We start from the raw sequence: 71,152 nt of genomic DNA, 5'->3' as shown, positions 1-71,152 counted from the left end.
CCCTGTGGCCACCGGCGGCCGCATGCCCGCCCGGGGGCAAGGCTGGCACTTGGCGCTGTGGAGCCGCTCGGAGCTGGATGGAGCCGCGATTTCGTGGCTCTGCCAACGCTAAAGTGCTCTAGTCAGTGGGTTTTGCAGGGCTCCGGAGCCGGAGCTGAGCGTGAAGAGCCCATTTGGCAGGGCTCCGGCCGGAGCCAGTCTTGGAGCCGCTCATGGAGCCCTGCCAAACAGGGCCTTACCGTAGCCGACGGAATGATCGAGGAGGAGAACGAGCTTGGAGGCTAGCCGGAGTACGAAGGCCAGTACCGCGAGCCGGAGCCCGAGGACCCGTACCGCGAGCCGGAACTCCCGGAAGGCTTTGAAGACGGCAAGTTTAATCTCATCCTTTGATGCATATTTACTCCAGTTTTATAAATACAACCTATTGGCCTGTTTTAAAAATTACATATTGCTTTACTGCTAAAACCCGATTGGATAGCCACCCCTTGATTTTTATAACCATTCATTGATAACCTAGGTTTGTCTCTAAATATGATTTACTCTGTTTGGATGATAAACCCTGCTGGAATGCTTAGGACCCAGTTACTCATTACACTTCAAATATTATTACAAAGTGTTTTTAAAACAAAGAAAAGTGTGAGTATCAAAATGGGAAAATATGAAATTTGGGGAAATAAAAGAAAGACATGCTTAGATGAGATGGATGGTGATTCCTATGTGGGCCACCAAATGGTGTGCTCGTACCTGTGTGGTTGAGCAAGCCTGGAAGATATCCATCTTGTCACAATTAAGGACCGAGTTAATGTGTCATCTCACCTAACTCAACTTATCGTACAACCACTCGACCGTTGTATGTGGCAATGGCTTAGCATAAATCCCAGCTGGCCTGTTAGTCATCAGGAGAGCTGAGAGCAACGGGTGGCCAAGAAAACGGGATAGGATCTTGGTGACTTATGCCTCGGTTAGTCTTTGTTGGTAGGGTAACCCCTTGGTGGAGTCTGTGTTGGCTAGCCAGGCTCAGCTAAGGTGGGTAATGGTTTTGTTGGGATCTGCACTGGCACCAAGGTGATCGTACTGCGGCACCCCACCTGTGGGTAAAGTGTACAATCTCGGCAGAGTATAAAACCTATTTGAATAGCCGTTCTCACGGTATTGAGCGGGTTATGGTTTGGTCACATAACTAGCGTTTCTTCTGGGGATGGTTGGGATGGCGTGAGATGTTTTTGAAAAGTGTCCGGCAGCAGTGCCGTGTGCTACGGCGGATGAGGAGTCCGGTAGCAACTTTTAAAAATCTTGGATTATGTGAGAATCAATCACATTCTATTACTCGGCTACAATAAAAATTGTTTTATGAAAACTCTTCTTTCAAAATAAACCCTTGCATAAAATTAGCTTTACCGCAAATTAACCGATAGCCTTATCCTTGATTAATCCTATGCATGAAATCTGTGTTATTCCCCTACGTGGGTGGGGTTGGACTTGCTGAGTACGTTTGTACTCACCCTTGCTTAATTTTACAGAGGAAGATTCAGAATTTATTCTCGAGGACGTTGAGTAGGGGTTCCGTTTTGCACCCAACCTTGCCTGTGGTTAGGGTCACCCGCAAGAAGCTTCGTATGGCACAAGACTCTGATGACCTCTACATGGTTCACGTTCTTGTTTGGGTTTTAGTTCTTGTCCTCGCGATAGTGGCGCTTCATTGCCCATTACCACGTAGAGTTGTACGGTGATGTACCATCTGATGTAATAAATGTATTATCAGCCTCCTGGGACTGATATTAGTATCACATTTGAGTCACCTCTTATGAGGGGACGCTTCAACAGGTCAGACCCACCGGTCAGACCGGTCGGCGCTTTGCCGGACCTGAAATAGGTTTGACCACTCAAACCGCTTATGGGCACCGGTCAGATCGGTCTGCCAATTTTGGTCGAAAACATAAGCCTCCCTACTTTTTAGTAATGCTTGCATGCCAAAAAATAAGTCTATGGACCAAAATTGCCTCAGGACGATGATAAACACACATCGACCATTTTTTGTTCTAAGGACGATAAATTCTATCGGCCATATCGTGCATCTTCTTTAAGCTGATGACAAAACAACTTGCTTAGGCCTCCATACCTGCTTCATGGTCGCCGACCTTGCTGGTACAACCTTTGCTTGCTGTTCCATGGACTCTTTCTTGCGCATCCTTTGTAGCCTCCTCATTTGGGTGTGAGATAAGCCTGAGGGACACCACCTCAGTTGTAAATACTGATTGTCTTGCCTCACATCTATCTCACCCTCTTTGCTGCAATCAAGTTTGCTTTTGACCAGATTATTGCTAGCAACAATCAGTTTTTGAGAGGCACCATAACTTGGATCTGTAAAAAATATTGAATAAAGTATGGACGCATATACATTCTACTATAATCCAAAGGTGTGTAATAATAAGGATACGACCAGAACCATGGAGCAACCGGCCCACCAAATGAATATGGTACAAAAGTATTATAACCTTGTTGCACATGAGAAGCCAATTGCTCACAATGCTCAGATGATGGATTTGTACCTTTAACTTCATCTGATCACTTCTTCTGCTTCTGAGTAGCTCCTTTTTCCTCATACTTGGCCAAGAGTTGCTTGAAACTCGGCCTTTTCTTTTTGGCGTTTCTAGAATTTTTTCCAAAGCTCTTAGAATGACCGGTGTGTGCAGACCCGTCTTTTTTTCGCTGCTCGTGCCCCCCGAGCACTGAACCTCCAGATGAACCAGTTAGACCGGTCACCAGACCGGTTAGACCGATCTGTACAGACCTGACGCCTTTCTTCTAATCTTGCCCCCCCCCCCCGAGTGTTGGACTTTTTGATGAAGTTTCGAGGGATTTCTTCTTCTGTTCAGATCTTGGTTCGCTAATGACCACGTTCTTCCCTTTTGTTGATTCGGCTTGATTTGGCCGAATTAAAATCTTAAGGATTCTGCATTTCAACAGTACGCACAGGAAAAGAATTGTTATCAATTTGTATTTGTGAAACAACCAATCGTTCTTCATTAACGGCCGATTGGATTTGCCTTCTAAACACATTGCAATCATTAGTTGCATGAGAGAATGAATTGTCCCACTTGCAATAAGCACGCCGCTTTAATTCCTCAAATGGCGGAATAGCATGAGACAATTTGATGTGTCCTAATTTATTTAACTCATCAAATATGCGATCACATTTGGATACATCAAAAGTAAACTTAATATTATCTTGCCGATTTTTGTGAATCGGCTTTAGAGAACCGCAAGTGCAAGATTTATTATTAGAAGGCCAAGCAAATTCGGTAGCTTAAACATTATTGTCTTCATCGTCCGAATAATTTGATTCACAACCAAGAACATAAACAGGACGATTAGACTTTCCATTGGATTTTTGCAAAGATTCTTTAGCTCGGCTTTCATTAGACAGAGCCTTTTGCAGAACTTGACTAACATCTAGAAATTCTTGTCTATCTAGCTTTTTTTATGAAAATCAAGTAAACCAGCAAAAGGTAGATCAGCGTCTCTATCAGAAATTGTCAAACTATAGCATCGATTTCTAATGTCTCTAAATCTTGTAATATATTCAGCAACACCTTCATGTATCTTTTGCTTAACCGATGTAAGATGTGACAACTTTAATTCAGATTCACTATTAAAGAAATAATCATGAAATTTCTGCTATAAATCGGCCCATGTGTGAACTGAATTGGGTGGCAATGAAATAAACCAAGTAAATGCAGACTCGATAGAGATAAAAGAAATAACCTCAATTTATAAATATCACTAGTGCTAGCTTCACCATATTGTATAACAAATTGGCTAATATGTTCTAATGTAGTTCTACTATCATCACCAGTGAATTTAACAAATTCAGGAATTTTAAAACCCTGTGGATATGCAGCATGCTCATATTCTTCAGGATATGGTTTTTTATAGGATCGGCATCTCCCTTTTGGATCTATACCAAAAGTTGTCTAAAGATTTTAATTACTTCATCTTTAATGCTGCCAGATCCAAAATCATCGGCCATAGTGTAACATCCCGAAAACTCACCAAAATAAATCATGCGCTAAAGTTGTTTTTGTCGTTGAGCTCAACTCAAACCCTGAACCCTAATTCCCAGAACCTCTCCTGAACAACCCGACACCCGAGTTCAATCCACGTCCCATCTCTTTCCCAACCAACGCGACGCGTCGTGACCGGCCGCCGCGAATCCCGCCCCCTCTTTTTCCCTCTCTCCTTCGACCGCGTGCCTCACCTCCCGCGTCCCGCACGCCACGCGTGGCCGACCGCAGCCGCGGTCGCCGCTGTCGCGCACCGCCCCCTCCCTCCCATTTTTCTTTTCCTCTATTTCTTTTTCCTTTTTCCCATTTCTTTTTCCCTTTTCTCTTTTTCCTTTCTTTTTCTCTCTCCCTCCTTCCTTTCTCCCTCCTCTGCCTCGCTCCCGCTCGCTCCCGAGCCGCACCCCGCGCCACCCCTCACTCCCTGCTCCCTCTCCGGCCTGCCCCGGCCCTCCCTGGCCGCGACACCGCCACGCCACGGCTGCCAGCTCGCGCTCCACCCACTCCCCGCGCGCACACGCTGCTCCCTACGCACGCCCACTCGTGCGCACCCACGCACACCCGCGCGCGCTCGACGCACCGAGGCACACTGAGCGGTGCACGCTCGCCCGACTCGGCACCACCGCGCACGCGCAAGCGCCCCTGCACCCCGGCCACCTCCACCACGCCGCGCACCACCCAACCCTGCCGCACGCCTCGCCTCGTGGACGCACACGCGCACTGCTGCCCTCGCCGCGCGAGGCGCTGCTGCGCGCACGAGCTCGCTGCCCCGCTCGGCGCCGCTCGCGCGCACGCGCCGCACCGCCTTGCCCCTGCGCGCCACGACGAGGCCACCTGACCGGCGCCCCGCCATCACCGCCCCGCCGCACGCCGTGACGGCCGCCGCTGGCGCCTCGCCCCGGTCCCGCTCGCCTTGTGCCCGTGTGCAGCCGCCACGCCGCGCGTCGCCTAGCAGCAGTGCCGCCGCAGAGCCGCCGCCTCGCCGCCCGCGCCAAGGCCAGCACCCAGCCTTCTCCTCCACGTGCCACAGTGGGCGGCCTCGACGCCCTCGCCGCTGCACGCCGCTCCGCGACAACCTAACGCGGCCGCCCGCCATTACTCCCGCCTGCAAGCCTCGCCGAGCCGCCACCCACCTCCACCGCCTTAGCTCGGCTATAAAAGAGCCCCCGAGCTCCCCGGCCATCCCCGCAACCGCACTCACCAGCCCTAGCCCTTCCCCCTAGACCGCAGCGCCGCCGCCGCAGCCACTTCCGCCGCCGCCGCCTGCTCCCGTCGCCCCGCCTCTGCGCGCCACCCTAGTACGAGGTGAGGCCGGGGATAGAATCACCTCCCCACCCTCTCCCTTTTCCCCTACCCCGAGCCATTGCCAAGCCCCCACGCCGCCGAATCGCCGACGCCGAGCGCCGCCTCCCTCCTCTCCCCTATTCTGGTCGCGAGAAGGGGGAAGAAGAAGGGCGATTATGCCCAGAACCCCCTCCCCTTTCTTTTATTCCCTTGAGAGCCCTTCCAACTCTTGTTACTTTTGCAAATAGAACCCCTCCTTTATCATAAACCGAAGTAAACCCTTCTCTTATGTGAAAACATTTATAACCAAGCCCCTGGCCCTTTTTAAATAACCCAAGAAGTTTCTAAAATACAACCCAAGCCCTTGCCTTCCCAAATATAATTACAAATAGGTCCCTAGATCTTTATTAACCCCTAAACCTTTGATTAACCTATTATTCTATGTACCAAACGAACTCTGATCAACCCGAAACTTTTACCACGCCACTCATAACCAAATCTTGGCCATGCCATTAAGAAACCACCCAAAAATGCCACTTCTATCTCCATATTTTATGTGATTCCGATTCGAGCTCAACGATAGATCTTTGTATTGATTGGATGCTTGGTTGTGTGTGCTGTAGACCACGGAGTGAACAAAGGAGAGCCCGTCAACGAGCAGTACTGTGAGCAGGAGAACGAGGACCAGTTCCGCGACCCCGAGCCCGAAGGACAGGACTTTCCCGAAGGCTACGAAGACGGCAAGTTCAATCCCATCCTTTGATGCATGTTTCTGTCCTAGTTTTTATACACACAACTCAATGGCCTGCTTTACAAAATTGCATATGTTTTGCTTGCATGAAAACACGGTTGGATAGCCACCCCTTGATTTGTGATAACCATTCCTTGACCACCTAGATTAATGTCTGATTTTTGCTTGGACGTTAATCGATGTTAGAATGCTTAGGACTTTACTCATAATACGATTTATTTTATAAAGAAAATGTGTGCGTGTGGGATGGGATAAATGTGGTGTTTTTGTAAAGAAAGTGTAGACGGGATGGATGGCATTTCTACGGATTTGCCATTTGGTGTACTCGTGCCATTGTGGCAGGGCAAAGAAGGGAGATATCCATCTTGTCGTGTCTAAGGACCGAGTTGGTGTGTCATCTCACCTAACTCCACTATCGTGCAAACTACTCGACCGTTGAATGGGCAACGGCGTAGCATAAATCCCACTAGTTGGTGTGGTAGCCATCAGGAGAGCTGAGAGCAATGGGTGACTAAGGAAAAGGGATAAGCCCCGAGTGTCTTATGCCCGGTTATATCTAAGTGAACGGTCGATGACCCCTTGGTGCATCCCGTGATGGCTAGTCAGGCTTAGCTATGGTGGGTAATGGCTATGTTGGGATCTACACCGACACGACGGTGTTCGAGTTGTGGTATCCTACTTGTGGGTAAAGTTGCACACCTCTGCAGAGTTAAGAATCTATTCGAATAGTCCGTGCCCACGGTGTTGGGCGAGTTACGGTGTGGTCACATAACTAGTGTTTCTTTGGGATGGGCTGGTGTGAATTGTTTTGGAATTGTGTCCGGCAGTAGTGCCGTGTGCTACGACGGACGGGGAGTCCGGTAGCAGTTTTAAAACCTGAACTCTGTGTCACTACAAAAACTGATTTCTAAAAGGTTTTTCCGTAAAATAAACCCCTGCATAAAATGTCGTTTTTCTGCAAATTAAACCGTAACCTTATCTTTGATTTACCTATGCATATTATTCTGTTGTAACCCCCTCCGTGGGTGTGGTTGGACTTGCTGAGTACGTTTGTACTCACCCCACTCTTACTTTTTACAGAAGAAGACCCAGACTTCATACCAGACGACGCCGAGTAGGGTTATCGTTCTACACCCAACCTTGCCTGTGGAACCGGCCCTGTTGAGATGCCTCCGCTGTCGCAGTACTCAGAGCCCGTGGTAGACCCCATGTGGTTTGCGGTCTGGTGTTACGTCGTAGCTTGGTTAATTATTATTATCATCTGTATCGAGTGTCCTCCAAGGTTTGTATGGTTTTGAACCATCTGATGTAATAAATGTGGCATCAGCCTTCTGGGACTGGTGCTTTGTATCACATTTAAGTCTTCTCTTATGAGGGGACGCTTCACATAGGCCGATTTGGTATACCATGATGTTGAGCAAAGTTCGGCGGCGTAGAATGCTGCAACGAACTTGCTGCCCCATGTGGTACATTTACATGAGGTGCCGAATTATAATTAATTCGGTTACGCTGGTTAGCCGAATTAATTACTAAAGTATTAGTTGGAGTTTTGCAATTAGCCGAATCATTCATTGCCTTATCGGTATTAGATGTAGATGGATTATTATCACTACCAATAGGCTTCACACCAAGATGTGATTTTATTCGGCTGAAGCGATCATTAAATATATTATGAATATTTTGACCAATAAATTCCAACTTATTATTAACATGAGAAGAAACAGCATCATCTATAACATTAGCTATTTCTGAAGTAAGAGCAGGCTGTTCGTTCTCATCGAATTGTACCTCAAACTGTGAAGCATCGAAGGCGGCATCCGGTGTGACCTTCCCTTGACGGTCGATGGAGAAGTGTGAGATGTACTGCTTCATAACTTCTTCCTCCAGCTTCTGGATCTACTTCTACTTCTCCTCTCTGATCTTCTTCTAGATGTCGTCAAGAGCCTTCTGATGTTCGGCCGAAAGTTGTTGAACAGTCGGCCTTTTGATGTTAGCGGCATCAACATCACTAGGTTTAGGAATTTTACCGGCCATGGCAGCCGATTGATTCTTTCCCCAGCGGAGTCACCAAAAAGTATGTTGGCGCCTTTAGGGATCAACACACGAACGCACTCGAACGTGCGGCACGAGGAGGAGCTTGCTGCAGCGCCTCCTGCGTAGACCGGTTAGACCGGTTATACCGAGCGGTCAGACCGGTCACCGCCGGCGAGAACGGTGACGAACCTACGAACGTTAGCCCGGGAAGACCCATCAGGGCAGGCGCACGTAGGGTTGTTCTAGGGTCGGCAGGCCACCTAGAACGTCCTCAGCCGACGTAGAGACAAAGGAGGAACAACAAGTAGTAGATTGGAAAAGTTAGGGCAAGAGAAAATAAAAAAATAAAAGTTGTATTGATTGATCAATTGGATACCCTCAATCAGTCGTGATCCTTTATATTTATAGGGTGGTGTGGACTTATCCCGCAAGAAATCCTATTACAGATCTAAATCTACAACAAGTTTCAGTTGTATTCGGATTCCAGGTAGACTGGTCTGGTCGATCAGACCTACCGGTCAGACCGGTCGGCACTTTGCCGGACCTGAAATAGGTTCGACCGGTCAGACCGCTTATGGGCACCGGTCAGACTGGTCTGCCAATTTTGATCGTCAACACTCTTCTACACTGTTCACGCGAGGCAAACATCTATTTGCCTCTTAAAAATGCCTAGCATTGTTGGAGTCAGTCTAATAGGCAAATTTTGCTATAGGAAACTGTCTCATGTTATGCCCCCATAATACTGCTGAAAAAGTATTTGCTAGCAGCATCCGAAGTTGTGGATGGGATGCGACCCTGACCTCCTGAGTTCCGGACTCGTCTGCGGTCCTCCTGTTACTACCTCCGTCGCAAAATATAAATATTTGTTGATTTCTGCTAATTATATTTGACCATTCATTTTATTCAAAATATTATTTATTTTTTATAACATATTTTATCATCATATATATTTGAAGTATATGTTAATTTTTTTATTTTTTAATTTTTTTTAAATAAAATGAATTGTCAAATATGATCATCAGAAGTCAACAAATACTTATATTTTGGGACGGAGGTAGCAGCATCCAAAGTTTGCCGCGTCCGGAGCTTTCAGGCCAGTGCACTGTCTCACACACTCTCTGTTTTTTTTGCTTACCGAGGGATTGTTTGGTTTTAGGGATTTTTTTTAAGTCCCTGGAACTTTTTAATATTTAGAAGTATTAAATAAATGTTAATTATAAAACTAACTACAGAACTCTGGGGCTAAACTGCGAGACGAATCCAATAAGGTATCCTAATCTATGATTAGCAAATGGTACTGTAGCATAACTGTAGCAAATTATGAATTAATTAGGCTTATTAGATTCGTCTCGCGAAAAAGCACTCAACTGTCAAAAAATATTTATAAACATATTTTATTTAATACTATAAAATAGTAAGATTCTTTTTAATGTGATAGGGACTTCTGAAAAAAGTTTGGTTCCAAACAGGGCCCCAATCACTTGGCCTCTGCTTTCTACCTTGGCCCATTTGGTTTGTAGCGTGCTAGTGAATAGTAATATTTTGACTGCTAATTGCGGTGTTAAACATAGTCAGTTTACAAAACCAACTTCAGAACCCCGCGCTAGTGACTTTGAAGAATTTAATGAGGCCTTTGACCGCGCGATTAGAGTATGATTACTGTAGCAAATCGTCGATTAATTACCGTCATTAGATTCGTCGCGAAAAGGTTTTGTAAATTGACTTCATTTACTACTTCATGCATAGAAGATTCTTTTGTAGAATGAAATAGCGAACTAATCGAGGCCCTTGGCCGCCTGGCCGGCCACTGTCAAAGTGTCCATGTCATCGATCGGATGAACGCGGTTTGCTTCTTCTTCTTCTCCTTTTTTTTTTAAACAAATCCTGCCGATTATATTAATAAAGAAGAAGATTTAAGATTGGACGAACAACGGCCTCCGAAAGAATTCATAACAAAACAAACAACAGCGGGTTCGTCTTTTTAGCACGTTCTTCCTTGCAAGTGGTAACACTCAATTGATAATTGGCTTGGGAAAGAACAAGGAAGTCTGCACAACTCCTCCCGACTATTGTGGTCGCTGTCCAGTCTATCCGGCGCCAGAAAGAGCCTCCCCCTCCCGGCGCTGGTCAAGCACGAGACGAAACGCTCCCCGGCTTGCGCGCAGCTGCCAAGAAACAGGGCACGGCCGACGTCGCTGTCGCCGCTGCACTACAAGTAGGCGCGCGCATCCCTCATCCTCGCTGCAACCCGCTCAAAGGACCAATAGATATTCAAATTGTGAGAGAAATTATTCAGCAGGCCGAGGCGATGGCGAACCTGTTCCTGAAGCAGGCGAAGCAGTACGTGGCGACGCGGCCGTCCTACCCGCCGGAGCTCTTCGACTTCATCGCCTCCAAGACGCCCCGCCGCGACCTCGCCTGGGACGTCGGCACCGGCAACGGCCAGGCCGCAGCATCGGTCAGTGTCTCAGTCAGCTGCCTCCATCTCTCACCGATCCATCCAGTTTATGATTCTTTGCTTCGTCTACTACTTTTCGTTTTTCTTTTCTTTTTTATAAAAGACCAATTGGCTACTCCTTGTTAAAGCTGGTGAAAAGGGAAAACGAGAAAGATACTGATTGAGTGGTGGACTTTGCTTGGCACGTGCCAATTCAACCTCATTTTCTTTTGCCCGACCACTGAGAGTCACTGACCTGCTCGATCTCACCGTGCACGCGCAGCTGGCGAAGCTTTACAAGGCCGTGGTGGGCACGGACACGAGCGCGCAGCAGCTCGCCCACGCGCCGCCCCTCCCCAACGTGCGCTACGTGCACACCCCGGCGGACCTGCCGCTCGCCGGGATCCACGGCGCCGTCGCGGCGCCGGCCTCCGTCGACCTCATCACCGTCGCGCAGGCCTTCCACTGGCTCGACCTCCCGCGCTTCTACGCGCAGGCCCGCTCCGTGCTGCGCCCCGGGCGCGGGGTGCTCGCGGCCTGGTGCTACACGGAGCCGCGCGTCGGCGCCGCCGTCGACGCCGTGTTCTGGCGCCTCTACCGCGGCTCGGCGCCGCACTGGGCGCCCAACCGCCGGATGGTCGACGACGAGTACCGCGGCGCCGACTTCCCCTTCGACCCCGTCGACGGCGAGGCGCACACGGGGCCCTTCGAGTTCTCCACGGAGCGGCGGATGGACCTGGACGACTACCTCATGTACATCACGTCGTGGTCGGCGTACCAGACGGCCAAGGACAGGGGCGTCGAGCTGCTCGACGATGCGACGGTGCACGAGTTCGAGGCCGCTTGGGGCTCAGATCGGAAGGAGGTGAAGACGGTCACGTACCCAATCTTCCTCAGGATCGGCAAGGTGAGGGCCGAAGAATGAGATGTGCAACACCCAACAAACAAGTTGACGATGGATACAATAATACCGGACGAAGCGACTACTAGGAATTTGCACTGATGATAACCTTTCTCTAGAAAGGTTTCTTTTTTTATTGACTGTTATACATTTTTTTGGTTCAGAACGTATTTGAAATTGTAATGCAGCTTTTTGTAATTTAATTTATTATTGGGTGTTGTATTAAAGATTGTTTGTCAGAGTGTATGCATACTGTGAGTCTGTGACCACAGAGTACCCAAACTAGTGTTCCCTGTCGGCTTAGCCTGCCTGCCTGAGTGCCTGACAGGAATTTCCACCGGTTCCACTGTCGGGTTGAGGCAAAAACCGTGAAGAAAAACAAGAGCGGACAGGAGCTTTTCAATTTCTGCTTGTGTGATCTGAGTAAACTCTTTGGTCTTTGGATGGACCGGCCACATAGGTACTCTGATGGACGCTATAATTTTTTTTTTTTTGGAGAGATCTGTCCAATTTCCTAATTTCCAGTCAATGCCTGCATCTATTTTATTTCTTGACATGCAGCGACGAGATGCTCCCTCAATGGAATTTGACTAACAGGGACGCACTAACATCCTCAACTATAAGTCAAAAGTTTTTTTTTATCTTCTATATTAGTAAAGTGCACATACCTAGGCACGTATTTTCAAGAAATCTAGTAAACAAAAATTCTATATCATAGAAAATTTATTAAAAGAAATTTAGTTTCATGTTATAGAAAAGATGTAGTACATTGTGACCTCCGATTTTATGGTCACCGTCGGAGTATGGATGAAAATGATGGCTGCAAATAAATACACAGGATGGAAATATATTTACAATTGATTGAAATTTGATCAAGCTTGTTGCCCCAAGTAGCTATGACTTTTTCCCATCAGATTGCGGGCACAACAATATCTGAATGAAAGAAAAGAACATTCATTAAAATAATTCATATGGATTTTATAAGTCATCTCGCTCCATTGGGGGTGCAAATTGGTAATTCTTAGATGAACCTCCAATCTTTTTTAGTTCAAAGTTTTATACTAATTTTTTAAAATAAGATATGATTTTAAAGAGGTAGTACTAATTTTATACTATAGATGGTTGGAGGTGCGTCTAAGAATCACTAATTGACACCACTATCTCCGATGTTCGCCCTGTTCGTCGGTTCAGCAAACCCGGGTACCAGGCCGCACCGGACCCAGATGGTCCCGACGTCCCGGTCCCCCGCGCGGGTTGGAACCAGACCAGTGAGAACCCACGATAGAAGCCGTGCTCTGCTTGGTTTGCGGTGTGAACCCGTGAACCGGGAAAAAAAAGGAAGGGTGTGGCTGCGTGTGGAGGACGGCTGCTGCTACGGTGCCACGGCGGACGGCTGCGGCGACGGCGGCGGACGGCTGCTGCGGCGGCGATGACAACGGATGGCATGGCGGCGGACGGTGCAACGGCGGGCGTCGGCTACGTCGGACGGCTGCTGCGGTCCAGCTGTGGGCTGTGGCGGACGGCTGCGACGCCCGGCGGCCAGTACAAAGATGCTGCGCGACGGCCTTGCTGGCCTCGAGCGGAGGCTGCGCTCCCTGCTGAGGCATGCTTGCCTGTAGGCCGCCGTAGTCTCTCGCGTGGGCGCATGTATTAATTAAGCCGTCAGAAACCGTTCAAATCCAGCCCGCACCGGACCGACATTTTTATCTTGGCTTGGGTTGGAAACAAACCAGAAACCGGTAAACTCAAACCATGAACAGGGCGATCCGATGAATCAAAGCTCAGACGAACCAACACCTCGGATTTTGTCTCCACCCAAAGCATAGCCTATCTCATCTATTTCCGGTCCTTCCTTCTCCACAAGCTAGGCAGCATGGTAAGTACAGCACCGCCACTCTCGTGTTATTCCCCATGCCGACTCCCCTAACGGTGTGTTTGATTGGAGGAATATCTCCAACCCGGATGGGTTCAACCCGCTTTTGGACTGTTTGGTTGGGGAGCGAAAGGGGTTGGGTTAGCCTCGGGAGCGAATATTCCCACGAGATGCGGGTCGACTCCCTCCCCCAAAATCTGGCGGACGGAGCGGACCTCCTTTTTCTCCGTCGCTCTGGGCTGACGCCGTCTCGCGCTCGCCTCTCTATGCGCCGCGCCTGAACTCCGCCAGCTCGAGCCCCGGAGGAGGGAGGTTGCGAGGGAGGGCGCCGGCACCGCGAAGCTCGGCGACAGGGCTCGCTGGAGGAGGCCGAGCTCGGCCCCCAATGCGGCGCCCCGGCGAGGACCGGAGGCGGCGGGGGAGCGGAGGAGCCCGCGGCGAGCGGCGCCGGCCCCAGCAGAGGATCTGAGGCCGCGGCGGTGGAGGAACTGAGGCCGGGCCAGTGCCGCTCGTGGATCCGGCGGCCCCGAGCTCGGCCGTGCGCGGATCCAGCGGCGGTGGCGAGTTCGGGCGCGGATACGGCGGCGGTAGCGAGCTCGGGCGTGGATACAGGGGCGGTGGCGAGGTCTAGCGATGGGGTGAGGAGGCGCTGCCTGGGGGGCCGAGGTGGCCGGCGGCGGCGGCGGCGGGACGAGGTGCGCTGGCAGCGGGATGAGGTGAGTGGAGAGAGAGAGGAGATGGAGAGAGAGGAGACTGACATGTGGGGCCCACTAATGGAGTGAGTGTTGTCATCCAACCCGTATTCCCAATTCCCTCAACCAAACATGTGATGGGTTCACTCCGTCCCAAAATCAGAGCTGTAACCAAACAATGGATGGGTTGGTTCTGTTCTCAAAATGAGGGTTGGATCCAACCCAACCCACTGATCCTGCAATCAAACACACGGTAAGTAACCAAGGGCAGCCAGACAAGCACCGGAACTACCACCTTCTCCCGCTCTGTTTCCTCAAAAATTATAAATGTATGACATATTTCCTTTATCGTAAATTTTTTTATCACCAATCAACTTATTTTTTTTGGAGCATACTACAACTTGTACTAGGTTGAGACTTTATTTTTTTGGAGCGAATTCTCTCACTTTCATGAAAAAATTAATGTATTTCCTTTGTGTCATAGAAATTTTTGAATTGCCATTGGTACCATTGAATCTAAGGCTATGTTTAGTTCGCGAAAAAGTTTAGATTTTAGTACTTTAGCATATTTCATTGTTATTTGATAATTAATATCCAATAATAGACTAATTAGGCTTAAAAAATTCATATCGTATGAAACATTTAAACTGTGTAATTATTTATTTTTTCAACTGCATTTAATTTTTCATGTATGTGTCCAAAAATTCGATTTGATGTGTACTGTAGATAATTTTTTAGAGCTAAATATGGAGTAAGATTTATCCCTTCAGAGAAAAAAAAGGAACTGCTTTCGCTGCAAAATGGCACCATAAAATGCGACCGATGCAGATCAGCGTCGATACTGCATTACTGCTGCAAAACGTCGCCAACCTTTCATTGCATCATCCTCCACTGCGAAACTGGCAGCGATGGTGTTGGCCGGGAAGTAGGCAAAGAAGCTGGGGCTCTGCCAGTGCGGAAGGCCTAGGAGGATGTTAGGGATCCCGCGAAGCTCATGGCAGCGCACCTCCGGTTTCCATCCCTAATTAGAGCAACCATAATGTTGGCAAAACCAGTCCATAAGGGATTAAATATTCAATATCATGTAGCTGATACACTGTGAGGTGATCCATAAGCAGTCTATAACTAAAAGCCATCCATAATACTATGGGCAGCCCAAGATAATAAAAAATAGTATTTACAATGCCTCTGACACACAATAATAAACAAGAAAGAGCTGTTGGCCTTCGGAAGGTAGCTATTGGGTGTTCGGCGTTGGGCGTTGGCCTCCTGTACAAAACTGAAACTTTGAGCCCCCCTCTCCTTGCCTACAAACTGAAAGTTTGACCTCCATTCTCCACACCTCAGCTTGAGATTTTCAACCCTAGAACTCTACAATGGACCCCCCCCCCCCCCCCGAAACTTTTCAAGCCTCCTCAATCAAGGCTCTCCAACCCAATACTCATAGGATACTGGCCAAATCTCACCACCTACACCCCAATCCCAGTTTTCCTTTGGAACATCAAATTTCCTACAGAACTTCGGTCCTTTTGGCCCACCATATAGCCATTCTCCTCCTAGATTTCAAGGTGTGCAACAGAAAGGGAGTTGGCTACAAGCCCCTCCACCTAGCTTTCAAGGATTTCATCTCCATGAAAGTGTTGTTCCTTTGGGTGCACCTACAGACCATAGGTCACCACCAGTTCTTCAATTTGGCCATTTGGGAGGAGCTGCAGCCAACACTTCTTCCCATGGATCCGAATCTAGTTCTCAATGCTTAGAACAACAAGAGAAGCAATCAGCCAACATTGAAGACTTAAGTGATAGAAATGAAGAAGAACCAAAGAGACGTCAATGCATCAATTGGAGTGAAGAAGAAAATGAACGGCTTTTTAGTACACTGTTAATAGGTCACAATACAATAGGGTTACTATCTAGCTGACGGTATCTATCCAGAATGGGCCCTATTTGTCAAGACAATCAACCGACCACTAAGTGCAAAGCATAAATTGTTTGCAAGCTTTCACGAAGGAGAAAGAAAAAATGTGGAACGAGCTTTTGGGGTGTTACAAAAGCGTTGGGCTATCATACGTCACCCAGCAAGACTCTAGGAGCGGGAAGAGCTCGCAAATATCATATATGCATGTATTATTTTGCACAACATGATAATAGAGGATGAGAAAAGCATCTATGACATACCAGATGATAACACATATGAGAAAGGGCAATCTTCCCCAAATTTAACCCGGCTTGCACATGGACCGATCTATGGATTCACAGATGTACTAGACAAAGACATGGAAATTCGCAATCGATTAACTCACACTCGGCTCAAGGAAGATTTGATAGAGCACATATGGCAAAAGTTCGGTACACAGCAGCATCAACCAGACCAAGAGTAGAGTCTCATCAATGTAATTTTATTAGCGATTGTACTTTTTAGGGGTGCAAATTGGCGATCCTTAAGTGCACCTCCAACCCTATTTAGTTCAAAATTTCGTACTAATTTTTTCAAAATAAGATATCATTTTGGAGAATTAGTAAAAAAAAATTGAACTAAAGAGGGTTGGAGGGGCATCTAAGGATTACTAATTGACACCCTAAATACTTTTATTTTATTGTACTTTATTTGTAATCGTATCTGAAATAAGGCAATTGTACTTTTATTTCATTGTTCATTCAGTACTACTATGCACGGATCAGAGGTTACAAACTCAAACTCGTTAGGCTAGTTAGGTTACAGACTCAAACTCTGATTTTTATAACTATAAAATTCAAAATTTTAAATAGCCGGCAATAGCTTTCGCTATAGATGGCTATATCTGTTAGAAAGAACAGTCGTTATGGTATTTAGCCCGCTAAATACTGCAACGACAACCCTGCCGCTAAATAGCTTAGCCGGCGGTTTAAAACCTTCATAAAATCTAAAGCCGCTGCTATTACTATGCACAGATCGGAGGTAGGAATGCTGAGATGCCGAGGAACGGATCACTGTCCGGCGAGTCCTGCGCTCCTGCCGTCCGCATGCCCCAGCCAGTGCTCCGTGAGATCTACGAGCTCGGCGTTCGTGCGGGTGCCGCCCGACGGTGGCACGCGAGGTCTCCGCGCCAGGCGTTCGCGCGGTTGCCGGCAGTCGCGAGGACGCCAGGCTCGGCTTTGCCACTGGCAGGAGGCGCGAATCCACTGGCAGGGTGGGCCTTGTACGGCCGCCGTGTATGGCCCATCCGGCCCACCCTTTAGCTCCGCCCATGGCGCTGCAGCCCTCTACCTGCGCCGCCCCTGCCGACTCCCGCCGACGGCACTGCTCGCGGTCCCGCAGCCGACGCCGCCCCTGCCCTCTCCCGCTGCAGACGCCGCCGCACCTGACCTGCCTTCTCCTGCCGCCGCCCCTGCCCTCCGCTCCTACCCCGCCTGCCTCCGGATCTGCGCCGACCTTCCCTCCCCTGACGTCGCCTGGGATCCGGATCCGCGTTTTCCTACCTCCCCCCGACACCGCCTGCCTCTGGAGCCGCGCCGTCGCCCCTGCACTTGCCCTGACGCCGCCTGCCTCTCCTTACTGTGAGCCTGATTCCCCTTTTGCAGCTTAAGTATCCCCCTCTCTTGCTATTAGTTTTAATGCTGTTAATTTTTATCCCCCTCTCTTGCTATTAGTTTTAATGCTATTAATTTTAAGTAGTGGATGATATGCCAGTTTGCTCGATGGATGATTATGCATGTTTTGCTACATAGATGGCTTGTTCTAGAATACTGTTATAATACGTGTAGGATTTTTTTCCCTGAGGTTCTAGTAGCATTGCGTGATGCTATCGCTACCACTATAGTTTCTTGTTTTAAGTTCTATCCATCATTTAATGTACTTGAAATTTTGAAATTAGTGTTGGTATATCTTTTGGTATATTTGTGACATTAACCTATATTTGATCTAATTGCAATATAATTATTAGTCAAGATACTAAAAAAACATAAGAATTATTGACTTTTACTCGTATTCAGACATTTTACCACTCAGCTCAGAGAATCAACTCAAAATAATCAGGATTGCCAAACACCCAACTTATCTAGACAGCTGGTTCTCCAGACAACTGGCTTATCATAGAATCATGCTTCTCAGAAAAGCGAGGTCCAGATAAGCAGAAACAAATAGGTCCCATGTATATTTACATTAAGGACAATCTACCTGAAAAAAAATAATCAGAAGAGCCAAACACGTCTATTCTCCCATCCCATTAGTAGAGATTTACATTCAGCAGGAGGATTATGTTGCTGCCTCAAGATTAGGGGCCCTAAACATGGATAGGGGGTATGGCCTTCCCAATTCATGCAACTGATAGACATCACTTACACTTTTGAACAGTATATTAGTTTGCATTGATGTATTTAATTAAAGAGAAAACTTTGCATTGATGTATTCTCACTTATACAATACAAACTTTAATGAAGCTACAAAATATGTAGTACTTTGGCAAATTTCAGCTTAGGTCCTCTGACGGGCACCAAACTAAGCACTTAGCGATGCGCCAAGCTAACCTCAATCTACTTCTCATCTTTGGATGAAGAAATGACGGCGGCAACGAAGGCGGAGATGGGATTTGAGCGGCATGCCTATGCGAGGGTGGGGCTCCTTGGCAACCCCAGCGACGTGTACAACGGCAAGGCACTCTCCTTCACCATCACTGACTTCTCCGCCACTGTCCGCCTCCGCCCATCGCCCGAGCTGCTCATCCAACCGCACCCGCACCATGATCTTGTCGCCTTCCCCTCCCTGCCCCACCTCGTAAGTCCCCTCCTCTCTTCTCCTTTTTTTTTCTGTCAGTTTTTCTATATGTCTATTCTCCCATTCCATTACTAGAGATTTACATTCAGCGAGAGGATTATCACTGCTGCCTCAAGATTGGGGTCCCTAAACATGTAGAGGTATGGCACTTCCAATTCATGCAACAAATAGGCATTACTTACAACCAAAAGAACAAGAGGAAAGCTGCAAGACTTTTTGATCTGATAATCAGAAGCTGCAGCAGTGCTTACCTTACCTCCAAGGTGTTGATTATTCTTCAATTGAATTATAAGTTTCTTTCATCGCCATGACTTCTTTGTTAAAAAGGAGGGATAGTTCTTTTTATATTGGCTAGCTGATCCTTCTAATGGTTCATGGCAGTATGGCACACTAGACACTAGCTGACTAGCAGAACAGGGCACTAACTCAGGAATTAGTGCTCCCTCTTCTTTTCCACCCACCTTCCTCTCCCTTTCTGAAGATAATATAAGAAATATCTGTTTTCAGGATTGCTTTATATTGAACTGATGGTCAGTCAATTGCTTATGCTGTGGGATTTCTTTTGATCTAATTCCAGAAAACATAAGTAAAGAATATGTTCTCATGTTTCTTTTAGCTTATTTAGACCTCTTTTGGCCAAATCTCATTCGGTAATCGGGATTTAAATCATACAACCATGTCATAGCCTCTCACCCACTATGTTTCATTGCATTCCCTCCTGCTGATGACATATCATAATCTCTATCAATTGTTCATTTCTTTACCAACTGCCCGGCTCAAGATGGTCATGGATGATTTGAATTACATCATTGTAATAGATCAAGCACTGTGATTTTGCAAGCAAACACAATCATAGAATGTAGTTGTACATCTTTCATTTCTGCACATTTTCAATCCATGGAATCCATTTGTGTTGAACAAGAACAAGTTGCACAGTGACATCTAATTTTCTTTATGAATTGTATCTCCAGAACACCCACCCCTCATATGCTAAAGAAAATAAAGCTTAGGATACAGAAAAATGTGTCTTTCTGAAAGAGATTGGCGCCAGTTAATTTCTTCTTTAACTAAGTTTCAATACGAATGAGCCTTATCTTCCTAACACGAATGGTGTGATCCTGGTATTGTTATGAAAGCAACTTTTTTGTTTACTATTTTTGGAGAAGGTGTGGCATACAAAGTGTAGGAGAGTAGAATTGGTGTAATGTTGTGTATGTATTAGCCTGAGCCTTGGGGCTGAATATACAGGGGTACATGACTTGGAGGGCAAGAAGCCTCTCCTACAGATATGGTAGGATACGGATAAAATCCTAATCTACCTAATATAGAGATATCCCTAATATACTCTAACACCCCCCCGCAGTCACAGCGGGAGCGTCACAGACGGTGAGACTGGAGAGAAGTTGGTAAACTGACATCCCCCCATAGTCACAACGGTCAGTGCACCGCAGATGCTGTGGCTGGAGTGGAAACCCACAAGGTTGCTCAAGCAGATGATAGCCCTTTGTGCCGATGTCGAGGTAGTCGGGCTGAGGACGAGTAGCCATGGTCGATGATGCCGTGCGTAGGGTAGCCGTGGTCGACGTAGCTATGTCGAGGTTGCCGAAGACAAGGTAGCCGCACATGAAGCCGCGGGCGCACGAGGAGGCGCCATGGTGGTGGCGTAATGGAGAAGACGCCGGAGACGAAGATGGCGACGCGTCGAGACAGTCGTCGAGGGAGTGATGCCGAAGTCGATGCAGTCAGGCCATCGGGCAACACATGCCTGAGTTTGCCAGGCTCGGGAACGCATCAGGGACGATGGGCACGCACCGGTGTTGCCAATACCGGACGTGCAAGAGATGATGCACAACCAGACGTCGTCGCCGAGGGGGACCAGCAGAGAAGGCCTCCATGGCGGTCGCAGGCGCAGAAGAAGGCGAGGTAGAAGATGCCAACGCCTGCTGTTGCTGGAGTAAACGAAGGAGTCGGGGACGAGATGGCGATGCTGGCGACGTGGTTGTGCTAGACGAAGCGAGGGGAACCCAGATTTTTCAGCACAATGCCGAATGATCCGGATGATGCGGCGGCGGCGCTCGAAAGAGATGGCGAAGAACTCGTACCATGCGTGGGACGCGCAGCGACGAGTCGACGATGAGGTCGGGGACGTGGTCGACGGCAGTGAGGAAGCAACGGCGGAGAAGACCACGGGGTGACGCCACTGCTGCTCGAAGAGGCGACACAGCGACAGCCCTCCGTGCTCGGTGAAGGGCGCGCTCGACGAGGACGGACGTCACGGGATCCGAGTGGATCATGCACATCGGCTGATCAGACCGAGTAGCGTGTGGCGAAACGACGGTGGGCGAAGTCGGTGAAGGCGTCCCGATCGGTGAAGGCGACGACGAGCCGGTGATGGTCGACGTGCGGACGAGGCGGCGGCGAAAACGAGCGCCCCCAGGGTGCCGGCCATCTCGCCATGCCGCAGGGTCGGAGAGGAGGAGGCCGGTGAAGTCGATGCCAACGTCAAAGTAGAGTCGCGAGGCCCGTGGGCGACACAATCTTGATCAGTGATCGAGTAAACCAAAAAGAAAAGTTGCAGCAGCAAAAAAATAAAACGAGATCAGCCATGTGCATCTCACGGGTGCACGTAGCAATGAACCTCCTTGCCCTTATCCTCATCTCGTCTCTTTACCATGCCTGTGACAGCACGGACACGGACAGAGAAAGAGAGGACAGGGCAGAGCTGGGCATCGCGAGCTGGCGGCGCTCGTGCGGTAACACCGACAGTTCCCTCCCACGATGGCGATGCCTTCCCAGTGGCCACGCGCAGCAGACGCAGAGGCTGCGGTGCCCGACGACAGGCGACGGCACGGCTTGACTCCGCCCCCAGCGGCAGTGAGACGAGTCCGCGCGGCTCCATCCTGTGACGCCGTCCCCGAGCAGCGGAGGTGCAGAGCACGCCCACTGGCGGGCACCGCCACCAGGCAGCGGAGGTTGATGACGGCTGGGATCTGGGCGTTGCCGGGCCCGGCCGCCACCACGGCGGCACGGGACGGGGCGAGATCCATCTTTCTCCACGCGAAGAACGCTGGCGGTGACGACGACGGCTCAGGGACGGGTCTGGCGATGGCCCGGCGAAGACGAGTGCGGAGGAGGAGACCTCGATCTGCTGCTGCGAAGACGACCGTGGTGGCGGGCGGATCAATAGGATCCGCCCCTAAACAGGGGCGCTGCCCCCGGCGGAGATCCTCATGGGTGATCTCCCTAGAGGCGCACTAGAAGGCCGGCGAGGGGGCGCGAAGGTCGCGCACGATGGAGGACTGCCGACTGGCGGCACGAAGGAGAAGAGTCGCCGAGCAGCGGAAGCTTTAGGGTTTGTGCCCTAGATCGAAACCTAAACTCGTGATACCATGTAGGAGAGTAGAATTGGTGTAATGTTGTGTATGTATGAGCCTGAGCCTTGGGGCTGAATATATAGGGATACATGACTTGGAGGGCAAGAAGCCTCTCCTACAGATATGGTAGGATACGGATACAATCCTAATCTACCTAATATAGAGATATCTCTAATATACTCTAACACAAAGGCAAAACACTTAGAATCAGGTTTCACTTTCGCTAAGAAGAAATATTTTTAGGGACAGATGTTGCGGAAACATCAAGGCACTTAACTATGCCTTTACCATTATTTAAACAGATAGTTGGTCCGTATTAATTCCTTTCGCCTTTTTTTAGGTGAGTCGTTTGCAAAATGAAGGATACTATGGAGGTGTTCGGCTGCTGATGGCTATCTGTAAAGTTTTCTACAATCACTGTATTCAAAATAATATCAGTCTAAAAGCTGAAAATTTCACCTTATCATACGATACTAATATTCCTCGGCAGGTAACTAATCAAAATCCTCTTCCTTTGTTTGCCTCTTTAATTCAGTTGCAATTGGCTGCTTCCATTTCATGTGATCTTATGTGTGATAGCTGGAGGAAAGATACATCATCCCTAAAAACTGACAACATGAAGATTTTTAGCAATATTTTCATGAAGCTCTGTAGTTAATTCCTAGCTATAACATTTTCTTGATATGCTTCTGAGTTGGAGATTAATGTTATCTTGACTCTTTTGTTCTGTAGGCTGGGCTATCTGGTTCAAGCGCGATTGCTTGTGCTGCTCTAAACTGCCTTCTTGACTTCTATGATGTCAGGCATTTAATAAAAGTTGAATTGAGACCTAATCTGATTCTCGATGCTGAGAAAGAGCTTGGAATTGTTGCTGGACTTCAGGACCGTGTGGCACAGGTTTATGGGGGACTGGTTTATATGGTACGCGATACAAGCATTCCTTATTTACTGTTAAGCTCCTGCATACAGCATATATACTGCTAGCTAGTGTGAACTGTTTGTTAATGTTTCAATTTGTTTCACCCAGGATTTTAGCCAAGAGCATATGGACAAGCTGGGTCATGGCATATACAGACCTTTGGATGTCAATCTGCTTCCTCCTCTATACCTCATCTATGCAGAGAACCCCAGTGACTCTGGCAAGGTTCTTACTGAATTAAATCAATAAACTACATTCATACTTAAATTTTTTCATTGCACCACAAAATAAGATTGATATGTTTCAGTCCTTCAAATTAACAGTCATCTATGTTTATAACATAGGTCCACAGCAGTGTTAGGCAAAGATGGCTTAATGGTGATGAGTTTATAATATCATGTATGAAGGAAGTAGCGCAGCTAGCGCTTGATGGCCACAGGGCTTTGCTGCAGAAGGATTGTACTGAGCTTGCACGGCTTATGAATAGGAACTTTGATCTGCGAAGGTAAGTATGGGCCTTCCTGAGCACATGCTTGTGGAATGCAAGTTGAGTTGGCAAGGTAAGACTGAGTCTTATGTGGTAATTGGTTATGTTATTGTAGGGAAATGTTTGGAGATGATGTACTTGGATCCGTGAACATAAAGATGGTGGAGGTGGCACGCAGCGTTGGTGCGTCATCCAAGTTCACTGGCAGCGGGGGCGCGGTGGTTGCTCTGTGCCCAGATGGTGAAGCGCAGGCGGAGCTTCTCCACAAGGCTTGCCAAGAGGCTGGCTTTGTGGTACAGAAGATCAAAGTTGCACCCTCGGTGCTGTCGGATGAGGAGTTGACAAGCTTATCAACTTGCTAGTCCTGTTGAGTGGTTGAAGCTACTGTTCCATTTCGGAGGTAAACAAAACAAAACAGTATGATTGTATGATATTGCTTCATTTGTCAGATTATTTGTTTTGATATGCGTGATGGTGTGTATTGGTTGTTTTCTTGTCTGATTGGATGGTGAACAAAGGTAGGTGATTGTTTTCGATAAAAAAATAGAAGCTGCATGCCTGCATTGCAATTCTTTTGCCTTGTAGTGCCGTTGTGGATGTGATGCATATAAAAACATGCATGTGCTTGCATTGCTTGGCATTATGGGATTGGGATGGAGCAGATTAGATTATTAGTTGAGCAAAGAGAGCAAGTAATATTCACAATAGAGTAGATTGACCTAAGATGATGCCTTCATGATTTCTGAGCTGCAAAAGTTTATTACATTGTGTGATGGTAAAGCTACTGCTTTGAAAGTTCAATTAGTAGCCGAGAACCGATCGACATGGTTATATTAGAAGTAGGCCTTCATGGATACAGGCATACAGCAGGATATATACATTAACATTATCAAGCTAGCACTGTAAGTCTATGAGGTGCTGTAGCATCGAGTGTGCTGCTGTTCTATAGTTAATGGTAATAAGGATGCGTTCTTTTTCAGGCTACCAGTGAGTGCCTGAGAAACAAAGTGATAGCTTCTATCAATGGTAGGTCGGTAGCATTACAAGGTGCTGTAGCATCAAATAGGTTCTTCTGGTGGCACGTTAGGACGCGCGCTAATCTAATGGACATGGAATACACTTGGACCGAAAAAGAAGCAAAATGATGTGGTTGAGCTCTCAGTGCACAGTTTCATGTCACAGTTACCAACACTGGGAACTAGGTATCTGTGCTAGGTAAGTTTTATGGGCATGAAATTCCGCTCTCGTCCCATGAAGCTTTCTCCTCTCTTCTTGCCATGTCAGCAAAACTGATGATGTTGTATAGAATTGAATACCATAAACTTTCCATAAAACCCCATTGAGACTGGCTTTATAGTCGAGGGAAATTTTGAGACCACACAACAATTAGTCTGGTGGGTGGGCCGAACTGGGTTGGCAGCAACGTTGCCCCTGCTGATCTGGCGGTGCCACCAAGCTGAATCCACCGCCACCCACTCGACCGCCATCACTGCGAACCGTGCTCGTCGAGCATCTCTAGCAGTCCCTCATTCCCCAATAATCTTCTACTATTGGGAAAAGAATGTGCTCCAGTAGTTCCCCAATACAGGTCTCTTTTCCAATAACTATTGGGATGTCCCAATATTTCACCCTATCTCCCCTCAAATAAAGGGAGGGTTCATGCTCTCCCAAAATGTTGTTGTATTGGAACAAGAGTATTGGGAGACTGCAAAAGCAACTCCCCCAATAATCTTAAAGCTGCTATTAAGACATCTCCCAATACCAGTTATTAGGAAAGAATTATTGGGAAACTGCTGGAGATGCTCTTATACCCCATCACTCACACTCCCTAACCAGCCTCCACCACCACGGTAGGTGGGCGCCACCGCCACTTTGCCGTCCCTTCCACAATCCACCACCATAGCACCCATCAATGCGCCCCCCCACACACACGAAACCCCAAAGCTCTAAGTCAAATCCGAAACTCCAAAACTGTAATCCGAATTAACCTTGCTGGACAAGACGAGGTGCTTGTTGGGAGGAGGGGGTGGCCACTGGAGAAGAGGTGGTCGTCCAGCTTGGAGTCATTCTAATTTATCGGGATTGAGCGTACATATTGTACATTTAGATTAAATTGTGTATAGGATGTACAAGTAGATTCATCATAGTATAATAAAGGTTTTGCTCTTTTAGGGCTTGTTTGTTTTGGTCCGGAACGCGGCATAATCCACCCGAAATAATTCGACCTGGTTTGAAATCAGGTCCATCTCGGAATTGTCATTCCTTTAGGCCCGGTCTGGAACGAAAACGGGATATTCCAGGCCTTTCCAGTCCCTCTTCCACTCCGAATCGATCAACACCTTAACGGTCCAGTAATCGATCCAGAGCCACGGAGGGACTCGCACGAGTTTGGTGGCGCAAGGGGAGGCGGCAGCAGCGCGAGCCTGGCGAGGCGGCGGCGGCGGCCTGGCGGATTCGGCTCCCCGGCAGCGTCTCTGCTCCGTGTTGGGGAGGTGAATCCACCAAGACAGCCGAGGGAAGGGGAAACAAGAGAGGAAGTGAGAAATGCTCGTTAGGGGGAGAGCCCCCTTGACCCCTAGGGTCATCTATATATAGAAGGGGAGGGGGTGACAATTTTCTCCCAGCCCCCTTGTGAGTACAAGATTTATAAACAGGCCCTTTGGCCGCCACATGAGGCCCATTTACAACGTGGGCTGGGCCATTGCCCCAACACTCCGGTATTCTAACCTTCTATGCTCTTGGCTCCCCAGCAGTGGCTCTCCCTCTCCTTTCTCTCATGTCCTAGGGTTCTTGGTTTGGTAGGGTCTGATTTATGATTCGAATGCTAGGGTTCGTGGATCCGATTTTTCTTTGGGTCATCTGCGGTAGCTGGCGCTAGGGCATAGATCCGGCAAGGAGTGGGAACGCGGGGGCACTGCCGGGCAAGCCAGCAGGCGTTGCTGTCCCTCTGTTGAGGCAAGTAGATAGATCCACACATCACATGGCCAGCTTCATGGGCGCGCACGCTCTGGCTCCCGCGGCGCGGAGTTGTCGATCTCCAGCGAGCCAAGTGTGGACGACGTGTGTGAGCCAAGTGCGGAGTTTGGACAGGCTGTGGCTGGATATTCGTGTCTTCCTATTCAGAAATAGCAACTTGATTCTTTTTCTTTTTTTACAATGAAACAGCAACTTGATTCTTGAGATGCCCAAGTCTGTTACTGTTATTCACTTATTCCTGCTGCTGAGAAGATGCTGCATTTCTGTTGCCCATTCCAATTTCTAGCCCTCTTGATTTCAGAAAATGAAAAAAAAACAGAAACCAGCACTGGAAAGGAGATGTCCGTACTAGTATCTGAGGGGTAGCACGGGTAGATCAAATTGCTTACTCTCAATCATGAGCAATGAAACCGACAGGAACTAGGAGCTGCTGTGATGATTCTTTGCAATCTGGGAGCTTTTTCACTAGCTCATTGCACACACATACTCTCTTTTGAATATACTGAGCTCAGAAAGGAGATGGACAGATGGTGTAGCAGGTAAAATCTCAGTTGGCATATTTTGGTTTATTCAGCATTATTCAGTTGTATTTGTTTCATTGTGGCCATTGCTTGATTCAAAGGTAATTGTTAACCAACAGTTAATGTTAAATGGTATAATATATAAGAAACATAGATCATTTGGTTTTTCCTAAACATTGTTGGGAACTCCATTCTTCATGCCTGTGTTTCCATCAAGTCGTATGTGTCCTGTTCTGTTTCTGTGGCTGTAGCTGCAGCAATGGTATATAGTCCTCATCACATTTTTTTTTATTTGGAATACATATATTGAGCACTGCATTTGTTAGCACATACTCTATATTCTAAATTATTGTTAGATTTAAGTGCAACACACAATTGAAAAGTTGTAGTAGTGAACCATCAGACTATGCACTTGTTATTTTGAGTTTAATTCATGCTGCCTTGTTTTATATTGTTCCTTGCTATCTTTTACTGCTTGTGATTTTTATCATTCCAATTGATGTGGACTTCGTATAGAAGTACCTCGTATTATACTCAATCTGATGGGACTTGCTGTCTCAGAAATCAAATGCATACTGTTCAAGTTTTGCATTTTAGAAGAAGACCCAAACTTCTATCTTACTGCTACTGAAATTTGACATGACTCTGCTGATCAATGTTGAATCATTGAGTGGTTGGTGGCTGCTAGAAATGTTCTGATGCTTGTGACCAGTTAACGCTGTTACCATTGAATGTTGCAGTTGCAGACCTTCATCTACTTGTACTCTTAAGACTAAATTTCTGGAAGAACCGATATAATTGCTGGAATTATGTGAAGTAAAAATGACAACCAATATAGTAGTTATATTATATTTGTGTAACTGTCAAGTGGCATTTGTTGATGTTTGTCAACTTCTGAAGCACTGACAATAAGTATTTCATGATTGGGCATTACAATTATCTGATCATGTAAAAATTATTTTATTTCAAATGCTTTCCTTATGTTAGAAATAAGTATTTTCTCCTGGATCCATTTTTTTATCTGATAAACATGGTGTTTGCAGGGTGTTGTTGCTGGTCTCCTGGTCCTGAATGCTCTGAAATATCTGTTGAAGTTTGGATAAGTTAGGATCACATCTTCTATTTTGTTTGGTTTGTAAGTTGTAACACTATGAGTGCTGCTACTATTAAATATTGTACAAATGTACGGGATGGTGAAAAATGCATTGTTCTAATGGTTTTACCTAATTGGAACTAATTGGCTTTTGTACCCTACTGTGACGGCATGCAACCATCTATATGTATTGTATCTATCACACTTCAATTTTGATCCTTAGCTGCCTATATCGCTGTTCGGCTGGCTGTGGCTGATAGCTTGTGCTGACAGTCAGAGAAAAGTACTGTTAGCTAGTGGTTGATGCTAATTTGATATGAGAGAAAAGCACTGTCAGCTGGCTGGCTGACAAGCCAGCTGAATACAATGAATGTAGTTCTTTGGAGCAACAGCTAGCAAATCATGCATGATGTTCCTGGTCTAGCCGAACAGAACTGGTCCAACCGATCCAAATGCTGGAATGTATCTTCTGGACTGGAACCAGGAATGATCCATTGGATCCTGGCCAGGATTGGTTCCGGGGCAGGAGCCGATCTCAAGTAACCAAACGAGGCCTTATTGAGTTCAGTGGGCGATCACCGCCACCCGTTGCCGCCTAAATAAGAAGTACAATAATGGTTAAAATAAATCAGTGTTTGTGTTTGTTAAAGAACATGTTGTTAGTTAATTCAGGGAGTGATTCCTCCCGCGTTATTATTATACAAATACAGCTGACAATTCTTTTGCCGATCCGGTTCGTCGCAAGCACCAACACGGCCAATCGGTTCCGCCGTGCGCCAACACCCTGAGAAAAGCAACGAAAACATGCGTACGCCAACGCCTGCACGCCGCCGCCCGCCCGTCGTCGCTTGGCGGCTTGTCTCGCCGTGCCGGCGGCGCGACGCGAGAGACGGGTGCGCATAGGATTGGATGGTGGGCTCCCCATCCAACTCTGCGAGCTCAGTTCCTTTCCGTGATGGACAACCATCCGGTGGGCCCGCGCCTGTCAGCGTCGCTCGTTTCGTAACCCCCAGGATTAGGATTAGTAATTAACCCGCACGGCTCCGACAGCGCCACCGCTCCCGACCGAGCCCACCCGCCAAGGACGCGCCTGTCGCCGTCCGATCCAGATCCCACGTGCCCCCGCCGCCGCTTCCGAGGCCTCTAACCCCTCGTCACAGCCCGAGCCCAGCGGCCAGCGCCGACCCGACAGAGTCCTCGTCACAGACGCGCTCCGCCCCCCGCCCCCCACCTCCGTCGCACCGCGCCGATCCGGCACGGCGCTCGGCCCTCGCGCGGAGGACGCGCAATGGCCCTCGACACCGCCGGCGAGCCGCCGCCGGGGCCCGACGCCGTGCGCCCGCTCCCCTCCGACGCGGCCGCCGCGCCCGCCCCGGCGGCGGGCGGGGAGCCGGCGGAGGAGCTGGACGCCAGGTACGCGCCGTACGCGCGCCGGGACGCGTACGGGGTCATGGGCCGCGGCCCGCTGGCGCCGGCGGAGGCGGCGCGGCTCGCGCTCGCGGCCGCCGTGCTCCTCCCGCTCCGCCTCGTCGCGGGGGTGCTCGTGCTCCTGCTCTACTACCTCGTCTGCCGCGTGTGCACGCTGTTCGCCGCCGCGGACGGGGGCCGGCCCCGGCTCGCGGGGTGGAGGAGGAGGGCGGTCCTGCGGGCCGGCTGCGCGCTCTCGCGGGCAATGCTGTTCGTCTTCGGATTCTACTGGATCCGCGAGACCGACAAGAGGCTCCCCAGTGCCGAGGTTAGTTTGGTTTCTACCGTTCTCTTCCGCCCGCGTGTCACGCCCCCGGGGGGTACGTGTTAATCGCCCAATGCTGCTTGTCTTCGAAGAAGGCTTTCCCTGCTTTTGTCGCAAGCATATAACGAGTTCGATACAGGTGTTTTGGATCAGTTTATACTTGCTTCAAATGTATTTGGTCTTGGAGCACCATGGTTGATGGGTTGTCTGCTACTCTTGAACATTTTGATTTACAATGTGCCAATACAACCATGGATCCCGCAAGCATTTAGCTGGCCATTTTTTAGTTATCTTTTTCGACAGGCCATGTAGAATGATGTTTCCATTACACCTTTCTATGTAGAGTTCTATTATTCCCCTGAGTCTGGAATGATTTTGAAGTTCTGTATGCACCGCTAGGCATTTACACTGTTGTAAATTGCAGAAAGGTTTTTTTGTCCCTTTTTTGTTTCTTGGCAACGCCATATGAATATTTTACTGTGGGAGCGATTTTCATGACTTTTTTGGGAAGAAATTGGGCCCGACGAAACAAACACTATTAAGCTGATGTTGCAATTATTGAATGGCACTGATTGGCTTAAACTAACATCTTAGTAGGCAAACTGGATTTTGCATTGTAGTTTATTGTGCTTGTACTAATAGATTGAATTGAAAGTTAGATTGATGTACTGTAACTTGTTTTCCACCACTTTATTAGATACTTTCAAATTCTTGAGACAGGTTTATTGTCACTATGCAATTGTCTGTCTACTATGAAACCTGTAATAAGTGGCTGGAACTTGGCATCATACTGTATTCTATTAGTTAGAAATACAAAATCTGGATGAAGTTATGTTCTCACTTTAGGACAATGAATGGGGACACCTTCCAAAATCTGTATTCTATTAAAAAGATCCGGGTGCCAAATTCTGTTAATTATTCAAAAATTTGCGATAACTGGCATTAAAGACCTTTTGTCCCTTCAAGCACCTATTAGATTGTACTTCAGTACCATTTAAAAGGTTTTTTGAGAGCAGAAATGTCAATGATTGCCCCTAATCTTTGGCACACAGTGCATCATGTAAGATTGCAGATTACTGCTGTTGTGCCCCCATGTGACTGAACTATAATTTTGTGACTTGGTTCCCCTGTCATCTTATTATAAATTTTTGTCAGGATGTAAATCAAGGCCATTCTGAAGAATTGGGAAGACCAGGGGCAATTGTTTCTAATCATGTGTCTTATGTGGATATTCTTTATCACATGTCAGCTTCTTTTCCAAGTTTTGTTGCTAAGGTACTGAATACTATTTTTATTGTTCATTGTGTACTTAAATTTTACGAATTAATGTATTCTAACTTTGTATCGTCCTGTCAATGCTTAAATTTGTCCTTATTATAGGAGTCAGTGTCCAGGTTGCCTCTAATTGGTCTCATAAGGTACATCTTCCATGCTTATTAATACTTTCTTGTTTTCTAGGCTGTGTCTTACTCATACATTATGTGAGAAAATGGTCTTATCTTACTCATTTATGTATTAATGATATATAGAATATATCAAAATTCACTCTACTTTTCTTTTTTCTGGTTTAATGCAGCAAGTGTCTTGGATGCATTTTTGTTCAACGGGAATCGAAGTCCTCAGATTCTAAAGGTGTCTCAGGTATATATTGACTGCAGCCCCTGAACTAGTTATACTCGTGCTACTATTTTCTCATGCTAAATAAGCGTTCCTGTTGTTAGCATCCTCAAAATGTACGGTTAGTATTAAATGGCTTTATTTACTAATAATTCAAATATTGCATTATATTCATTGCAACAATTGTTCTCCAGAATTTATACATTTAGGCAAATTTTTTTCTCGAAAACACTGGAGAGCTGCATTTCATTTTATTTCAGTAAGAGAGAATAAAAATACAAAGAGCGCCACAATGACCCCTTCCAAAACAAACCCAAACCCACACACCTGTATAAAGCAGTTGCATGCACAACGTTCACTTAAAATCTAAACGACCAGATCAACTTTTTGGACTAAAACTCCAGGTTAAGCGACCTTTTTGGACTTGAAGTCTTGTTGAGCACCAAAGGATGCTCTCATTTGCTACTGATTCAAGAACTACAGTAACATTAGGATTAGCGCAATTGAAGATGCACCCATTCTGGTGTTTCCAAAGCTCCCAGGCAACCTGGATAACCAAGGGGTTGAATCCCTTGTTCATTTCCTTAGGGATATTTTTGAGAGCAAAACACCACCAGCTTGAAAATCGAGTCTCCGAGGGTTGCAAATTTATACATGAAGGAAAATTTTGAACTTTAAATTATATACATGGCTTTGCTCCGTTGAGGAAAATTTTGCTTGCTATAGCAGCCTGTAATGTTCTGTAGTTTTTGTACATTGTTTTACTGAACTTTCTATACTGTATGTAGGTGCTGTAACTGAAAGGGTCCGAGAGGTTTGTCAAGATAAGAATACCCCAATGATGTTACTGTTTCCAGGTTAGTGCACAACCATTTCCTTTGCAGTTTTTCTTCTAATTCCTTTTTTTAATATAATGGCTGCACATTGTTTTCTAAGTAATTACCATTTTAAAGGGTTATTAGCATCATCCATTGAAATGCGCTGTTTCAAATCTGAAGCTGGCCATAACTATCCATAGTGTAGTGATCATTGATCAAAACATGCTTTGCGGAGAGAAAAACTGAATACAGCTGTTTTGCAAATTACTATTTTTACCTTTGATTGTTTGCCCTCAATTTTGTCTGTATGTTGCTACTTTATTTTAACCTGTCATGTGGGGGTGGCAATACCAGCGCCGCAACCGCATGCGTGACACTGCCAGTGGTGCGCCAGCTCTAGAGGAAGGAAATAGTGGTTAGTGATTTTTAGGAAGGATAAGATTTGGTTGTCAAGGGCACCCGCGTCGAGGGTAGCAGGGCCTCAGCGACGCAGTTCGTAGCCTTGGCCGGTAACAGCGCTGGGGTTCTTTCTAGGCGGCCCAATGTTGAAGGGGATGAGATTAAGAGGAAGAGGTAGATTAGGGTACCGAGTACAAGAGTTTAAGTTGGCAATTGACCTACCTATGCATGAATCTTATCCTTCCTAAAAATCCCTAACCACTATTTCCTTCCTCTGGAGCCGGTGTGCCCCTGGCGGTGTCACACATGCGGTTGCGGCACTGGTACTGCCGCCCCCACATGACAGAACCTGTCATGCTCTAGCCAATGCACATGTTGACACGTTAGCATTCTTATTCTATCCAATCTTTTTCCACTTTCTTTCATTTGAGCTCTTCAAACAAATTGCTTCCTCTGTATTATAGTTTTTTTTTTCTTTTAGAGGGAACAACTACAAATGGCGATTACCTTCTTCCATTTAAGACTGGAGCCTTTCTTGCAAGTGCACCAGTGCAGCCAGTCATTTTGAGATACCCTTACAGGAGATTTAGTCCAGCATGGGATTCCATGGATGGAGTAAGTACTGAAAGCAAATCTACACTTTCTTGAAAATGCCAATTTAAGAATGTGTAAGTAGACACAGGAACTCATGAGCAATTTAGTGCTACTTTGTGTGTAGATTCCTTGTTCTTTCTAGGCCAGAGAAATTATTTCATGTATTGCTTTTAAGTTTTTATTTACACGGGATGTTGCAAACTTTGCCGTTATTATTTTTACTCAACAGTACTGTCCATGTCTATTTAGTTGTGTAATATTGGACCTCCCTGTGCCTCCTTTTATATGTTTTCTTCTCCTGGGGTTTTTCAGATTGCTAGGTTGCTCCTTTCTTACTGTAACTTCCATAACTTCTATAGTTCAATAATTAAACTCCTACTGTTGTAACTTCCATAACTTCTATAGTTCAATAATTAAACTCCTACTGTCCTGCACACATACTATCACATTAGGGATACGGTCATTCGAAGAAATACATTATTACTTAAGACAGATAGTGTGACAGCCATAGCTAGAGCACTTTTTCATATTCGTATGAAACATCCAAAAATTTATTCAGGGTTTTATGTAATTTATTTCAGAAGTGTGTGGTAAGTAACCATTAAAACTCTGACTAGGTTTATACTCAGGGTTTTACATTTATTTCTGTAGTTTTCAATTAATATGGTCTCTTATCTCGATTTCTTTTGACAGGTCTCTTATATTGACTCATTAAATTCTGAAACATTTTTTTTTATCTTTTCTTGTAAAACTTGCAGGCACGTCATGTGTTTTTGCTCCTATGTCAATTTGTAAATTACATGGAGGTGGTTCGGTTGCCTGTATATTATCCTTCTGAACAAGAAAAGGAAGATCCCAAACTCTATGCAAATAATGTCAGAAAACTGATAGCAATGGAGGTATTCTTGTGATCTCATCTTTCATGAGCTTTAGGACCAGGTTCATCTTTTTAGATATGAATTGATGCGTTCGTGATTTCCAGCATATGAGTATATGACAACATTCTCTTTCTGCAGGGAAATTTGATTCTGTCTAATCTTGGTCTGGCGGACAAGCGTGTATACCATGCAGCACTGAATGGTAGTAGTCTACCTGACGATCGACATCAGAAAGATGATTGAAAGCCCTTGCTTGCTTTTTTTTTTTGTAAACTTACAGCTGATGAGTATTTAAGATGTGATTGTGCGGATTTTTAGTTTGTCATGCTGCGCTTGCTTCCCTTGTTTAAGGAGCATGGTGAATACCCTCCTGATACGACACTGTACAAAAAACATATGTCGTTATAGTTTGATATCTAATTGGTGCCTCTATGTTTGTGCCATTCGATTGGAATGAGTTCTGTATGCAATGTCTATTGATTCTGGGAACATTGTGATGGTATAGGGAGTAAGGTTCTGGACTTGAGAACCCGGTTCGTGTCATAATCTGAGCCTAGGGATTGATTCTGTTTGATAATCTTTAGTTTTTTTCTAACATTTTCTTAGGGTCATTATAATACATAACACTACTAGAGGTTCTAGTAGGGTCTGTAGGTGAATGCGGAGTTCAATAAGAAACACTCCCCACGTTCCAAATTAAAGGTTGTTATGGCATTTCTAGGTGTTATGTAAATCTAAATATACGCTATATCTAGATACATAATAAAATTTATGCACATAGAATTACTAAACTATCCATAATTTGGAGCAGAGGGAGTACAGATGATTTTTTATTTAACAAGCAAAATCAGAGCTAAAAAAACAAAACGTTTGAAACCGATGTAATTTTTTTCTTTAAACAAGGATGTCAGTACAACTGCAAATGGGTATGTAACATTATTAACATGTGTTGGGGTTCAGATGAATTATCTTTGCTAAAAGCTAACAGATTAGCACAAAATCAAGTTGAGCACTACTATAATATATAATTTTGCTGCACGCTTCTTCTTTCCAATAGTTTAGTTTATCTCTTATTGGTTTAACAAACAATAAAATCCTAAACAACATTTCAGTGGTTTGACAAGGCCGGAGTGCGCCTCAAATGCGCAGCCCACTTACAGAAAAATCTAGTGATTAGAACTTGAACCCCAACAAACGGCAGTGTCCAGTGTGTCGCACTCACACATTGGTTGGGCCTACTTTGGTTCCTAATCCGCAGGTATCCTTTCACTGCTGCCACCCTTTCTAGATTGTGGTTAAGTTCTCCTTTATCGTTACAGAAGCAAGGCATATGCTGACAACAATATCTTGCTAGCTTGTTCTGGCTGGCCAGCTGGCCATCATGATGGCCTTTAAAAAAGGGAAACAAGTTCAAGCCTCATGTCCTGTGGTAGTTTGAGGTATATGTGAACTTGCGTTGTGAAGTCCTGTGTGTCTTGGCTATGCGGAAACGGGATGTGTTTCAATACCTCTGTATCAACACGATGTAACCATCTTGAATTCAATAAAACTTCCTTACAAAGACATCTTCTGTTCTGATGTTGAAACATGGAATTACTCCTCCATCCCTTAAAAACTATCACTCTAGAAAATCATAGACAAATTAGTAAAAGTCTGAAGTGATCTTGTTACCCGTATTTATTAGCTATGTCTGGTTCTAATCGACTATCGTGTGCACATGCACACATTAAATAGGTTTACAAAATTTGAATCACACAATGACTCTCTTTTAAGGATGGAGACAGTATCTTTATAGTAATTCATTTATTTTTCTTAAGAAAACTTCAGATGCATGTAATTTTCCTATGTCAATTTGTAAATTACATGGAGGTGGTTCGGTTGCCTGTATGTGTATTATCCTTCTGAACAAGAAAAGGAAGATCCTAAACTCGACGCATATAATGTCAGAAAACTGATATCAATGGAGGAATTATTGTTATCTCACTTTCATGAGCTTCAGAACCAGGTTCTCTTTTAAATATGAATGGTTTTTTTTGATCCATGCCATTACAATTTGCTAACTTCTGAGATATGCCATTACAATCCACCTATTTTGAAACCTGCCATTACAATTTTTCGTTTCTTTGAATCGTGCCATTTTATACGTCTTTGATGCCCTTGGACCCACTTGCAGACCCTCGTATTTTTGTATGGCCCAAAATACCCCTGTTGCTTCTCTCCCAACACTCACTGACGTGTGGGGCCCACACGTCAGCTTCTTCTTCAACCTTCTTCTTCAAAAAAACCCAATATGAATTGATGTGTTCATATGACAATATTCTCTTTTTGCAGGGCAGCATATGACAACATTCCATCACCTGCTCTCCTAGAAATGCATTTTTAGGGGCGAATGATAGCATGACCCGCTTCTGCAAATGGTTTCACGTAAAAAAAATTCATATTTTTTTTGTATGATCTCAGATGAAGAAAAACTTTATACCAAAATTGTAGAGTTTGATGAGATCTAAAATTTTATAGCTGATAACTTTTTCATTTGAGGTTATTTAATAGTCCAAAAAATTATTATAAGCTTTCTGGCTTCAGTATCTATAAGTTTTGATTTGTTTTTAAACAACCTTAAATGTAGAGTAGTTCTATATCAAAGTTGTAGTGGTAAGGTCTAATTATACATTATTAATTTAAAACCATTTAGGATCACAAGATCATTTACTAGTTGTGTCCTACATATAGCTATAACTATATACTGTCTCATAGAACTCAAGTAATTATATTTTCAAGTTTCCACAATTTTAACCTCCATATACACTAAAATATATTTGGTGTAGTTTTTTTTTCATATCTATAGTTCACAACCATAGTGCAAAAATTTCAATATTGATTTGTTATGCTATATTTATTTAAATGAACTTTTGGAATAAAATTAAAAAATGTTTTTAGTGACGAGTGACGATGTCATCCGCTCGTACAATTCAATTTCAGTGTTAATATTTTTCCATATACACTAAAATATATTTTCAAGTGTTAATGTTAGAAAATTGATATCAGTGGAGGTATTCTTGTGATCTCATCTTTCATGACCTTCAGGACCAGGTTCATCTTTTTAAATATGAATTGATGTGTTCGTGATTTCCAGCATATGACAATATTCTTTTTCTGCAGGGCAGCATATGACAATATCATCACTCATTCCCTAGAAATGCATTTTTAGGGGCGGGTGATGGCATAACACATCTATGCAAATGGTCTCACATAAAAAAGATCATAATTTTTTCATATGATCTTGGATGAAGATAAACTTTATACCAAAATTGTAGAGCTTGATGATATCTAAAATTTTATAATTGATAACTTTTTCATTTGAGGTTGCTTAATAGTCCAAAAAATTATTATAAGTTTTCTAGTTTCAAAATCTATAAGTTTTGATTTGTTTTCAAACAACCTCGGATGTAGAGTAGTTCCATATCAAAGTTCTAGTGGTAAGATGTAATTATACATTATTAATTTAAACTCATTTAGGGTCACAAGATCATTTACTAGTTGTACCCTACAAATAGCTATGACTATATACTATCTCATAGAACTCAAGTTATTATATTTTCAAGTTTCCACAATCTTAATCTTTATGTACACTGAAATATATTTGGCATAGTTTTTTCCTATAACTATAGTTCACGATAACCATAATGTAGAATTTTTTGATTTGGCATGCATATTTATTTAAATGATTTTTGGAATAAAATTAGAAAATATTTTTAGGAACGGTGATGGTGTCGCCGCCCCTACAATTCGATTTCAGTGTTAATATAAAAGATTAGCATATCTCATAGAGTCACAAGTGACTGTGTAGTGTAATGGAGAGAAGAGTACGCGCGAGGGTTTGAGGTAAGTGGTTCAAACCCCGTTTTTTCGCAAGTGTGTGCATATTTCATAAAAAAATTGTAACTTGGTAATAGAGGGGCTTGTGGTGGTGGCCGGTTAGCTAGGATATTTTTTTTAATTTTGCTGTTTCCAAGCTTTTTCTAACTTTTTCATTATCTGGAAATTAATTTGTAGGGGGTCATGTAGTCACGTGCCCCTACAAAATCGATTTGTAGGGTAGGTGAGCCCCTCACCCGGCCCTACAAATGCATTCGTAGGAACGCGCACGTTACCGGTTCCTACAAATCAATTTTTAGCTGCGAGAAGCAGAGGCAGGTATTGCACCGTTCGTAAAATTATGTTTTTACTTGCCGCTAAATTTTTTTAGTAGTGAGAGTCAAACTTTTTTTATGTTTGATCAAAATTATAGAAAAGATTATAAAAATTTATAGCACCAAATAAATACATATATAATGAAAGTATATTTAATAAAAAAATCTAACAATACTTATTTGGTATCATGAATGTTAGTACTTTATTGTATAAACTTTGTCAAGCTTGAAATGTTTTCACTTTCAATTTGGAAAAGAGGGGTTGCACCGTTGTGGTCTACTAGGTGATCGACATCAAAAAGATGTCTGACAGCCCTTGCTTGCTTTTTTTTTGAACTTACAGCTGAGGAGTATTTAAGATTTGATTATGCGGATTTTATGTTAGTCATGCTGCGCTTGCTTCCCTTGTTTAAGGAGCACGTTGAATACCCTCCTGATACAACACTACAAAAAAAAAATCTGCATGGTTGTGTAGATTGGACGATATCTAGTTGGTGCCTGTGGTTGTGTTATTCGACTGGAATGGGTTCTGTACGCAATTTTCTATTGATTCTGGGAATACTATGATGGTACATGGAGTCGGGTTCTCAACTCGCCGTTCCGTTTCATAATCTGTGCCCAGGGATTGATTATGTTCGATAATGTTTAGCTTTTTTCAAACATTTTCTTAGCGTCGTTGTAATACATTGACAATACTAGAGGTTGTAGTAGAATGCAGAGTTCACTCAGAAATACAAATGAATTTGTTTTATTTAACCAGCAAAATCAAAGCTAAGAAAACAAAACGTTCGAAACCGCTGTAATTTTTTCTTTAAACAAAGGATGCCAGTACAACTGCAAACGGGTATCGGGTATGTAACATTATTGACCTGTGTTGGGGTTCAGATGAATTATCTTTGCTAAGAGCTATCTGATTAGCACAAAAATCAAGTTGAGCACTACTATAATACATAATTATGCCACAACGAGTTTCTTCTTTCCAATAGTTTATTTTATCTCTTATTGGATTGACAGACAATAAAACACTAAACAACATTTCAGTGGTTTGACAAGGCCGGAGTGCACCTCAAATGCACAGCCCACTGACTGATAAATCTAGTGATGAGATCTTGAACTCCAACAAACGGCAGTGCTCAGTGTGTCACACACTGGTTGGGCCTACATTGGTTGCTAATCTGCAGGTAATCCTTTCACTTCTGCCACCCTTTCTAGCTTGTGGTTATGTTGTCCTTTATCGTTACAGAATCAAGCGAATGCTGACAACGATATCTTGCTTGTTCTAGCTGGCCCTCCTGACGGCCTTTTAAAAAAAGGGCCGGGAAACAAGTTCAAGCCTCATGTCCTGTACTAGTTTGAGGTATATGTGAACATGCTGTAAAGTCCGTGTGTATCTTGGCTATGCAGAAACATATCTTGGCTATGCAGAAACAGGAAGTGTATTTCAATACTTGTATCAACTTGATGTGACAATCTTGAACTCAATAAAACTTCCTCTCAAAAAAATCTCATGTTCTGATGTTGAAACGTGGAATTACTCCTCCATCCCTTAAAAAATGACACTCTAGAAAATCATAGACGAATTAGTAAAAGTCTGAAGTGATCTTGTTACCCGTATTTATTAGCCATATCTGGTGCCATGCACATGCACATATTAAATATGGGGCTTACAAAATTTGACCATACAATGACTCTCTTATAAGGATGGAGGCATTATCTTTATAATAATTCATTTTTTTAGAAAAAATCATATGCATACAATATTCCTGCAGAATTTTTATGGAATCCATTTGTTCCAAAACTGTCTAAAACTTTACTAGATCAACATTCCACTTTGTACTTGGCGAGATAAAGTATACAAATTTATAAATAATGTCACGATATTTTACTATAGTAGAAACTCATGTGCACATAAAGCTAATGACTTGGAAAGTTTTTCTGGCAACAGACAATTTGTATGTGAAGTTCGCGTGAAAGATATAAAGTGAAACAGAAAAAAGTGTGTCACTACATATTGGCCATCAATGCTCCGACATCCAACTGAATAAAGTTTCTCGACATCCAATTGAATAAAGTTTCTACGATACGTCCATATATGCTCTATGAAGGACCACGAATTGGATTAATATAGTGTGTAATCTGTGGGGCAGAGTAGTGGTTTGGAGTGTTCGCTAACTGAGGTGGACAGTAAAATATATTAGCTTTTGTTATTTACCTTACCTTTATTTGATCCCTCTCCACCCAGTGCAATTTAAACATTTAGTGATTACCAAAAAAATTTTAGTAATATTTTCACTTGGTGGTGCCAGCCATCGAGTCTACTCCTAATGCTACCAACTCATGATACGGATAAAGGCAAATCGGCACGATTAAACTGGCAACCCACTAAAAAAAATCTAAACAGGTTAATTTTACAATATTATTTAAGAAAGATCGAAAAATAGTGAACCCAATTTTATTTAACGCTAGAAACATAGGTGTGTATTATTTTCAAAGAAAATATATTTCGTTAGAAAAAAATTTAGGTGTCACTTATATTGTGTAACAAGATGACAATTCTCCCTATGGCTTAAGCATAGCAGTGTAAACGGATCAGATGCGGATGGACATCTATGAATACTCATACAAATAATTAGTTTTTCTTATATTCGAATTCAGTTTAGGATGTGTCAGATAAGATATAAAATATCGATATTATACATATCTTACTTTGAGTAATCAAACTTTCATGAGCATTAAAATACCATATCATGAATTTTGCTGACCCGGCGGTGTCATTATGACAAGAGATGAGGGAGAGTTTCGTGCGATGAGAGAGAAGTTTCACCTCATGAAACTCAGGCACCGCCAGGGGCAGCCGGGCCAGCCACTGCCGCGCCCCTGCCCGCTCCACGGTCGGCGGCCGCCGCGCCCCCGGCCAGAGCAGACCTGGCCCCCATCGCGCCGCTGCCCCCTGCACCAGGGCTGGCCGGCGCCTTGCCCCTAACCGGAGCACCACGCTCGGGCTGTCGCCTTGGCGCTGGCCGGAGAACCAGCAACCGTGGAGGTCCGGGGAAGGAGCGTGGGAGCTAGGAGCGAGCGCGGCAGCGCGGGAGCCAGCGCGGGAGCGAGCGAGCGGGCTAGGTTTGGGTTGTCGCCCGGCAGCAGAGTGGGGAGTTTGCGATCCCGGATGAATGACGACCGGGCTCAGTGGGGGTGTCACGCCCGTGTCATTTGCTCGGCAAACGAGCCACGTGCGGGTCGTGGTGATGACCTGGGTGTTGTCTCTCTCCTCTTAATTTTCTTGCCAAATCAGCAATTCTGCTGATGTGTCACTGTCTTTAATGCCCATGACACCCTAATGACCTTAGCACTGAGACTGGCCTAAGTTTTCAGTCAATGGTAACCTTGTTAGAGACATGGCACTGAATGAATTTGTGTCATTTATTGCTTCTTTTTTAGGTAGCTGCTACTTGATACCGGTGACGTGGAGACATGGACGTAAAGCTTGAGCACTAGATTTCATTCTTGTGCCCAGAAAATATATGTAATTCTACTATTTTGTTTTGGGACATATGCATTGTAGAGGCCATAGTGCACTTGCATGATTGAATTGAGCTCAACGAGTTGCACACTAGTTCAGAAGTAAGCAATGATAATTAAAACAATTAATGATAAGCATTCGAGTACAGGGGCGGATCTAAGGGGGGCTGAGGGGGCTCCAGCCCCCTACTGCCCAAAATTCCATGGAGCCCCCCACAGCCTCCTCCTAAAATTTTGGAGACTATTGATGAAGGAAGGGAGGGAGAAAGAAAGAAGAAGAGTCACCAGCCCCCCTGCCTTCCATTCCTGGCTTCGCCACTGTTCGAGTAAGTTCTCGGCACATCGATCCACAAGCAGCAGCCAAGCTGCCAAAAGACCACCACACACACCTCTCTCTCTCTCTGCACGTGGTAGGACGGACGCCAGCAATCGATCGATTTGCACCTCGGAGGGCTACTGCACGTGCGCGATTTTCTCTTTACCTGTGCTGACTTCCCTTCGTTCCCTTTAGTTATTCATGAATCATCACTTTGTTTTTACCATTCCATTTCATTCGCTTTTTTTTTGAAACGAATTCATGGATCAGTTCGTGTCATTCTCTTTAATCATCCATGGAGCATTTCGTGGTAACCCGTCCTGAAATTTTACAACACGGACTTACATGCAACATAAAGTAAATTTTATAACCAAACATTTGTAAAGAAAAACGTTGAAACAAAATGTGATTAAAAAGTATTGGAACAAAGGATTGTAGACATACGCAGCTCTTGTGCACGAAGCTCGGCGTCGCTGGCTCGGTGCAGGAGCTGCTTTCTCACTGCTGGTTCTGTAAAAAGAATAAGAGAGTTCTTAATTAGAAAAAGGGAATAAAAGAGTTGATAGAGAAATGGAATGGCGCAAAGAGAATGAGAGAATGGAATGGCACAGAGAGAATGATGAACGGGAAAGCAGCACTCTGGAGGCCAAGGAAACACACGTGTTTCTTGGGCGTGTCGTGGCTAGCGAATGGAATTGGATTTCCGCTCTCTCTCTCTCGCTCTCGTGTGTGTGTGTATATATATATATATATATATATATATATATATATATAAATAGCTAGCCCTATTCTGATTGCTTCACAACAAAGTGAAAACGCCACAATCCACAGAAACTATGGGTCTTTTGCACGTCCCCAGTAGTAGTAGGATTCAAAGGTTTTACTACCTTTTGCTCTTTCATGTGCACCCATTCTGGATCCAACTCTCCTACTTCCTCTTCGTCTCCCTCTTCGGTTTCTTGATGCTAAAAGCCCTGCCCATGAAAACCAGCGCAGTCCCAACGCCCTCGGGCCTGGACCTGATCTTCACGTCTGTGTCTGCGACGACAGTGTCGAGCATGGTCGCCGTCGAGATGGAATCCTTCTCCAACTCCCAGCTCCTTCTCATGACCCTACTGATGCTCCTCGGCGGCGAGGTTTTCACGAGCATGCTTGGCCTCCACTTCACCTACACCAAGCTCAAGAAGTGAGAACAATCTCATGATCACGAGGTCATCAATGGGCCACCGGCGACTAGCTTAGAGCTGATCAGTACTCCCATGGGAGCTCCACCAGCTGCCGTCACACTAGATCAAATGGAGACAGGGTTCAAGAACCAACGTGACCTCACATCCATTGCCAGGTTGCTAATGTTCATCGTGTTGGGCTACCACGTGGTGGTGCACCTCGCCGGCTACACGCTCATACTAGTCTACCTTTGCGCCGTCGCCGGCGCGAGGGAGGTGCTCATCGGCAAGAAGATCAACCCGAGCACCTTCTCCATCTTCACCGTCGTCTCGACGTTCGCCAACTGCGGCTTTGTTCCAACGAACGAGGGGATGGTGTCCTTCAAGTCCTTCCCGGGCATGCTCCTCCTCGTCATGCCGCACGTCCTCCTCGGGAACACGCTCTTCCCCGTCTTCCTCAGGCTCTCCGTTAGAGCGCTCGCGAGGGTCACAAGGAGGCGAGAACTCGGCGAGCTGCTGGTGAGCAGCGGAGGACCTGCTGCTGCTGGTGGCCGACCAGCCGCCGCCGCCGCTGCTTCCGCCATTGGTTACGACCACCTGCTGCCGTGTTGGGATTAGTCCCATATTGATTGTAGGGGGAGAGTTGAACCAACTTAAAAGTGGGGGAGTCACTCACCTCTTGGGCTAGTTTTTTGGGGGAGTGTCGGCCCAACAGACATAAGAGCCGCTGCTGTGCGTTCGGGTGCGTGTGTGGCGACCCAACAGCCTGGGGCATGTGCGGGCACGCGTGAGTCGCGGCCCGGTGGGCTCGTGTGTCGCTAGTTCGGTGCCAACAATTGGTATCAGAGAACATTGTTCCCCGAGGTTCCATTCGCAAGATGAGCGTTTGACCTACTCTGGAAGATAAAATTAGGAAAGCACAAAGTTCAGACAAAGGCTTGAGGAAAATCCGAACGCAGACTGGAGAAAATAAGGCACCTAATTTTAGAGTGGATAATGAGGGAACTTTATGGTATAAAAATAGGATTTGTGTGCCCCAGGAAGGAGACTTCCGACAGATAATTATGGATGAAGCCCATAACTCGGCCTACTCCATCTACCCAGGATCCACCAAGATGTATATGGATTTAAAACAAAAATATTGGTGGAAAGGAATGAAGGCGGATATTGCACGATTTGTCACCCGTTGTGATACGTGCCAAAGGATCAAGGCCGAACACCAGAAGCCAGCAGAATTGTTGCAACCCCTACCCATCCCGGTTTGGAAATGAGATGAGATAAGAATGGACTTTGTGGTAGGTTTGCCCAGAACACAGAAAGGACATGACTTCATATGGGTAATAGTGGACCGACTCACTAAAGCGGCTCATTTCATACCCGTACGGACCAATTACGGTGGAGAAAAGCTAGCCAAGCTTTATGTGGAAAATATAGTAAAGTTACATGGTGTGCCTAGCAGAATCATTTCAGATAGAGGGACCCAATTCACCTCTAGGTTTTGAAAAAGTTTACATAAAGCCATGGGCACCAAATTAGACTTCAGCTCCGCCTACCACCCACAAACGGATGGTCAAACAGAAAGGGAAAATCAGATCATGGAAGATATGTTGAGAACATGCGTCCTTACCTATGGCAAGGATTGGGAGCAGAGTCTACCCTATGCGGAATTTTCATACAACAACGGTTATCAGGCAAGCTTGGGCATGTCACCGTTCGAAGCTCTTTATGGAAGAAAATGCAGAACTCCCCTAATGTGGTCAGAAGTTGGAGAACGTGCCCTAGTCGGACCCGCACTCATAAAGGAAGCAGAAGAAAGAGTGGCCGAGATTAGAGAAAAGCTGAAGGCCGCCCAGTCTCGACAGAAGAGCTACGCAGACAAGAAGAGACGAGAAATAAGCTTCAACCCGGGAGAGTTTGTCTACCTTAAGGTTTCACCTATTCGAGGAACCCGGAGATTTCAAGTACAAGGAAAATTGGCCCCTCGGTACATTGGACCGTACCAAGTTCTGGAAAAAGTCGGAGCCGTAGCATACCGTCTAGAGCTACCAGAAGGAATGTCAGATATACACCCGGTATTCCATGTATCCCAACTAAGGAGATGTTTGAGGGTACCTGAGAAAGAGCATGTGCCAGAAGAAGAAATAGATCTACAAACAGACCTTCGGTACTAGGAAGTACCTGTCAAGATTTTGGACACTGTCATTAAGAGAACAAGAAACTCCGAAGTATGGATTTGCAGAGTCCAGTGGAGCAGACACGGAATAGAAGAAGCTACATGGGAGCGCGAAGATGCTTTGAAGGAGTTTCCCCACTTGTTTAGAAGCCAGCCGAATCTCGAGGACGAGATTCATTTTAAGTGGGGTAGGTTTGTGACATCCCGAAAAATTTACCAGATAAATCGCACGCTAAAAATAATTTTCAAAATTCTTTTCGTCGTTGAGTTCGAACCTTCCTATCCAAGCCCCTAATTCCCCGACACTTTTCCCCGACCCGACACCCGAATTCGACCGATGTCCCGTCTCCCTTTTTCTCTTCGCTCCGCGTGCGTCGTCTGACCGGACGTCACGGCGCGCGTGGCCGACCGGGCCGCAGTAGCCGCCGCGAATATCGCCGGTGCGCGCTCGCTCTCTCTATCTCCATCTCTTTCTCTTTTCTTTTTCCATTTCCTTTTTCCTTTTCTATTTTCCTTTTTCTTCTCTCTCTCTCTCTTCTTTCCTTCTCCTTCTCCTCTGCCGTGCACCCCTGAGCACTGCTCGGCCCGCCACCGGCCGCCCTCCCGTCCCACGCACGCTGCCTCCCCTGCCCCGATGAGCGAGCGCTACTGCGCGCACATGCGCTCGCCACACCCCGGCGCACCGGGCCGCGCACGACGCCACGCCCGGCCGCCAGCTCACGCATCGCCCGCGTGCGTCACGCGCTCCATGCGCACAACGCGGCTGCGCCGCTCACCGAATCGTCTCGTCGCCTGGCCGCCTCGCCACGCCGTCCGCCGAGCCGCACAGCTGTTGACACTCCTTAGCGCCCCGATTTGTATACCGCAAGCGCACGGTTCGTGTAGCTTTTCCCTTAGAGTATTCCCCCAAGATTTATCAATCCGTGGATCGTCAAAGAACTACCTAAGGTTTTCCATCTAATCTAACAGATCTATCCTAACATGAAGTATTGATTGCATATAAAGGGTAAACCTTTGACAGATATGAGTGATGTGTAAAGGTTGATCTCATCCATGAACATAGGCTTAATCATATCAAAACCATAGACATGACTAGGCCTATCGTCATCTAGTTGTAGTTCAAGCTAGCGAGCAAATAAATCATGCATCTCAATCAAAAGCATCTTTAAATTCAAAATATCCAATCCGATCCCTCGATACTCCGCCTACTCAGTGGGAACGGCCTGTCACGATGCCCCCCCTTTGAACGAAATACCCTGAAGCAAGTCGAACCCCCTTTGGTATTTCTGCCATGAACCTCTAGCCACCATGACTACAAGATCACGCTAAGAGATCTATCTCGATAATAGATCTAAGATGAAGCAAACCCAAAGAAAAGAACGAAATCGAAAGAGAGAACATGATCGCTAATAGATTCGGAAGACATGATTATCATTACTCACATAATAGATTCATTTGGATAGTCACCACCAAGTACATACCATTGACGACTCCAACTAGCTCATGAACTCCACCATGGCACAACCACGCAGGGAGGCCATGGTAGCTAGGGGTGGCCTAAGCCATCTCCTAGACAACTTCAAAGACTTACGGCGGCCGTCGTCTCCCTCCGGTCTTGGCCCTAGGTTTTCGTCGAGTTCTGGGTGGATGGATGCCACGAGTTGAATAAGGTGCGAGCTATTTATAAGCCGAGGAAGCCACCGGTCGAAGGGGAGGCCAAACCGCCTCGAAAACAGGCTGGGCTGGCCGGCCCCATGGGCCTAGGCCGGCCGGCCTACCCCTTTTCGGGCTCCCCTCGGTCTCATCTTTTGCGTGTAGACTCCTCGCATCTTCTTGAGTTTATGTCCTTCACGATTGCATCCCTTTGGATGTCGTTATCTTGGAGATATCTTCGAGGAAAGGATGGGATAGAGAATCCTTCCTTAAATCTTCATTTTCTTTGCTTAATCCCGAAGTATCTTGATCTCATCTTCGTGGGCTCGGTCCTTTGGGCTCTCTTGGAGGATGGATGTGCGTGAATGGGCTTCGAATCAACATGGGCTTTGGTCCTCCCTTTGGGCTTTGGCCTTCGTCTTTCCCCGTGTCAGCACTCGATCACGGGCCTCGTCATTTCATGCTCCAAAATAGGCCAAAAACCTGCAAAAACGAAGTTCCTCCAAAATATATGTGCAAGTGTGAAAATGACCAATAATTAGGCCGGGGTTAGGACGGTTAGTGATTTTGATATTAAATTCATGCCATTATCAAAGATAAACAAGGGATAAAAGGGGTACTTAAGGAGCGCCAGCATTCCCCCCATGCTTAAACCTTGCTCGTCCTCGAGTAAGTCCAGGAGATTTGCTTATAAAGAAATCAGCGTTGCCCCTCAATGTCCTCTCTGCACTTAGTCATACATAACAAGACATATTGCTCTCTCAAGTATTTAGTATTTAAGTTCATGTTGTGACCGGCTACTTTTTCATTATGGGAGATAGACTAGCAATTAAAGAACAAGCCACAATAATAGATAAATGCAATTCTCTCAAACTTAAGCGAACTTCAAACCTTTACCTTGTTTCATCGTGAAGAGTTTTCAAAAGAATGCATATCAAACATAAGTGAGGTTCTCTTGCAAAAGATCATGGAAATACTCATCTCATCAAGTCGCTCAAGCCTATGTTAGATTGTCTTCAACCTATTCTACTCATATATAAAAGTGGAAGGATTATTTGGAGCTTAGTAGGTAAAAACAATCCTAGCAAAACATTATATCTGAAATATTGTCAAACTAAGAGAGAGATCTATTAGATTTACTGAGACTAGTCAAAAAGGCCATTGGAAAATAATGTTGGAGAGGGAGAAAGATGAAACACACACATTTAGATAGGTGGACATGTGCAAGTGGCAAATGGATGATCCCGAGACACAAATGAAGTTCTCGTTATCGGATTGCACATGGTTGGAAGATTTGAGTATGGAATAATTCTTCAAAGTAACTTGGAAAATTAATGAAGCCAAAAAAGAGCTAAAGATCATTTTATTCTTCTCTTTTTTTCATTTTTCTATTTTTCTCTTTCTTTCTTTTTCTCCTTAGAACTTTTGATAGCATAGAATACTTACCCAGCCATCCCCCCATGCTTGAACGAATGCTCGTCTTCGAGTATGAATAGTGGGAGAACCAACTAGCTAGGGTAAGTATCTCAAATTCACCTTCTTCTTTGTAGAACCTCTTGAATCTCCGGAGAGCCTTGTCTCCCAAAACTTTTCTTTATATGGTGCCCTTGATTCTTTTGATTCTGTCGAAATGATAATCTATACTCAAATTGGGTTGTGGTCAAGGAGGTAATCACAAAAAGATATTTTTGGTTTAGGGTGGATATCCAGCGAGGTTTGCAAAATTCCCGAAGTAGAAACTCACAATACATGGATAAATAGGCTAGCAAAAAGAAGGTTACACAAAAAAATGGAATGACCAGCTGCTTTGTCTCATACCAAAGAAATCAATCTTAATCCAACTCATCAAAATATAAGTTTGCAATCTAAAGGTTTCATCATGAAAGAATATGTATGTATAGGCTTTGGTAGGTAGAACTTTGCAAGAGATTCACAAATATAGATAGCATAGGAAACAAGTTTTCAAATTAAACAATCACAAGGTGTAAGGTCATCGGTAGACTTAAATCAAAGAGCAACATAGAATATGTGGGTTTAGAAATTAGTCATTTAACCTCCACAAATAAAAGAGCCGGTATTTAATCATTTTAATTCCATTTAATTGAGAGCAAAAGGTCAAGTCATATACAACATAGCGTAGGTAAAACAAAGCAGCAACTTTCATCATTTTTCCATAAGCATAAGGTATTGCCAAAATGTATCAATGTGGTGAGCACAAAGTGATGGTGATCCTACACTTATTGAAAACAAAAACAAAACTAGGTTGTCCTCCTAGAAGCCATGTGATAGGTTGAGAGGTATATACAAAGGTTGCATCTATGGTTGAAGGCATATATGTACAAGCATTTATAAAAAGAGAGAGTTGAGGAAGAATTACCGTCCGTCTCGATGCTCGTAATGAAGTGTAGCGCGGCCTCCCCCATACTTAAGCATTTTGCTAAGCATGGAAGAAGAATCATGAGCATCTTGTGGCAACCGTGATTATCTTACTCCATGAGATCTTTCTTCCTTGTCCACGAAATCCTCTCCCATGCTTAGCATGATGCTAGGCGTGGAAGGAGAAGATGGACCATCTTGAAATTCTTGAAGTCCTTCCCTCATGTGTATGAATATCATCTTCAATGTGTCTTCACCTTTGTTGCCTCAATTTCCTTCAACTTCTTATTGTACTAAGTCATGGTCCCAATACATGCTTCTCATCGTCGTCGCCTCCTTCAATTCCTCGTTGTCCCATTGCTGCCTCATCTTCACGAATTTTTTTCTTTCAATTTCCAGAACAGAACATGTACTGAAACATTTCTCCATTGCGAAGTGCACGAATTTTCCTTTCCAACTAGTCCTTATTCGCCCAAAATTGATTCTGAATAAGAGAGTTATGCCCATTTTATCCCAGCGCTGCAATCTGTTCCGAATTTCAGAACGCGCAGCGTCCAAAGTTTTTGCCATATCTCCTTGTACGGGTCTTCAAATTCATTGATCTTGGATGCGTTGGAACGGGAATTTCATGGAGCTTCTGAATACCAACTTTTTATTTCTTGTACATCTCTGTCCATGTGCAAAATTTGATGAAAACAGCGAGGCTTGCTTTCGAACTTTGGAGATGTTGACGAATTTGATTTCTTCTTTGATCACGAATTCATGGGAACACTTTGTCATGCCTGCAAAACAATTTAAGTGCACAATCTACCCCCAAGGTGACAGTCGGGAGTAGAGACAATTGCCAACAAAACTACCATTCCTAAGATCTCAATTTTTGGCATAGCTAGCTTAGCGAAAAAAACCTAGTGAGTGTACGTGTGTGCTAGTTTAAATGCAAATGAGAGGGAGGTATATAAACAAAGACAATGTTTACACCTAGTTCTAAACACCATGTTTACAACTAGGTTGCCGAACTTCTCCATAGCCACAAAGACTTATTTAAACAAGGTCAAAACACCATGTCTATCCCAAGATCAATAGGCCTTCATAGCACAAGAAAAAATAAAGCGCATTGCAAAGCTTATAAACCAACCAAATGCAACCTCATAGCTTGGTTTATAAAACTGAATGATGATGGTCTTCAATCATGTCTAAACACCATGCTTACACAAGATTGCAAAAAAGGAAAATGCTCACGTCAAGCATTAACATGGATATGAAAGCTTTCATCAATAAAGTTCTACCGAAGGATCAAGCTAACAAAATGAAAGTGAGGACAATGAGGTGGATGCAAAATATAAATGCAAAGTTAGCAAAAACAAGTGTTAGCAAGGTTAAAAGGACTTTTCGATGTTGTTCCGCAACTAGCTTATTCAAAAACAATTGCTAAGAGTGACAAAAGGCCTTCGCGACACTTCATAAGAAGTGAGGCTTTTGTCAATGAAAAGGTTATTTATCGAAAAGGACCAAGCAACCGAGCTAACAAGGTTTTAGAAGTAGGTTTATGGGTTTCCTATATTTTTTTGGCTTAAAACAAAAATTTTGAAGAGAGAGTGTTGGGTATAGAAATTCTATCTAAGGTAGTTTTTTTAAAAAAAAACTAGAGAGAAACAAAAGTTAGATTTTTTTGAATGAAAAACATAACCTATGGTTTTAGGATTGCTCTATGAGTGGTTTTCCTAAGGGTTTTAGGATCTCAAAAGCGAGGCTAGTCAATATTTTTAGAAAAGGTTTTTTTTAAATGCAACATGCAATGCAATGCAAGGGTGAGACGAACAACATGGTATGGAATGCAACACGGGGTGAGTGAACAAAATGATATGATATGATGAGGTGGTCTAAAACAAAACAAAAAGTTAGCCTAAGTTAACTAGCCACAAGTTTAGAATCAAAGGGTGGTGCACTGCTTCATAAATCTCTCTAAAAAGACACAAAGAAAAAGACTCAAAACGCTAATAGGCACACAAAAAGGTCTACAAGTTTCCCAAGATCAAATAACAAAGTGCTCCCTCAATAACATTTAGAATGAACAACATGAAGTTGTGGTTTTTATGAGAGCAATGATACAATATTACTTGATATTTCGATTAAAGAGTGCAATGTAGACGGTCATATTAATATATATAAAATAAAAGATCGGGTTGCCTCCCGCAAAGCGCTTCATTTAGAGTCATAGAGCTCGACTTTCTTACATACCTTCTCATTGATGCGAAGCCATGGTCCTTCATGCAAGAGGTGAAGGTGTTCCATGCAGCTCTTATTCCACTTTACATGTTGGACATGATCAATCACGCTTAATGGAAAACTTGCCCAATCGTCTCTCACATCATGGTCACCTCTTTCTTTGTTGTCCTTCGTCGGTACCTTTCTTTTCACGGATTTTCCTCTCTATCCAGATTGGGAATTGCACCAAACAATTGATCTAATGCAAGGTGCACAAAATATTCTTTCCAACAAGTCTTCATTTGCCCAAAACGCATTCCAATTGAGGGAGTTATGCCCCTTTTTCCCCGTCACTGCAATATGCCCCGTGCTGATTTCAGCACGTGCATCTCCGATGTTTGAGACATAGCTCCTCCCGTGGGTCTTCAATTGTATCGATCATGGATGCATTGAACCGAGGACTTGATGGAGATCCTGAATATTCAACTTTCTTGCATTGTAAATCTCTGGACTTGTGCAAAAAATTGATGAGGCTTAGCGACGTCCGTTCTTGAAACTTGAAGATGTTGATGATGGTGTTCAAAATTTTGGGCACAGTTTTCCTCCTCATCATTTGAGTTTCATGTCCTGTATGGTTAATGAAATTCGGGGCTTCACCCGACATGTGCTCTTTTAGGGTCATGAGCTTGACCAAGCGCAAAGCAAGATCGAGATTTGCAATTATTTGTAAACATATGCAACATAATCACATCCTCAATTAAATTTCATCAACAAGGCATGGTGTAATTAAATGCAGCATGTGTTTCTTGCATAGCGCGGAGCTCATTATTAGGCAGAGGTTCTTTAAGCATGAAATCAACCTTCTCAAGAAACTCTAGCCTATCATCATGAAAAGAACAAGGCATAGAATTTAAACTTTCATTCCGACTATTGGTTCGAGCATGAGATTTTTAACGATTATCAACAAAACCAATAGAAGCTTGAGAATTCACTGTATACCTTAGCCTCGGAGCTTTTTCATACTCATTGGAGTCGTTGTGCTTTGTGCGAGATGTCATCTTGATGCACTCCTCGTGGTCCGTCGTGATTTGCTTCTCACGTCTCCATGTGTTGAATGTTGCGCTCTTGTAATCCGTCGTGGTTTGTTTGCAACATCATCGTTTGTCGAAGATCGACCGCTTGTGCCTTCATTTTCCAATGTCATTGGGGTTCTTCCTCTGCTCCAAGCCTCTGAATTTTATCATGTACGCTTGTTGAAAATATCGCCCAAGCTCATCTTCATTGTTGTCATCGTCATCTTTTCTATTTTGTTCTCATCGCGTTGCTCCTGCCTCTTCTTTGTGGAATCTCTCCTGCATACTCAACAGAACATATACCAAAATATAGCTCTATTGAAAAGTTTATGAAATTACCTTTCCAACGAGTGGTTATTCATCTTAAACGGAGTCCAAACGAGGGAGTTATGCCCGTTTCACTTTTGGCGCTGCGTGCTGTCCAGAAATTTTTAGAGTGCACAACCTTCAATGTTTTGGCCATATCCGCTTGTAGGAATCTCCGATTGACTTGGTTCTTGATTCATTGGGGTGGGAACTTCGTGGAGCTTTTGAATATCCAAAAATATGCTGCTATTTGCTTCTGAGGTTGAGCAGAATATTGATGATAACAATGACTTCTTACGAATCGATCCGAAGATGTCGATGATCTTGATCTTGTGGTCTTCGGAGCGTCTTGTTGTGCATCCTTGGCTTCAAGGTCATAACCATTGATTCACCAGCGAGTAGCATGACTCCAATGGTCTGTCTCCGTGGTTCTTGTTTTGCCTAAGGTGTCGGGATCGAAGGAGGCTCCCGTGCTTTGTGTCGATGATCAGAGCGGTCTCTTTCTTTGATTGCACTCGACTAGAAGCTTCTTGAGCGTCCCATGGAGAAGATGGGTGGCATCATGGTTCCTCTAATCTTGTTTCCTCTAGCATTGGTCAACTTCAAATCATCAACTTTTGTGCACAAAGTTCTCCAAACATCTTGCGACATCGTCATCACTTTCTCCACTGTTTGTTGCTGCCTCTTCTTCGTTGAATTCCTTGATCATACTGCACAGAACATGAACCAAAATTCTACTCCATGGAAAGCCTTATGAAATTACCTTTTCAACAAGTGGTCATTGATCCCAAACGGACTCCGGATGAAGAAGTTATGGTCGTTTTACTCCGGCACTACGCTCTGTCCCGAGATATTTCAGAACGTGCAGCGTTGAAAGATTTTACCATAACTCTTCACACCGATCTCCAAAATTTATGATTCCTGATGCGTTGGAAAGTAGACTTGATGGAGCTTCAAAATAATTTATTATTTGCTCATGGTACTTCTCTGATCTTGGACAAAAAACTCATTACAACAGTAACACTTTGGAGATGATGATGATCCGATTGCATGATTTTCTTCGCGGGCATGCTTCATACCTATTGCTTGAACAAACAATTTTTCCCAAAACATTAGTCTTTAAAATCAATTGACACGGCGGCGCACCTTATTTATCATCTTTTGCTTTGGGGAGTGGGGACTCGATAGCGGATGCTGGGCCACTAACAAAAGTTAGCACCTACCACTAAAGAGCGGGTCTTCACGTAGCCATCAACTTGCTTGAGTGAGATTGGACTTGTCAAAGTACGGACGTTGAGAACTTTTCAATCGCTTTGTGTCTAGAGTTTTACCTGCATTCATGGACACAAACAAGAACACAGGATATATGCAATAATAAAATTAGGGTTAGTCCAAAAACTAGATAGATCGCCCTAGGGTTCGTGTTGCCGATCCCCGGCAACGGCGCCAGAAAAGCTTGTTGACGCTCCTTAGCGCCCCGATTTGTATACCGCAAGTGCACGGTTCGTGTAGCTTTTCCCTTAGAGTATTCTCCCAAGGTTTATCAATCCGTGGATCGACAAAGAACTACCTATGATTTTCCATCTAATCTAACGGATCTATCCTAACATGAAGCATTGGTTGCATATAAAGGGTAAATCTTTGACAGATATGAGTGATGTGTAAAGGTTGATCTCATCCATGAACATAGGCTTAATCATAGCAAAACCAAAGACATGACTAGGCCTATCATCATCTAGTTGTAGTTCAAGCTGGCGAGCAAATAAATCATGCATCTCAATCAAAAGCATCTTTAAATCCAAAATCTCCAATCTGATCCCTCGATACTCTGCCTACTCAGTGGGAACGGCCTGTCACGACGCCCCCCTTTGAACGAAATACCCTGAAGCAAGTCGAACCCCCTTTGGTAGTTCCGCCATGAACCTCTAGCCACCATGACTACAAGATCACGCTAAGAGATCTATCTTGATAATATATCTAAGATGAAGCAAACCCAAAGAAAAGAACGAAATCGAAAGAGAGAACATGATCGCTAATAGATTCGGAAGACATGATTATCATTACTCACATAATAGATTCATTTGGATCGTCACCACCGAGTACATACCATTGACGACTCCAACTAGCTCATGAACTCCACCATGGCACAACCATGTAGGGAGGCCATGGCAGCTAGGGGTGGCCTAAGCCATCTCCTAGACAAATTCGAAGACTTGCGGCGACCGTCGTCTCCCTCCGATCTTGGCCCTAGTTTTTCGTCGAGTTCTGGGTGGATGGATGCCATGAGTTGAATAAGGTGTGAGCTATTTATAAGCCGAGGAAGCCACCGGTCGAAGGGGAGACCAAACCGCCTCGAAAACGTGCTGGGCCGGCCGGCCCCATGGGCCTAGCCCGGCCGGCCTACCCCTTTCGGGCTCGCCTCGGTCTCATCTTTTGCGTGTAGACTCCTCGCATCTTCTAGAGTTTATGTCCTTCACGATTGCACCCCTTTGGACGTCGTTATCTTGGAGATATCTTCGAGGAAAGGATGGGATAGAGAATCCTTCCTTAAATCTTCATTTGCTTTGCTTAATCCCGAAGTATCTTGATCTCATCTTCGTGGGCTCGGTCCTTTGGGCACTCTTGGAGGATGGATGTGCGTGAATGGGCTTCGAATCAACATGGGCTTTGGTCCTCCCTTTGGGCTTTGGCCTTCGTCTTTCCCCGTGTCAGCGCTCGATCATGGGCCTCGTCATTTCATGCTCCAAAATAGGCCAAAAACCTGCAAAAACGAAGTTCCTCCAAAATATATGTGCAAGTGTGAAAATGACCAATAATTATGCCGGGGTTAGGACGGTTAGTGATTTTGATATTAAATTCATGCCATTATCAAAGATAAACAAGGGATAAAAGGGGTACTTAAGGAGCGCCAACAACAGCACGCACAGCGCCTGCACAGCTCAACGCCGAGCTCCACGGCCTGCCACCCCACATGCTCGCTGCCACGCCTCGCCGCACCGCACGCCGCCCACCTCGCTGCGCCGCCCGCACGCGCACTGCGCCGCGCCACCCACGCCTGTCGCAATCCCCGCTGCTGCCCGCGCACGAGCGACGCTGCGCTGCCACGCCACGCGCGCACGCGCCCGCGTTCTGCCCCGCGACGCCCGCATCGCGCCATGCAGCTCGACCCCACCACTGCCACCTCCCTGTGCTCGCCACTGCCGCCGCCCGCGCCTTGTCCCCGAGCATTCCTTGCACAGCGTCGCCCGAGCTCGCCTCTGTGCTACGGCCTCGCCGCTCGCGCCCTGACCGGCCGAGCCGTCCCATCACCACCAACTGCCATTAATGGTGGAGCTCCCTGGCAGCCCGTGACGCCGCCCCCTCCCCTCTGCTCCGGCCTATAAAAGGGGCCCTAGACGCCCTCCACCTTGCCACAAGCCGCTGCCGGCCATCCCCTCTCCACCCCGAGCTCCACTGCGCCGCCGCCCAGAGCTCCACCGCCGGCCTCCGCCTGCGCCTGTGGAGCCGCCACCACAAGCCACCTCAGCCCGAGGTGAGGACGGGATTGGAACCCCCTCGCCCCCTCCCTCTTTTTCCCCCAACCCCGGCCGCCGCCGTGCCCCAGGGCGCCGGAATCGGCCGCCGGTGCCGAGCACCCCCCTCTCCTCTGTTCTGCGTGGGGGAGAGGAAGGAGAAGGGCGTTTTGCCCAAGAACCCCCTGTCCTTTCCTCTATTTCCTAAAGAACCCCCCTTATATGTCACTTTTGTATAAAGGCCCTTCCACTCTTATTTATTTAGGGAACTAGCCTTCCATCATATAAGTTTAATTCTAAATATACCCCTACACTTTTCTAGAATAACCCGGATGATTTCTAAAATACCAATCAAGCCCCTGCCTTCTCAGAAATAATTACAAACATGTCCCTGACTCTTTATTTAACCCCTAAACATTTATATAACCTATCATTTCATGCGCCAAACAATCTCCGATCGACCTGAAACTTTACCACGCCATTCATAACATAGTTTTGGCCATGCCATTAGGGAATTGCCCAAAACATTACTCCTATCTCTAGATCTTAATAGTTTCTGATTCGAGCTCAATGATAAAGCTTTTATTTCTTTTTCTTGATTGTGTGTTGGTTTGTATGCGTCGTAGATCATGGTGTGAATGAGGGAGAGCCCGTCGACAAGCAGTACTACGAGCAAGTGAACGATGACTAGTTCTGCGATGATGAACTCGAAGGACAGTACCTCGATCAGGACTTCCCGGAAGGCTTTGAAGACGGCAAGTTCAATCCCGCCCTTTGATGCATATTTTGTCCTAGTTTTTTATAAACACAACCTATTGGCCTGTTTTATAAGATTGCATGTGTTTTGCCTGCTGAAAATATGGTTGGATAGCCACCCCTTGATTTGTTATAACCATTCCTTGACCACCTTGATTAATGTCTGAATGTGATTTGTTTGGACGTTAATGGCTGCTAGAACGCTTAGGACCTTAAACACAATACAACTTGTTTTATAAAAGGAAATGTGTGAGTGTGTGGGAAGGGAAAAATGTGAAATTTTCGAAAGATAAGTTTAGACAGGATGGATGGCACTTCTGTGTGATTTGCCAAATGGTGTGCTCGTGCCTGTGTGGTTGAGCAAGGAAGGGAGATATCCATCTTGTCACAATTAAGGACCAAGTTGGGATCAGCGCCAACACTAAAGTGATCGAGTTGCGTTACCCCGCTTGGGGGTAAAGTTGCACACCTCTGCAGAGTTAAAATCTATTCGAATAGCCATGCCCACGGTACTGGGCGAGTTACGGTGTGGTCACATAACTAGTGTTTCTTCTGAGAATAGATGGGTTGGCGTGAGTTGTTTTAGAAAAGTGTCCGGCAGTTGTGCCGTGTGCTACTGTGGATGAGGAGTCCGGTAGTAACTTAAAACTTGGATCCTGTGTTACTCGAAAAACTTGCTTTGAAAATCCTTTCTTTCAAATGAACCCTTGCATAAAAATCAGCTTTCCGCAAATTAAACTCTAGCCTTATCCTTGATTTACCCTGTGCATTATATTCTGTTTATACCCCCTCTGTGGGTGTGGTTGAACTTACTGAGTACGTTTGTACTCACCCCATTCTTAATTTTTATAGAGGAAGATCCAGACTTCGTTCCCGAAGACGTTGAGTAGAGGTTCCGTCCTGCACCCAACCTTGCCTGTGGATAGGGTCACCCACAGGAAAGTTTCATATGGCGCAAGACTCTGATGACCCCCTCTTTGTAGTTAATATCGTTATGTGGGTGTTAGTTGTTATCCTCGCGATAGTGGTGCTTCACTGCCCACTTCCGCGTAGAGTTGTATAGTGATGTATCATCTAATGTAATAAAAGTATAATCAGTCTCTTGGGGCTGATATTGTATCACTTTTAAGTCTTCTCTTATGAGGAGACACTTCATAGGTGGGCTAAGTTATACCCACTAGTCGGGTAAGTCTTGCTGAGTATTAGTATACTTAGGGTTTTGTGGGAAAAATGATTTCAGGACCCGCACACGTAGACTTCTGTCTGTGTTGCACCAAGTTCGTTCGACTGGACACAGAGGGGTGGAATATTGAGGACCCAGGTGCGTAGCTTTGGAGTGTATGGAATTGCACACTTGTGGGCTGAGTGTGTAATTCATTTTCGTTCTTATATATTGTCATGGCAGACTCCATGTTTATCAAACTTTATATAAAAGGCAGATACACTTGTATAATATTATGTATTTCGAACTCGGTTTGTAAACTAAATGTTTCAGAGCATTTGATGTTTACATTTTTAAGTATTGTGTAGTGCTCGTATCATCTGCGCTCACCTTCATGTGAGACTACCGGTGTTGTTTCGATCGGGCCGTGGGTTGAGAAAGGATCGCCAGATTAAGCTGTTAAGCTAATGCGCCCGATGTGTTCAAATGATGGTCATTACGCTTAATTAGAGTTTTAATTTGGTGGTTCCATCGCAGCTGGTATCAAAGCCGAAATGCACTGGGGGAGGTACGAGCATGACTAATTTTGAGGCTTTGACGAATTAAAAACAAATTTCAACTTAAGATAAAAGGTTATTTGGTAGTGTGGGCGGGTTTATTTGTAATAGCCCTATATAGTTAGTATTAGAGTCACGGGGAGATGGTTGGTTTTGGACTGAGAGGTTACCGTAGGGCGATCATGCATCATGTCATTCATTGTTTTAAAAATGTATACATCTTGGGGGTGGGAACGAAGTGAAACACCATGGGTGTATTCGGATACTCCGGAGATAGGTCCGGATAGTCCGGGTGGGGTGTTCGGATATTCCGGATGAGAATCCGGATAGTCCGGATTTGGTTGCAAAAAAATTTCTGGCTTTTTGATTTAGTTTATGCTTACTGCATTCTTCCATGGTTGATTGTTTTGTAATCAAAATCATGGGACTAATCTAATCATGGTTGAATGCAGAATGGCAGCACCCCCGAACCCTCCTGATTTGGTTCAGGCCATTGCGGCCATACTGACTGGGTGTGATGAGCAGACGGCGCTCCTCCACCAGCTTGTGGAGCAGGGGGCAGCACCACGGCCAGGACACCACCCGCCACCTGTTCCTGGGTACCAGGAGTTTCTGGGGACCCAGCCGCCGCTGTTTCACAAGGCAGACGAGCCGTTGGAGGCCGACAGCTGGCTTAAGACCATAGAGTCCAAGTTCACTCCGTACCCATTCAATGAGGGGGACAAGGCAGGATTTGCAGCTCAGCAGCTCAGGGGTCCCGCACGTACGTGGTGGGACAACCACGTGGCCATGTTTCCTGCTGGCACTCGATTCACTTGGGCGGAGTTCAAAGAAGCTTTCAAGGAACATCATGTCCCCGCAGGGGTGATCAGAAGAAAGCTTACGGAGTTCTTGGCTCTGAAGCAGGGCAACAGTAATGTGATGCAATATACCCAGAATTTCAACACACTCTCACAGTACGCTGGGTACCACGTGGACACGGATGAGAAGAAGCAAGCTTGCTTCAGGCAGGGGCTAAGCAGCAAGCTCCAAGATCGCCTGGCAATGTTCAAATTCAACACTTTTAGTGAGCTAGTCAATGGGGCTATCGTTCAGTAGGATGCCCATCTAGCTCATAAAGCAGAAAAGAAAAGAAAGGCACCGGCAGTGGGGTCCTCTAGCAGCAACCCCCAGAGGTTCTGTCTTGTGCAGTCTGGGCCCCAGCGAGCCCCATTCCGGCACCAGTCTGTGTACAGGCCACCACCGCTGCAGTGGGGATATCAGCCACCTCAGCAACCACAGCCACAGTGAGTGGCTAGGCCTCCTGTTCCTCCATAGAGCGAGCAGAAGATTTGGGTGCGCCCAAATTTGTTCCCATGCTACAACTGCGGACAGCTCTGACACTTCGCACGTAATTGCCTCATGCCGCCGAAGCAAGGACAGCCGTCCAATCAGCAGAATTAGAGAGGCAAAGTCGCTCACTTCAAACCAGGACAAGTACAATACACCACCCTTGAGGGTATCCCGGAGGGAGCTCCAGTGATGGCGGGTACGTTTTCTGTAAACGATCGTTCCGTCACCATATTATTTGACTCTGGGGCATCTCATACGTTTATTAGCAAGGAGTGTGCCATTAGGCTGGGATTGAAAATAGAAAACATGCCAAATCCATACAATATTCATTCGACCGGGGGCCAATTAATTACCAACCAAATTGCCAGGCGAGTGCCTCTCCAGTTACAAGGAAAAGGATTTATAGCACATCTTATAGTACTCCCAACTCAAAGAGTGGATATTATACTTGGCATGAACTAGATGAAGGAACAAGGAGTTCTTTTAGACACTAATGCACATTCTGTGCACATAAAATCATCTGACCATGGATCTTTGACCTTATCTTTAAAGAACCTTGAGTCAATCACTTCCACTGTGAATCACACTGAGGGCAAGGCTTTGGCTGACATACCAGTGGTGTGTGAGTACCCGGATGTTTTTTTGGAGGATTTACCCGGGATGCCACCGGATCGCAATGTTGAATTTGCAATTGAATTGCAACCGGGAATGACACCAATTTTCCAAAGACCTTATTGGATGCCACCCAATGAACTGGTGGAATTAAAGAAGCAATTGCAAGAGCTGCTCGACAAAGGCTATATTCGTCCTAGCACTTCACCCTGGGGCTGTCCAGCACTTTTTGATAAAAAAAGGATCAAAGCCTCAGGTTGTGTGTGGACTATAGACTTCTGAATGCCGTCACAATCAAGAATAAATATCCACTTCCCCAGATTGATATTTTGTTTGATCAGCTATTCGGGGCCAAAGTATTTTCCAAAATCGATCTCCGTTCGGGTTATCATCAGATCAAAATCTGAGCCGAAGATATTCCTAAGACGGCTTTCTCTACCAGATATGGACTTTATGAATATCTAGTTGTGTCCTTCGGGTTAACAAACGCTCAGTTACATTTCATGTATCTCATGAACTCAGTATTTATGCCCGAGCTGGATAAGTTTGTCGTGGTTTTCATCGACGACATTCTTATATTTTTCAAGAACGAAGAAGAGCATGTAGAGCATCTTTGCATTGTCCTTCAGCATCTCAGGGAGCACAAGTTATACGCCAAATTCAGCAAGTGTGAATTTTGGCCCAAAAAGGTGCAATTTCTAGACCATGTCATCTCAGAGGACGGTATTTCTGTCGACCCCAGCAAAATCCGAGATGTGCTAGATTGGAAGACCCCTAGACAGTTACGGAAATTCGAAGTTTTCTTGGGCTAGCAGGATATTATCGCCGGTTTGTACCGGACTTCTCCAAAATTGCTAGGCCCATGATAGAATTGCTTAAGAAATGGGTGAAATTTGTTTGGGATGACAAATGTGATCAGGCTTTCCAGACGTTGAGAAAGCTTTTAACGTCGGCCCCTGTTTTGGCCTTTCGATGTTTATTGTGATGCATCAGGCACGGGGCTAGGCTGCGTCCTTATGCAAGATCACTGGGTGATTGCTTATGCCTCCAGGGCCCTCATGCGGCATGAGGAAAACTATGCCACCCATGATTTGGAGCTAGCAGCAGTGGTTCATGCTCTAAAAATCTGGCATCACTATCTCTTGGGTAATCCGGTTCATATATATTCGGACCATAAGAGTCTCAAGTACATTTTTACCCAGAGTGAGTTGAATTTACGCCAGAGAAGGTGGTTAGAGTTAATTAAGGATTAGGATCTGAAGATCCATTATCACCCGGGCAAGGCAAATGTTGTAGCCAATGCACTGAGTCACAAGGCAAGTTGCAACTGCATCTCAGCTACTGGTTTGCATGAGACTTTGTGTCAAGAAATGGAGAAGTTGAATTTGGCTATTGTAGCTGAGGGTACTCTTGCTAACATTGTCTTAACTCCAACCCTTCGAGATCAAGTTATTGCGGCTCAGAAAAATAATAGTGACATGGAAAAGATTCGGCAAAGGTTTAAGGAAAATGATTCTCGAGTGGCATGCATCCATCTAGATGGCGAAGGTGTTTTATGGTTCAAGAACCGGCTGGTGGTACCTAAGGATTTAGGACTCCAGAAACAAATTCTTGAAGAGGCTCACCTCTCTAGGTATTCCATTCACCCGGGCAGTAACAGGATGTATCAAGATCTCAGGCAGCGATTTTGGTGGACAAGGATGAAACGGGAGGTTGCTAAATATGTGTCTGAGTGCGATATCTGTCGAAGGGTCAAAGCGAGTCATCTCAAACTTGCTGGCATACTACAACTATTGGATATCCCTTCGTAGAAGTGGGAGGATATTAGTATGGACTTCGTCATTGGTTTGCCTCCCACATTGAAGGGGTATGATTCTATTTGGGTTATAGTTGACCGCCTCACTAAATCTGCTCATTTTCTTCCAGTGAAGACCCGTTATTCATCTCATCAATATGCGGAGATATATATGGCTCGGATTGTGAGTCTTCATGGTGTACCCAAGACAATCATATCAGACAGAGGCTCACAATTCATTGCGCGTTTCTGGGAACACTTGCAGGCATCTCTGGGTACACAACTTATTCGCAGCTCAGCCTATCATCCTCAGACCGATGGTCAAACTGAGCGAATCAATCAAATTTTGGAGGATATGCTTAGAGCCTGTGGACTCTCTTATAGCAAGAAATGGGATGAGTGCCTACCTCTGGCAGAATTTTCTTACAATAACAGCTATCAAGAAAGCATCAGAATGGTCCCATTTGAGGTACTATATGGGCGGAGGTGTAGAACTCCAGTGAATTGGTCAGATGCCGGGGAAAGGAACGTGTTCGGCCCTGATATGGTCAGTGAGGCAGAAGAACAAGTCCGGTTTATACAGGAGAATTTGAAAATAGCACAATCCTGGCAGAAAAGCTATGCGGACAAGAAACGTCAATCAGTTTCGTTCCAAGTGGGAGACCATGTTTATTTGCGGGTATCGCCAATGAAAGGAGTCCAGCGTTTTGGAGTGAAAGGAAAGCTCGCCCCTCGCTATGTTGGGCATTTTCCTATTATTGAGTGATGTGGGCCAGTAGCATATCGCCTAGAACTTTCTGCCCAATTATCCGCGGTTCATAATATATTACATGTCTCTCAGCTCAGAAAATGCCTCCGTGTCCCAAGCAAAGTGATTGACATAGAGAAGCTACAAGTGGAACCCAATCTCTCGTATCCTGAGCATCCTGTCAAAATTCTTGACCGCAAGGACTGAGTTACCCGACGTCAAACTAGAAGGTTTTATAAAGTGCAATGGAGTAATCACTCCGAAGATGAAGCCACATGGGACCAAGAGGATTTTCTAAATTCTTAGTATCCGGATTTCTTGAACACGCATCAAGGTACATCGCATTTCACCCTCCCTTTAACCTTGCTCCTATGTTATAAATCTTGGGACGAAATTTCTTTTTGGGGGAAAGATTGTAACACCTGAGTGTTAAACTTGGGTTTAACTAGCTAACTAGTGATCCAATTCTCTCGATTACAAGTCGAGTCACAAATCGACTCAAAACTCGATTTCAAATTCTGGAGCTAGAGGAACCCGGATACTCCGAGTTTGAATCTGGAAATTCCGGATTTACCCAGATACTCCGGATATTCTTCCGGATAGTCCGGACTTGCAACCCTATAACACATGCTAGGGTCCTTTTTCTGTTTCCAAACGTTAAAACACCAACCACAGGTTCTTTTTCTCTCCCGCAAGAGCTCTCCCTTTTCCCTTAGCCCTAAACTCCAAATCCATTCCTAAGGCCAAAGAAGCTCAAATCGGCTTGGGGGATCATCTTCTCCAGGTATTCCACCATGGGGTGACTTCGTTTTTTGAGTTTTTCTTGCAAGGAGAGCTTGCTCAAGGTACTAAGAGCTAGGGCAAAAAGGGATTGATCGATCTAGGGTGTTTAAAGCGATTTCTTTTGGGTCAATCATCTCCTTATGAACCATTCTATTAGGGCCTGAAAGGGTTTCAAATTTTGTGGGTTGGTTTTGCCAAAAATCAAGATTTCAGTTTTTGGGGGCAAAAATGGTAGGAAACCCGGAGACTCCGGGTATAAGCCCGGATACTCCGGATTTGGAACACTCTGGGGAAAACTCCGGGTATAGGCCCGGAAACTCTGGACTTGGGAGTCCAGATACTCTGGGTATTACTCCGGATTTTTTGGGGAATGATTTGGACCCGGGAGTGCATTTTTTGTGTAAATTACTAGTAGTTACGTCAAGTCATTGGCTATTTTAAGGTTGCAACCCATTTATGCATTCTCATATCATGTGCATACGTGTAGACGCCGCCGCCGAAGGAGCCTTGTACGAGGTGATCGCCGGGCCACAGGAGCAGCAGGGGCAAGTTCAGCAGGAGAATTGTGAGCACCCGGCCCAAGGCTCAGCTGAGCTCAGTGTCGAGCAGCAGCCCGAAGGCATGCCCCGGTGCACAACCTATTAATTTAAATTATGACACCTATATATATATCTATTACTTATGCATTACGTATAGAAATTGGTTGAAACCCTAGTTGCATGATCCCTAGGTTCCCTTGAGTTATACTAGTATGTATAGGACGATAGAAGTGCTATGCTTAATGGTTCTCGGTAGAAGACGAGTGATCTCTGGTCACTCGCGAGAAAAAGGATGATTAGAAGTCGAGTAATGTCTGGTTACTCGCGAGATACAAGATATATTAATATTTCAGTATATGAGTTGTTGAATTTGATATGTAATGAATGGAGAATTGAGACCGGATGGGAATTATGAGGATATGTAGGTATGGCAGTAGGACAGGGTTCCTGGGTGTCTTAGTCCCGTCTGTGTCGGTTAAGGACCGTACAGTTGTCGGCCCTGCTGATCATGTTTGAAATGTACTAACCACATGCCGGGAGTAGGAGGTAGTCGAAACCGGGAAGCTGAGTACTGCCTTACTTCGAACGTACAGGATCCCATCTCACCTCCTGGGGTAGTCGAGTAGTCGCGGAGAATTGGGTTGTACATATTTACTTTTGGTGGTCTCACGTTGAGCTCGGCTGACCATATGATGGTGGGGCGATCCTGTAGTTTGAGGCGGGGAGGGGAAGGGTTGGTGCGTGTGGTCCAATGGGGCATACGCGTGCCGTGTTGGTTAGGTCCACCTTGCAAGGTTAAATCGAATCGATTCGCCGTCAGTCGCTCTCGGACATGGGCACCTTGATCAACTGCGTCACATCGTAGAAATGAGATGAAATATAAATGATATATGGTTATGATTACTTATAATGTTATTATATGCTTTACCATATTTGCTCTAGAAATGCCAATATTAGATGATGGTTAAGATATATAGAATCATGAGCTAAAATATGGAAATAAGGATTCACTTTAGTCGCTTTTTCTGCAAAACTAACTACCAGCCACAAAGCTTGCATGTCTAGGCAGTGGGCTAAGTTATACCCACTGGTCGGGTAAGTCTTGCTGAGTATTAGTATACTCAGGTTTTTGTGGGAAAAATGATTTCAGGACCCGCACAAGTAGACTTCTGTCCGTGTTGCGCCAAGTTCGTTCGACTGGACGCGGAGGGGTGGAACGTTGAGGACCCAGGCGCATAGCTTTAGAGTGTATGGAATTGCACACTCGTGGGCTGAGTGTGTAATTCATTTTCGTTCTTATATATTGTCGTGGCAGATTCCATGTTTATCAAACTTTGTATAAAAGACAGATACACTTGTATAATATTATGTATTTCGAACTCGGTTTGTAAACTAAATGTTTCAGAGCATTTAATGTTTACATTTTTAAGTATTGTGTGGTGCTCGTACCATCTGCGCTCACCTTCGTGTGAGACTACCGGTGTTGTTTCGATCGGGCCGTGGGTTGAGAAAGGATCGCCAGATTAGGCCGTTAAGCTAATGCACCCGATGTGTTCAAATGACGGCCATTACGCTTAATTAGAGTTTTAATTTGGCGGTTCCGTCATAGGAACCACCCAAATTATCTCAACTAAATTGGGTTATCGTCCATTAGTTAACCTAGTTTAAGCGAAACAATCCTGATAGTCCCCGGTATATGTACATATGAGAGCATTGCCTAGGAACAGCTCGCATACCATTTGTACAACATAGCAACAATCACAAGGATACGTATGAGAGCAAAATTTTAAACTTTTGATTACAAGTCTTAATCATCTTGGAAGAACTCATGAATTAATAACTCTAACATAAGGAACTAAACATGAGGGTTACAAACTAAGATGTATCCTAGGTCTAGCTAGATATCCTATCATGTTTTTCTTAGATTTAGAACTAAAACGCAACTGGAAGTTAGAGAGTATTAAGGAGCAATAATGATATCCTTGCCCACAAGACACCACTTGCATAAGTTTTGAGTGACTTCTACCATACATCCACATTGCTAGCTCCGGTGGGATGAACGTGGCCATCACTCCTTAGATGAAAACCTGCAAAACAACTTAATGGCAACAAAGTATATTTCGTAGTTGCAAGACTTATCCAGAATACTATGCATTTAGTAGATGCATGAGGCTAGTCAAAATTTAACATTAGTCTATAAAAATGCGTGCATAGTTTATCAAGTGAATAAGCAAAAGACATGCCATCTATATTTCTATATCAAGCACCGAACAATTGCATAAGTAAAGTAATTATGTACCCATGAGCTCAATCTTCCATGAACTCCATCACGATACTCTACATTGAAGCGAACCTTAGAGGGCGTGTTTAATAACCGAGAGTGTGGATATTGCAATAGATTAAGACCCTGCAGGGATGTACAACTTTTATTACATGACATGAGACCATAGGCCATACAACCAATTAGTCCTTAAGCAATGATTCACGTGTCAACCTTTCGCATACCCATCCCCGACGCTAAACGAACGACCAGGATGGACAGGTGCAATGAAACCGTTGACTATACCCCATCACAAACCACGCTGAATTCGCTTAGTGAAGGGTGCACGTATCGTACTTGGCTTACCAATAGCATATTTAAGTATGTGGTTTGTACGGGTTAGTGCTCAAGAAACCAGCGTCCAAAGAAACGGTCCTTAACCAACTCAAACAAGTCTATGCCACTTGGATTCCACTCCCAACATGGCTCTACCACACTAACTCAAGTCTCAATGTATCATTCATACCTTGCTCATTTTTTAATCATTCTGATTAGGTAAGCATCTTATATCTCACGAGTGATGGTGACCTTGACATCTCTCAACTTCTAGCATAAGCTAAGCATGGCTAAGCAAATTAATTTGATAAGTCTAAACAAACAGTCTAAACAAACATACTTATCCTAGATTTAGTGATTCTAGAGCTAGAAGGGAAAAACATGCCAAGTGGGTTCTACACATATCACATGAACTAGGTAAGGTGCACAAGCAATACAATAGCAATTTAAGAATTTAGGTTTGAGATATATAGGTATCTGCCTTAGCACTATGTAACCGCGGCACTCCGGAACTGTCACAACCCAAAATTTCAATTTTGGGATGTGAACATCTTTTCGAATATATTTATCCATCTTTTGAATATTTTGAGAATTTTTCAGAACTTTTTGATATTTATTCTCACTTTTCCCTAGAGCTGAATCTAATTGATGAGAAGTTCTAGAATCTTTTTCACGAGATTCAAGTATTTTATTTGGGCTTCTTGTGCCGTATGCTGTCTCCAAAATTTTATCCTAAAATTTTAGAATTAAATTCCTTATCCTTTCCCCCCTTTAATTCCTCTCTTATTTCTTTTTTCCCTTTTTCTTTCTTCCTTTTCCTTTCACTCTCGGGCCAAATTCCTCTCTCTATCTCTGGCTGAGACCAGCTGCCCTCCGAGGCCGATTTCTTTTCTTTTTCCTTCTCGCTTCCTTCTCTGCTAACAGCGCTAGCCGGCCCCACGTGCTCTCTCATGGACGATCTTAACTCAAATGAGAGTCCAAGCTGTGTACGCACCCTTGGCCCCACGTGTCCTACCCTGGCGTGCTCCTTCGCATCGCCGGCCCTAGGCCTCCATAAGGCTCTGCACTTGCGCCCCCTTCTGCACGTGAGGTGCTCATCAGGTGCCTGCCGCCGCCCGTCAACTCGCCGAGAGACCAGTGCGAGGCCGAGCTCCCCCTGCAACAATGCACTGCTCCGACATCCCAGCAGCAGCGCCCTCCCTGCGCTGGTTCCCTGATGGCCGGCGCCTCCCAGTTCTGCTCGCCAATGGGACAGAGCACCCGCGCCTCCTTCCCGGCGAGGCCCCGGCCACCTAGGTGACTCCTCGTCGCCCCCTGTGTCTGCATGTCGCCTCATCCAGCCCCGCCTCCAAGATTTCGCCAAGGTGCAGAACTGCTGCCGTCCCCGAGCGGTATGTCATGGTCCCAGATCTCCCCGAGCAGACTGCCAGCACCGTGCTCCTCATTAGATCAGAACCACCGCCTCATCTTCTCGGCAAGAATCCGGCCACCACGATGTGTCTCCGTCGCAACTAAGGTATAAAACGGAAGCCGCTGAACGTTCTCATAGCTTAGTAGCTAGTGTAGTTGTTTCGTAGTTCCTGTTTCATAATTAAATTTAGAATTAATTTGATTAATGACTATTGTAACTAGTCTTTTTCAAATAAAAGCTAATTACAGATCTACAGCGGTTTTCATAATTAAAATTAATGGGATTAATGCTAATATAATGTTTTCTAATGTAATTTGTTTAGTTCAAATCACGGATCATAAAATTTTACGCTAGTTGTTCTCACTTGCCTTTTATTTTGCTAGATAAATAGTTAACTGGTTTAATTTATTCTGAAACTCAATAAATAAAATTTGGTTAAGTCTAACTCGTCTTTAAAAATATAAATTAAATTGAGACAATTAGATATATTCTTTTGCACGTGATTTTTATAATTAAAATAAATCAAGCTTATAGTTTTCTTTTTTATTTTAATATAAGTCTTCCGATAGTTGTATCTTTTTAACCGTAGCTTCATTTTTAGTGTCTCTTGTGCTCTCGCGATCGTAGCTTCGAGCCTTGTCCTTTAGTGTGTTCTTGTAATGCTTTTGTTCTGCTTAGTGCTCTTTTCTTAGTTATACTTGTTATGCTTGTTTCTTGTATATTTGTGCCGATGCTTATTGCGAGTAGAAGGAACGCAGTTCGAGAGCTATGAAGATGATGAAGAGATGCAAGAACAAGACTTGAAGAATCTGAGCAGTAATTACATGAATTTAAGGCAAGTATATTCCTTGATCATGTTTCGTCCTAATAACATTTATTTATTATAAGTTTGCATGCTTTAAATTGATGTGTACCTATTATCCTTATTGTTTATCCATGTCCTTGAATAGCCGGGTTACTTTTATAAAATCTTTGCTTAGTCGCTGAACATTGGTTATGGGTGGTTTACAATAATGATACGTGAGACATGATTCTATACCTTATAATTTTTGGAACAATATGGTGAACTTGTGAAGTTAATTAAAAACAACCATGGAGAGACCACCCGGGAGAACAGCGCAACCACAAGGAGTACATGGCTCTGGTCTTAGATGATTAATTAGATTTCACTAGCTTGTTAGTAGATTACCAAAAGGTGCAAGGGGGTGCCTGGGTTCAAGAGTGGTACGCTGTCTGCCAAGGGTGTACGCATTTGTTTGGTTTTTGTCACGCCTTGGGGAGGTACACTCGCCCAACTGCTGAAACCTCAGCGGGCTACTACTTGTTAGGGAGTCTTTGTAAAGGCCTCGTAGCGTCCCTATGCAATCACACCTAAGGAAGTGTGGTATTGTGCCTAGCTAGCACAGCGTGGTTGGGTCCAAAGTTCTTTTGAACTTTTACGCGACTTGTGGTGAAAGTGTGCAACCTCTGCAGAGTGAAAACTGATATATCAGTCATGCTCACGGTCAAGAGCGGCTCGGACCCTCACATGTCTACTTAATTGAAATCATTGCTTTAATTCAGTTATTCAATGTTCCTAAGTTATTTGATTACTCAGATATCTACTTTTTTTATAAATGTGGGATGGTTTTATACATAATTAGTAAATAGGCTGTTAATGTTCAACTGTTAATTAAAATGCTTACCGCTTTATTTAGCCAGCCTTTATCCTTGATTTAGCCTTGCATGTCATTTATTTTCCAATATACTTGCTAAGTACGATATGTGCTCACCCTTGCTATAACCACACTGCTCAGAGAAGAAAGCTGCTTGAAGTTTGCTGAAGATGTTGCTGAGTTCTAGGCGTACGCAACCCCCGGTCGATTGCCTGTGAAGTGTGGAGCTGTCGTTTCTGGTTGAAGTTGTATATCTCTGATAGACCTTTTAATCGTTGTAAGTCTCTTTTACGTGACATTGTTGCTCACTATGCCATTATGATGTCACTATATGTATGAAACTTGATCCTGGCATACATATAGTTATGCATTCGATTTTCTTTTAAAAACAGGGTGTGACAGGAACAACATTCTCTAAGAAAGTAGACAGATGCATGAATTAGAAAGGATGCTACGAATGCTTATGCACATGAGATGCAATGAATCATGAGATGTAAAGGCTAACATGTTTCAAGGTCATAAA

The 71,152-nt window shown here is 44.9% G+C and overlaps 3 protein-coding genes and 1 pseudogene across 9 annotated transcripts; all 4 read left to right on the top strand.

Annotated features, from left to right (window-relative positions):
• The first annotated feature begins 10,229 nt into the window (after positions 1–10,229).
• On the top strand, positions 10,230–14,500 carry LOC120673762 (putative methyltransferase DDB_G0268948). Of its 2 annotated transcripts, XM_039954765.1 has the most exons (3): positions 10,230–10,588; positions 10,851–11,532; positions 14,288–14,500. In XM_039954765.1, the coding sequence occupies exons 1-2, from the start codon at positions 10,439–10,441 to the stop codon at positions 11,490–11,492; spliced, it is 792 nt and encodes a 263-aa protein (XP_039810699.1). In that variant the 5' UTR covers positions 10,230–10,438; the 3' UTR covers positions 11,493–11,532; positions 14,288–14,500. The 2 variants fall into 2 exon arrangements, with proteins under 2 accessions (XP_039810699.1, XP_039810697.1); XM_039954763.1 differs by lacking the exon at positions 14,288–14,500 and having other exon boundaries at positions 10,851–11,871.
• A 2,478-nt stretch (positions 14,501–16,978) lies between these two features.
• Positions 16,979–28,323, top strand: LOC120673759 (glucuronokinase 1-like). Of its 6 annotated transcripts, XR_005674834.1 has the most exons (10): positions 16,979–17,570; positions 18,569–18,786; positions 18,876–19,049; positions 22,501–22,650; positions 22,893–23,081; positions 23,188–23,304; positions 23,424–23,584; positions 23,682–23,966; positions 26,844–27,081; positions 28,107–28,323. XR_005674834.1 is itself a non-coding variant. In XM_039954757.1 (9 exons), the coding sequence occupies exons 2-8, from the start codon at positions 18,571–18,573 to the stop codon at positions 23,926–23,928; spliced, it is 1,254 nt and encodes a 417-aa protein (XP_039810691.1). In that variant the 5' UTR covers positions 16,980–17,570; positions 18,569–18,570; the 3' UTR covers positions 23,929–23,966; positions 28,107–28,323. The 6 variants fall into 6 exon arrangements, 5 of the variants coding, with proteins under 5 accessions (XP_039810691.1, XP_039810692.1, XP_039810693.1 ...); XM_039954757.1 differs by lacking the exon at positions 26,844–27,081 and having other exon boundaries at positions 16,980–17,570; XM_039954758.1 differs by lacking the exon at positions 26,844–27,081 and having other exon boundaries at positions 16,980–17,599.
• Positions 28,324–29,334: 1,011 nt separating this feature from the next.
• On the top strand, positions 29,335–34,639 carry LOC120673761 (lysophospholipid acyltransferase LPEAT1-like). Its single transcript, XM_039954762.1, has 8 exons — positions 29,335–29,891; positions 31,044–31,163; positions 31,269–31,306; positions 31,465–31,529; positions 32,294–32,362; positions 33,204–33,337; positions 34,075–34,215; positions 34,333–34,639. The coding sequence occupies exons 1-8, from the start codon at positions 29,445–29,447 to the stop codon at positions 34,435–34,437; spliced, it is 1,119 nt and encodes a 372-aa protein (XP_039810696.1). The 5' UTR covers positions 29,335–29,444; the 3' UTR covers positions 34,438–34,639.
• Positions 34,640–43,009: 8,370 nt separating this feature from the next.
• On the top strand, positions 43,010–44,072 carry LOC120673757 (annotated as a pseudogene).
• The last annotated feature ends 27,080 nt before the right edge of the window (positions 44,073–71,152 follow it).

The sequence above is a fragment of the Panicum virgatum genome, chromosome 5N (genome assembly GCF_016808335.1).
Source record: "Panicum virgatum strain AP13 chromosome 5N, P.virgatum_v5, whole genome shotgun sequence".
In the NCBI taxonomy this organism is placed as follows: Eukaryota; Viridiplantae; Streptophyta; class Magnoliopsida; order Poales; family Poaceae; genus Panicum; species Panicum virgatum.
The sequence above is the reverse complement of the archived record's forward strand: the minus strand, read 5'-3'. Positions and strand labels throughout refer to the sequence as shown.

Bases quoted from the DNA above. Each gene is read 5' to 3' on its own strand.
- LOC120673761 (XM_039954762.1), top strand. From the start codon at position 29,445: ATGGCCCTCGACACCGCCGGCGAGCCGCCGCCGGGGCCCGACGCCGTG. The intron at 31,164-31,268 runs GTACTGAATACT...TCCTTATTATAG, and splicing joins TTCCAAGTTTTGTTGCTAAG to GAGTCAGTGTCCAGGTTGCC. The intron at 34,216-34,332 runs GTATTCTTGTGA...CTCTTTCTGCAG, and splicing joins GAAAACTGATAGCAATGGAG to GGAAATTTGATTCTGTCTAA.
- LOC120673759 (XM_039954757.1), top strand. From the start codon at position 18,571: ATGACGGCGGCAACGAAGGCGGAGATGGGATTTGAGCGGCATGCCTAT. The intron at 18,787-18,875 runs GTAAGTCCCCTC...ATTTACATTCAG, and splicing joins TCCCCTCCCTGCCCCACCTC to CGAGAGGATTATCACTGCTG. The intron at 23,305-23,423 runs GTTCTTACTGAA...TTTATAACATAG, and splicing joins ACCCCAGTGACTCTGGCAAG to GTCCACAGCAGTGTTAGGCA.
- LOC120673762 (XM_039954765.1), top strand. From the start codon at position 10,439: ATGGCGAACCTGTTCCTGAAGCAGGCGAAGCAGTACGTGGCGACGCGG. The intron at 10,589-10,850 runs GTCAGTGTCTCA...GTGCACGCGCAG, and splicing joins ACGGCCAGGCCGCAGCATCG to CTGGCGAAGCTTTACAAGGC.